At 45.3% G+C, this 72,089-nt stretch overlaps 1 protein-coding gene across 4 annotated transcripts; it reads right to left on the minus strand.

The window, feature by feature from the left end:
* Nucleotides 1-17,999: 17,999 nt before the first annotated feature.
* On the minus strand, nucleotides 18,000-54,648 carry LOC143927792 (platelet glycoprotein IX-like). Of its 4 annotated transcripts, none has more exons than XM_077452153.1 (3): nucleotides 54,462-54,648; nucleotides 28,463-28,499; nucleotides 18,000-19,977 (listed from the first exon to the last, which is right to left on the minus strand). In XM_077452153.1, the coding sequence occupies exons 1-3, from the start codon at nucleotides 54,508-54,510 to the stop codon at nucleotides 19,338-19,340; spliced, it is 726 nt and encodes a 241-aa protein (XP_077308279.1). In that variant the 5' UTR covers nucleotides 54,511-54,648; the 3' UTR covers nucleotides 18,000-19,337. The 4 variants fall into 4 exon arrangements, with proteins under 4 accessions (XP_077308279.1, XP_077308281.1, XP_077308282.1 ...); XM_077452155.1 differs by having other exon boundaries at nucleotides 28,270-28,499; nucleotides 54,462-54,642; XM_077452156.1 differs by lacking the exon at nucleotides 54,462-54,648 and adding an exon at nucleotides 32,859-32,885 and having other exon boundaries at nucleotides 28,270-28,499.
* Between the last annotated feature and the right edge of the window lie 17,441 nt (nucleotides 54,649-72,089).

The following is a 72,089-nucleotide window of genomic DNA, read 5'->3' on the forward strand; positions in this document are numbered from 1 at the left end:
AACGGCTGCTGCTGCTGTGCCTGTGTTATCATCATGAGTAATGTCACAGACCGTCGGACTGACAGAGAATGGAGGGGGGGCGGCTGCTGTGCCTGTGTGTTATCATCATGACGACCCCCCCCCCCCCCACTCTCTGTCAGTCCGATGATCTGTGACATACTCATGATAACACACAGGCACAGCAGTCGTCTGCCCCCCCCCCCCCCACCCACCTCCTCTCCACTCGCTGTTAGTCCGATGATCTGTGACATATAACTCATGATAACACACAGGCACAGCAGCCGTCTGCCCCCCCCCATCCACTCTCTGTCAGTCCGATGATGATCTGTGACATACTCATGATAACACACAGGCACAGCAGTCGTCTGACCCCCCCCACCCCCCCTCCTCTCCACTCGCTGTCAGTCCGATGATCTGTGACATATAACTCATGAGAACACACAGGCACAGCAGCCGTCCACCCCCCCCCCCCTCTCCTCCACTCTCTGTCAGTCCGATGATGATCTGTGACATACTCATGAGAACACACAGGCACAGCAGCCGTCCGCCCCCCCCCCCCTCCTCCACTCTCTGTTAGTCCGATGAACTTATGATTCATCAGCTGCTGCGTGTCATCATCATCATGGCTAATGTGACATAGAGCGGACAGAGACAGACTGACAGAGAGCGGATCGGAGGAGGGGGGGCGGATCGGCGAGGTGATACTATAACAGAAGAGAGGATTACTGTACTGGAAAGCCAGAGCGGGGCGGGGCGGGGCGGGGCGGGGTGGGAGAGCGGATGGCGCTGTTGCTTGGCACTGGCACAGTAGTAGTTGCAGCAAGGACAGTGCAGCCAGCCAGGAATAAAATAACCAGCGGCCGGGCGCCCTAGGCGGCAGTGCGCCCCAGGCGGTTGCCTAGTCCGCCTAGTGGTAGCGCCGGCCCTGGCCCTATGTCATTATGGGGCAGTGGTATGTACCCCTTTTCACTGGTAGTTAATTTTTATGGATCCTTACATTGATGACCAGTCTTAAAAAAAACAAGAGGTGCCACTGTCATTTGGTTCTATCACTTCTGAGTGACATTGGTGTGGGGACTACTTAGGCACTGTCAGTTAAATTATAGTATGGTAAAATGTGGCAAGTTGCCGTTAAGTAATACACATACTCTTACTGGTAACTTAGTATATTTTGGTATTTTTTGTGCAATTGGCATTTCAAACTCCTTTTAGCACAAGCACTTTTTTTTTGCAAATGGGTACGTGTATCCTCTAGTAATAAGAATGCAGCTCCTTACAGGAATTTTCAACAAATTTTCGTCCTTGTTTTAATTTAAATTCAACACTTCTTGCCCCAATGGATATTATCAGAAGTATGTTAAATTTGCAGTATCATATAATTGTGACAATTGCTTTTTAGGGTCAAAAAAATGTAAGCAGAATTTGGGGAATTGTGTTCCCAAAGGAGTAAATTATTCAATTAGGCTACGTTCACACTAGAGTATGGTGTGGGAAATCTGTGTTCTGTGTGCGTTTCCCACACCACTGCAAAACACACTGCAATTGCAATCTGCATCGGGCATCAAAGTTAAGTTAATGAAAGCCCAAACGCAGGTTGCAAACACAGTGTATTTTTCCTGCAACAGATTGCATGCTACAAAAGTACCTTGCTACTAGGTTGCCGTCACTTTTTCTAAAGTAGTGCATGCACTATTTTTGCTGTGATGCTGTGCAATTTGAGCCCATTTAAAAAGAATGGGCTCAAATCGTACTTCACTGAATTGCACGTGAATTATACAAGAATATAGTTCGGTTCACTTCTGTCATACTGTCATGTAGGATTTTTTTTTATTCCCCTGTATATTATTTAATACTTGAGTTGACCAGAGCTATACTAGACCAAGTTAAAATTCTCTTCCTTTAGTATAAAAAAATAAAAAATAAAAAAATAGATGGGCATTGCATGCTATTTAAAAATGCAGGAGGAAGACAGAGGGCCCCACTAAGTAAGTGTAATTATTCTATAAAAAATGCATTTTTTTTATTTTGGCCTTGAAAGCTACCTATGTAGTAGAAGGTCGCATGTAGCACGCACACTTCAAGTTAAAATATGCTAAAGCAATGTCTGTAAACACAGCAAGGTTAATATTTGAACAGTTAGACTAGTTTTCATGATGAATGAAAAATTTATAGCCACTGACTGCTACGTTTAGGGAGAAGACATTTATTCTTTCATAAAAGATCAAATTAAATCTCATCTCATTCTCTATTTACAAGCTCCCAAAAACCTCTCCAAAGTTCAGGAAAATAATTGGTGACACCGCCAAGGGTAACTGTGCTGGGCTAAATTGTGTAGCAGTGATCATATTATAATGTTTATTATAATTTACTGCTCAAAGAGACTGTGACATCTCAAAAAGCAATAATAGGCCAAAAGATAGCACATTATTATTACATGTCAAGTACTGAAATGGAAGTAATACACAAATACTATAGAGAGCTGGTGTGTGGAGCCAAGAGAGTGTGTAAGGGTAGAGCTCGAAAAATAGAAAATGAAAGCTCATTATGGTTAGCTCTCAATTTTATATTATCTCCTCTTTACATTGTATTGTTCCTATGATGAGGATTTTCAAGAGTCATTGCACTTTGTACAATCACATTTTTAAAGAAGTGTTATATTGAAAGAAGAGCCATGATAACTATTTACAGTTGCATGGTCACTTAAAGAACTCTCCTGGGGCACTATTTAAATGCACACATAGGATAAACTCAGTATTATTTCATAAATGAAACAAAAATCAGGAGATGGTTTAAAACTGCTTGCCCCGGCTACTGTAAGGTAAGGGATAAGCTACAGGCAGGGGCGGACTGACCATTGGGCCACTCACGCACTGCCCGAGGGCCCCATGCCACTAGGGGGCCCCATCAGGGTTGCCAGCCTCAGTAAACCAGGGACAGTATGTAAAAATTTGTGTTTTTTTTTTTTTACATCTGTCTCTGAAATGTCCCTTACTGACATCCTTTTGGTCTAAAAATCCTGAGATTATAGCTGCCCCACCTCTCCAGTACCTTCTCAGCCAATAGAAACATGTCTGTGTATACTGTGTGATTGTATACTGTGTGTGTGTGTGTGTGTTTGTGTCTACTGTGTGGCCCCATAATCTCTGATTGCCTGGTGGCCTCATAATCTCCTATTGCCTGGGGGCCCCATGAGTTGTCAGTCCGCCCCTGGCTACAGGTTCAAGCTAAACAATCTTTTCTTGTTTGGGCACTCGTCAGAATGCCCGATTTGTGACCTGTTTCAGGAGCCAAACGTTATATAAAGAATTGTATTTTTCTTCTGAAAGCTTCCTCCTTCCACTGTCAAAGTTGTTAAGAACGTGGTGAGTGCTGGCATCTGCAGGGTTCTGAGCAACCATCTGGTGCCATTCTTTTGCTGGCTGGGAATCTCCAGATATGTTGGGATAGTATAGAAAACTATTGATAATTCATAGCAGGCCATTAAGGTCTGGTGTGAATTTTAAGAGGGAACTCCACACACAAATCAAGATAAAAAACTTGGGGTCCTTACCTTCCCCATCAAAATATTAACTCCAAGACAAAAAACTTACAAAATAAAGCTTTTTAAATTCATAATAATGTTGCAAGAGCCCATATCCTACCTTCCCTCAATTTAATGCTGGCTTTCCAAGATTAAAGGTGAAAAGCAGGCAAGCAGCTAACTACACAGATGAAATGCTGTTTTACCTGCCAAATGTTATATACTATAGCTTATATGAAAGAAAAAAATCTATGAATGGAGGAAGGACGGAAGAACGAAGGTTCAGTCATGTTGGCGCAGTCATGTTGGAACAGGAAGAGGACCTCAAACTGTTTCCACAGAGCTTAGAGCATGAAACTGTCCAAAATGTCTTGGAATGCTGACGCCTTAAGAGTTCCCTTCACTGGAACTAAGGGGCAAAGCCCATCCCCTGAAAAACAATCCAACGTCATAATCCCCCCTCCACCAAATGATTTGGACCAGTGCACATAGCAACGTCCATAAAGACATCGATGAGCGAGTTTGGGGTGGAGGAACTTGACTAGTCCTGACCTCAACCCAACTGAACACCTTTGGGATGAATTAGAGCTGGGACTGCGAGCCAGGCCTTTTCATCCACATCAGTGCCTGACCTCACAAATGGGCTTCTGTAAGAATGGTCAAACATTCCCATAGACACACTCCTAAACCTTGTGGACAGCCTTCCCAGAAGAGTTGAAGCTGTTATAGCTGAAAAGGGTGCGCCAACTCAATATTGAACCCTACGGACTAAGACTGGAATGCCATTAAAGTTCATGTGCGTGTAAAGGCAGACGCCCCAATACTTTTGGTAATATATTTGTAGCATTGACCCCCGAAGGAGCTGCTGGTTTTAGTTGGGCTTACCGTTACCACACTTGTTTGCTTCTCCGTCTTGGGGTTCCCGTGGTAGATGGCCCAAAGAATGTGGAAACTGACACTGAATCCTCTTTTGGGTTATTCATTTAGAACGGAACAGAGTCTTTCAATAAAGGGTAGAGGGTTGAGAGTGAGTTCAGGTACTTGGATTGAAAATATGGAAGTCTTTAGAGAAAATCCAGAGACCAGAAACCGTTTCACAACTGGATTTAACAACCCCCAGATAGACCTCCTCTCACTAGGCCTAGCAGCCGGAGGGGTGTTTGGTAAAGTCTCTGCCACAGACTTATGAGATACACTTGAGCATTACTGAGGGACGTAGATAAATTTAGAGAGCTAACATATGGTACCAGGTCCTCTCAGCCGATCCGGCAATACCGTATGAGTGTTGATCCAGGTTGCGTCCTTCAACCCAGCCTCCAGGCTCCTTCAGAGAAGCCAGCCTTGCGCACGGCCTTCTCCTGAAGAGTCCTCCCCTGGGGTTCTTCAGTTGCTGGGTCTCTCCCTTCAGATGAGACAGCACCGGACCACCCTTGGATCAATTGGCCCCGAAATCCACTCGGGCTTGTCTCTGCAGTTGCGTCACCTTGGGCCAGCCGGCCCGAGACTCTAGATGCATGGTTCTGCACCCCAGGCCAGGAGGGCCACTGGGCTGGGTCAGGAGGACCACCAGAACCCAACAGACAGAAAATAAGGTGAACCCCGCCAACGTGGCGTCCGTACCTTAAATACCACCCCCCAGAATGCACAGCAGGAAAACACTCCTACTGGGCTGGTTCTGAGAGAATAGTGGCATTCAATGCACCCAGCTAGACTGCGTTTCTACTCTTACCGGCGATGACAGCGACACCTACGGTCAAGGAGAACCCAGTGCAACTCAGCTGGACTGGTACTGAAACAACAAATTTGGAGAAATAGTCCCAAAGTCCAACTGTGGCTTCAGGCAAATTAACTTTTCAAAAGCCATAGCGCCTGCTCGTCAGGAGCCAGCGCTACATAATGTAGAACTGAACTGACTATGGATAGTAGCTCTGCATTATATAGAGCAGTCATGTCCAAAGTCCGGCCCGCGGGCCATTTGCAGGCCGTGGTCCGGTTTTGTATGGCCCCCACCTTGCCCCCAGCTTCTCCTGTATTATGGCTCGCCTAGCTCCGCACACCCCGAGCGCCTCACTGACAAGCTGGGGCGCGTGCGGCAGGTCCGAAGCCTGTGATTCCGGCGGGGATCCCTCTCACTCCGCCTCTCACCCCGCCTCTCACCCCGCCTCAACCCTGCCTCTCACTGACAGTCAGGGGCTGGGGGCGGTCCAAGGCCTCCGGGAAGCTGACAGCACACACCGCCAATAGCAGACACTGAGCTGTCCCAGCAGCAGCTGCAGATCTCTCAGTGCCTGTGATTGGCGGCGCGGATTGGCTGCGGTGCCGCACGCTGTCAGCTCCCTGAAAGACAGAACGAGAGGAGAGAAAAGGTAAAGAGAATTACAGATAAAGAAAATTTAAGAGAATTAAAGAGAATTAAAGAGAGAGAGAATTAAAGAGAGCGAGAGAGAAATAAAGAGAATTAAAGAGAGAGAGAGAGAAATAAAGGAAATTAAAGAGAGAGAGAGAAAGAGAATTAAAGAGAAATAAAGAGAAAGAGAGAAATAAAGAAAAGAGAATTAAAGAGAAAGAGAGAAATAAAGAGAAAGAGAGAATTAAAGAAAAATAAAGCGAAAGAAATAAAGAGAAAGAGAATTAAATATATATATCCAAATAACAGCTCATCTTCACCACACACAGCCGCAAAGGTAGGAGAATTCTTGCTGGGCAGTGTATTAGTGTATTGGACGAACACGCTTAGACCAAAACCTCTGACACTGCGCTCACATAATCATTTCCCATTCTGGTCAATTTCTAAAATGACGACTGTAAACAAGAGAAGGAAAGTTGACAGTGAGAGCCGCCGCTTCCAGGACAAGTGGAAAGTGGAATATTTCTTCACTGAAATACGGAATCACTGTGTTTGTCTGATATGCCAAGAGACTGTGGCTGTTTATAAGGAATTTAATGTCAAGAGGCACTACCAGTCGCGACATAGCACATACGACAAGCTAACAGGGCGCGACCGCAGTGAAAAGTTGAAGCAACTTGAAGCTGTTTTAATGTCGCAACAGCGATTTTTCACAAGACCCTGTGAGTCAAATAAAAATGCCACAAAGGCAAGCTATGAGGTGGCAACGTTAATTGCTAAAAATTGCAAATCTTTTGCTGAGGGTGACTTCATCAAAGAATGCGTTATGAAAATGGTGGAGAATATCTGTCCCGAGAAGAAGCAAGAGTTTGCCAACATTTGCCTGGCTCGTAACACTGTAGCACGGAGAATTGAAGAGATTTCATCAGATATTAAGAGACAGTTGACATCCAAAGGAGCGGATTTTGACTTCTTTTCAGTAGCCTGTGATGAAAGCACGGCTCAGTTGCTGATTTTTATGAGAGGGGTGGACAATGAAATGAATGTGACTGAAGAGCTACTTGACCTCCAGAGCCTTACGGACCAAACAAGAGGAAAAGATTTGTTTGTTTCTGTTAGTTCCGCCATAAATGACATGAAACTGCCTTGGAACAAACTTACTGGGATTATTACTGACGGGCACCTGCCATGGCTGGTGAGAGATGTGGATTAGCAACCCTAATCTGTAACAAGGTGATTGAAGAATGAGGCAAAGCTATTAAACTCCACTGTATCATTCATGAACAAGTTCTTTGTGCTAAACATCTCAAATATGACCATGTTATGAAACCGGTGGTGAAGACTATTAATTTTATTCGCTCTAAAGCCCTGTGCCACCGCCAATTTAAACAGTTTCTACTGGACATCCAGGCTGAATACGAAAATGTTTTATATCACAACGATGTAAGATGGCTCAGTCGGGGTTCTGCACTGCAGCGTTTCTACTCTCTCAAAAAGGAAATTGGAGAATTCTTGGAAACAAAGGGACAACCGATGCGAGAACTATCTGATCCGATGTGGCTGGCCGATTTGGGGTTTCTAGTTGACATAACCAATCATCTGAATGTCCTGAACACGAGTCTTCAGGGGAAAGATGCAGCTGTGAACCAGCTTTATTCACACCTTAAAGCCTTTGGAACAAAGCTGCAACTTTTCATAAGGCAGTTGTCACAAGCACAACCCAATCTTATACATTTTTCAGCGTTGCAGGAAATAATAGCCAGTTTTCCACAGGACAATATCAGTGCACAAATGAGCAGATATGCAGCAGACATCACATCTCTGGCTGGGGAGTTTAAACGCCGCTTTCAGGATTTTGCAGCTATTGAAAAGGAGATCAGCCTTTTCTCCTCTCCATTCTCTGTTGACCCCGATGATGCTCCAGATCAGCTGCAGCTTGAGCTCATTGAGCTGCATTGTGACAGCGAGTTACGCAGTCGTCACCAACAACTCTCTCTTGTGAACTTTTTACGCCAACTGGATAAAAGCCGGTTTCAAGAGATTCGAACATTGGCTAAGAAAATGCTGAGCTTGTTTGGCTCAACATATATATGTGAGAAGACATTCTCTGTTATGAACTTTAACAAGAACCGCGTGAGGACAAGACTAAGTGACTCTCACCTGCGGGACATTTTGCGCATCAAAACCACTGCCTTTGACCCAGACCTGGCCTATGTGCTGCAGTCCAGATCTCAGTTTCACCCTTTACATTAATGCAGACAAGTTTTCTTTTTCAATTCAGATTAATGTAAAATCTGTTAGTATCAGTTGGTCTAAATCAGTTATGACTATATTTCACAAGATGGACACTTGGTTTTATGTTTCTGTTCAAATTTTTTTTTTAGCTTAAAAGTTGACAGACAGCCTTTATTAATGTACTTTAGAATGTTCCTGACATATATTTCAGCTTCCTGGATTTTTTTTTCATCCGCCCTTCATATATGAAAAGCAGAGTGATTTAACACCTGTGTAGATTTGTCATCCATGTGACGAAATGAAAAGTATGCCGTTTGCAATAAACTTTGGTTAAAAATTTAATTTGCATTTCATTTTAACGGTTCAAAAAAAGTCAGGCAAAATGGTCAACCCCCATGCATGTTCACTTCATAAAATCCAGCCCTCTTTGAAAAAAATTTGGACACCCCTGATATAGAGCATGCAAGTCTATCTTTGTGCCAACCATGCTAAGCCCAAAGGGACAATAAAGTTTATAAACTGGTTCCATATTTAGTTCAGTTAGTTCAGTTATACACAATATATGAGACTTGTTGACAAATATTTGGACACAGAAGTAACCTTTATTGGCAAAATCATTCTGGGTGCTCCACAACATCTCTTATAGGCCCATAGATACCGTTAGGAAACACTGGACATTCTGTCAAGTGCCAGACTTGCCATATTGGTAGTAAATGCCAGATACAGGGATTTTGAATGGCATACTGATAGAAGGTAGTCTAATTGTTATATATTTAGAGAAGGGGTCTCCACAGTCTTGCAGTAGGTCATATTTGTCCTGCTACAATATTTGATATGGCTCATAGCTGATGTACACAAACTGAGGATATAGATCAATTTGTCTCTGTTGAAGGGGACACTGATGTAAGGGGGGCTCTGATGTGGATCCAGATGTAAGAGGGGCATCGATGGTGACCCTGATGTAAGGAGAACTCTGATGGGACACTAATGTAAGGAGAGACTCTTATGGGGGACCTTCATGTAAGGGGAGACTCTGATGGGAATCCAGATTTAGGGGGGACCCTGATGTAATGAGAACTCTGCTGATGGGGACACTAGTGTAAGGGAGGACTCTGATTTGGACCCTGATGTAAGGAGGGACTCTGATGGAGACACTGATGTAAGGGGGAACTCCTAAGGTAGACTCTGATGTAAATGGAGCTCTGATGTGGTCCTTGATGTAAGGAAAGACTTTGCTTTGTTTTACCTACAATTCTTTCTCTTTTGTTCTTAATCATAATGTGCAGAGTCAAAAAAGATCCAAGTAAAACCTGTAAAAAGCCCCTAAATTATTATTTTTTAAATATACAATGTGGCCCTTATACTGAAAAGTTTGTAAACCCCTAATGTAGAGTGAGATCAGTGTCCAGATATAGAACTACTATATGTAGCCTTCAGGCTTACAAACAGGTCAAACACAGTCCATTGCATGTGAATGAAAAATTCCATAGTTAGCCAATCAAACAGTTACGGGTCACAAGATACTGATATTCTATTGCTTAGTGTTAACCTATCTGTATGTGTATGTGTTCACTTAGCTGGCTGACAGGCCTAATCGAAATTGTGTTGTTAAATGTAGAGTAAAGCTCTATTTAAAAGGTTACCCAGTGATTAATCCATTCTAGATGTATTTGGATGTAATATAAATGTTAAATTACACATATTTTTCATTTTTATTTTATTATAATCACAGTTCATCTGGTGTAGCTAAGATCTAAAATGCTTTGAATGTTTTGTTAGAATCTCTTTACTATTAGCCCCAAGCTTGGCCCTGTATTTCATACTATGAACTGCATATGAATACTGATGATACCTGAGTTACATATTTCCTTCTTGAACTTTCAAGTCTACAAAGCATGCTGTTAAATATATAGAACTGAACTCATTACCTTACCAATACCTCTGAACTCATTACCTTAACAATGGTTTATGATTAAATGATCTAGGCTGAGCTCATTGACATATGGTTTTGGGGTTATCATATGCAAGGATCAATGTACCATGTCTGGCGGGAATGTCCTCAATTATGGGTCTTTTGAAATAGGGTATTTTCCCTCTTGAGACGGGTGACCGGAGTCACCATTCCGCAAGCCCCAGACATAGCACTGTTAAATGAACCCATCAACCATGCTGCTGAAGCTACCCAGAGACTGGCATTCTTCATCCTCTTAGAGGCCAAGCTAACTATTGCTAGGGATTGGAAGAAGGCTTCAGTCCCAGTGTCTCAGATACAGCAAAAAGTCTCATCGCAGTCTTGTTGCTCTCTCTTTCTACCCTCTGCCCCTTTACTGAACTTGTCTGGAGATCTGGCTCTGTTGGTTAGGTCTATTCAAGGCATTCATTGAGGATAGCAATTATGTTTTCAGTGTAACAAGTGTGGCAGCAGGCAGGTAAAATCACCTGGTTGTATCCAGGATGGAAAATATGTATGCCCTAGATTCAGGCTTTATGTGGACTTGTACAACTAGAGGGGAGTGCTGGGAGTCCTATAGGGGAAGAGTTAATGAGCCCAGCTGAAGTAAGTGGGCTTATTAAGACCTCTACAAAAAACCCCAGCATGCTTAGGGAGATGCTCCATCCTGGAACCAGTTTTGTGTTTGTATAGACTGGGGAGTGTGACACCTATTCTGTGCGGTGAGTTAACGCCTGTGTGGCAAACCTCTACAACAGAGACAGAGACAGGGGACTGGTGCAGCACAAGGCTGCACTCAGTTGTTAGACAGGGAATCTATGTGTGTAATTAGAGGTCAAGCTGACCAGGATTTATTTTCATGTGTTTTTTTTTTTTTGTTTGACTGTTATATTTTTCACCTACAACGCTGTCTGCTGTGCCTGATTTTGTGTTGTGAACCCATCCAGGGGGTCACACACACCCGCTGCCGAGCTAACCCCTCACAGTTGGTGGAGAATTCGGGCAGTTTTTTTTTTTAAGGCCAGCATGGAGGAGATACTGAGACAGCTGGCTCTAGCAAATGCAAATCAGCAGCAAACAAAAAGAGCCTTGCAGCCCAGCAGCAGATAAATACAACTTTGCAGCAGAGTCTGGAAGCTCAGCAACAAGCCCAGCAGCAATCTGAAGCCCGCTTCATAGACCTGTTGCAGAAGCAAGAGCAGAGTTTTCAACAGCAAATAGAGACATTAATACAGCAACGTCCGCAGATCAATGAGGCAAGTGGTTATACTAATACCGCATCCTTTGGTGTGAGCCGTTTACTGACAAAAATGACTGGAGAGGATGATCCGGAGGTGTTTTTGACCACATTTGAAAGGACTGCTGAAAGGGAAAAGTGGCCTAAGGAGCAGTGGGCTGGACTGGTGGCCCCTCTGTTAACTGAGGAATCACAGAAAGCTTATTATGACCTAGAGCCTGACCAAGCAAAAGACTATGTGGTGCTAAATACAGAAATATTGGCACGGCTGGGTGTCACCCTGGCTGTCCGGGCTCAGCGTGTGCATAATTGGACTTTTCAGGTTGGAAAACCCCCCAGATCTCAAATGTATGATCTCATTCACCTGAGCAGGAAGTGGCTGTAGCCAGAGACTTTGACTGCACCAAACATTGTGGAACGTGTTGTTATGGATCGTTTCCTGAGAGCTCTTCCTACTGCCATCCAAAAATGGGTAAGCCATGGAGACCCAGAAAATGCAGATAAACTTGTGGATGTGGTTGAGAGGTACTTGGCTACAGAGAACCTGACCACCTCTTCCAGGGACTCACAGACTTTCCACCCTAAGACCAGATCATCCCCAGTGGCGGGTAAGATGACTCCAAGGGGTGAGGGTGGAGAGAGTGAGAGGGTGGGAGTTCTACCTAAGGTCTGGCGAGAGCAGCCGGGGAAGCCCAGGCTGCAAGAGGCAGCGAAAAAGATTATTTGCTACTGCTGCCAGCAAGAGGGACATATTGCAGCCAATTGCCCAGTTGTAGATGAGCCTATGCAATGTGACTTTATAAGGGAGAGACGTCAGTCGCTGTTTGCGACAGTTGCATGCACTGCCATTCGGGGACCTGAGAAACATTTATGTAAAATGTGTATTAATGGTAGAAATGTTGATGTGTTGCTGGATTCAGGTAGCCTGGTAACATTGATAAAAGCTGAATTAGTTACTACAGAGGTCTCTGGGAAGAACAAGGTGGCTGTTATTTGTGTGCATGGGGACACCCGAGAGTATCCTGTAACTTCAGTGTTTTTTGAGACCCCCAAAGGTAACCTCTCTCATCAGGTGGGGTTAGTGTCTCACTTACCACATGATGCTATTGTGGGAAGGGATTTTCCAAAGTTCTGGGAACTCTGGGATTGTCCTGAGCCCCCCACTGGTGCCCCTATAGACCAAGAAGATGACCAGAATTCCTCTGGGAGTGGTGAGGACTCTCCTGAATTTCCCTTGTCGGTATTGGCGGGGGAAACTCGAGAAACTGGGGAGGAGCCAACATCCTCAGATGAAAACATGCTGTGGAGTTTTCGAATCTTGAGGTTCACAGGGAAAATTTTGCCACAGAACAGTTAAAAGACCCCACCCTAATAAAGGCACGGGAAAATGTGGTGAAAATAGATGGCGAGTTAGTGAACCCAGATAAGACTTGCACTTACCCGTACTTCACTATGGAAAGGGACCTGCTGTATCGAGTGGCTCAAAGGGCAGAAGAAACCATTGAGCAACTTGTGGTGACCAAACCTTACAGGAAGTTGGTGTTAGAATTGGCCCATGGGCACATTCTGGGAGGTCATCTGGGGACCGAGAAAACCAGAGAGAGGGTATTGCAGAGATTCTATTGGCCTGGAGTCATGAAGGAAACAGAAAATTATTGTTCCTCCTGCCCTGTGTGTCAGAAGTCGGCACCTATGCCACATTTCCGTAACCCGCTGGTACCTCTTCCTATCATTGAGGTCCCCTTTGAGAGGATCGCAATGGATTTGGTAGGTCCGATAATGAAGTCCACTAGGGGACATCAGTCCATTTTGGTTATATTGGACTATGCCACAAGTTATCCGGGAAGCAGTTCCTCTTCGAAATACATCGGCCAAAACGATAGCCAAAGAGCTATCTCTTGTTTTTAGCCACGTGGGTATTTGTAAGGAACTGCTTACGGACCAAGGTACACCCTTTATGTCCCGGGTTATGAAAGAACTATGCAAGTTGTTCAAAGTGACACAATTGCGTACATCTGTGTATCACCTCCAAACAGATGGGTTGGTTGAAAGATTCAACAAAACCCTAAAACAAATGTTAAAGAAGGTGGTGGATAGAGATGGAAAGAATTGGGACTGTCTAATACCCTATCTGATGTTTGCCATTAGGGAGGTACCCCAATCCTCTACGGGTTTCTCACCCTTCGAGTTGCTCTATGGGAGACACCCAAGAGGGCTGCTGGATATCGCCAAGGAAACTTGGGAAAATTAGAGTTCTCCTCACAGGAGTGTGATTGAGCATGTCGCCCTGATGCAAGATAGAATTGCACAGGTAATGCCAATCGTAAAGGAACATTTGACCCAAGCGCAGTTAGCACAGCAGAGAGTGTACAACCGTGGGGCCAAGACCTGTACTTTTTCCCCGGGGGATAGGGTCTTGGTGCTAGTCCCTACGGTTGAAAGCAAATTTCTGGCCAAATGGCAAGGTCCATACGAAGTAATTGAAAAAATTAGTGAGGTGAACTACAGGGTTAGACAGCCAGGAAGGCGAAAGCCGGAACAGATCTATCACGTCAATCTGCTGAAAGCCTGGAGGGATAAGGAATCCCTAGTCGCAGAGACTTTGTCACAAGCCCAGTCTGATTGCTTAGTTCCTGAGGTTGGAATAGCAGTCACCTTATCGAAACCCAAACAACAGGAGGTTAAAGAGTTTGTACTTCGTAATAAAGAGATTTTCTCTGAGCTGCCGGGACAAACATCTGGCGTAGAGCATGACATTACCACCCCGCCAGGAGAAAGGGTAAAACGAAAACCTTATAAAATACCAGAGGCCCGACGGGAGGCAATACGTGGGGAGGTTCAAAGGATGCTGGAATTGGGTGTGATAGAGGAGTCCCAGAGTGACTGGTCCAGTCCTTTCGTACTGTTGCCCAAACCTGATGGGAGCTGGCTGTTTTGTAACGATTTTCGACAATTGAATAAAGTTACAAAATTTGACACCTACCCCATGCCGTGTATAGATGAGTTGATTGACCGGCTGGGAACAGCCCGATATATGACAACTCTTGATCTCACCAAAGGGTATTGGCAAATTCCCCTGGCCGAGTCAGCCAAGGAGAAAACTGCGTTTGTAACCCAAGAAGGGGGCATTCCAATATAAGAGAATGCCGTTTGGGTTACAGAATGCACCGGCAACATTCCAGCGGAAAATGGATAAGATTCTGAGGCCCCATCAGAAATATGCTGCAGCTTACCTGGATGATGGGATTATCCATAGCACAGACTGGGTCTCACATTTGCCAAAAGTACAAGCAGTCCTAGACTCTATCCGGGAAGCTGGGTTTACAGCCAATCCAAAGAAGTGTACCATTGGACAGGAGGAGGCCAAATATCTTGGGTACACTATTGGGAGGGGGGTGATAAAACCCCAAGTCAGTAAAGTCGAGGCCATACAGAGTTGGCCACGTCCCAACAGCAAGAAACAGGTACGAGCCTTTCTGGGAATCGCTGGCTATTATCGACGATTCATTCCCCATTTTGCTTCTCAGGCTGTGCCCCTCACCAACCTGACAAAAGGGAAAGAGTCTGTCATGGTTAAATGGTCCCCAGAGGCTGAAGAAGCATTTCAGTCCTTAAAAACAGCCTTATGTAGCCAGCCAGTGTTGTACTCATCAGACTTCTCTAAGGACTTTGTTGTACAAACTGATGCATCAGACTTTGAGGTCACCCAGTCATTTACCTCAGCAGGAAGTTGAAGTCCCATGAGGTAAATTACGCCACGATTGAGAAGGAATGTTTAGCAGTGAAGTGGGCTCTAGATTCCCTTCGGTACTATCTGCTAGGTAGGCACTTTGACCTGATCACGCTCCTTTAAAGTGGATGGCTCAAAACAAGGAGACCAATATAAGGGTAAACAGGTGGTTCCTGGCCCTACAGGAATTTAACTTTACAGTTAAGCATCACCCTGGTGTTAAAATGGGGAATGTGGATGCTTTGTCTCTGATACATGCGTGTCTGACTTCTTGTGTTACAACCCCAAGGTTGAAACAAGAGGGGGGGGGGGGGGGGGGGTATGTGGCAGCAGGCAGGTAAAATCACCTGGTTGTATCCAGGAGGGAAAATATGTATGCCCTAGATTCAGGCTTTATGCGGACTTGTACAACTAGAGGGGAATGCTGGGGGTCCTATAGGGGAAGAGTTAATGAGCCCAGCTGAAGTAAGTGGGCTCATTAAGACCTCTACAAAAAACCCCAGCATGCTTAGGGAGATGCTCCATCCTGGAACCAGTTTTGTGTTTGTATAGACTGGGGAGTGTGACACCTGTTCTGTGCGGTGAGTTAACGCCTGTGTGACAAACCTCTACAACAGAGACAGAGACAGGGGACTGGTGCAGCACAAGGCTGCACTCAGTTGTTAGACAGGGAATCTATGTGTGTAATTAGAGGTCAAGCTGACCAGGATTTATTTTCATGTGTTTTTTTGTTTTGTTTGGCTGTTATATTTTTCACCTACAACGCTGTCTGCTGTGCCTGATTTTGTGTTGTGAACCCATCCAGGGGGTCACACACACCCGCTGCCGAGCTAACCCCTCACACAAGTCACTTATACATTTTGGAAAGTGTTATATGATTTGCTGTTGTTCTGTTTGCAGCCTTTTTTTACTCATGTCTGACCAGTGCTTTATTGTATTATTTGTACTTCGAACTCCATGGTGAGTTTTTCTCCAATATTGCATTAAAATTTAAATCTTTAATTAAAAGTATTGATAGCAAATAATTTAGGCTGGATTACTACAGCATTGGCTGTGGCCTATGGTAACAGGTCTTAACTATGGTCTACAGGTACTAACTATGTAACTATATGTAACTATATGTCTTCCTTGTTCGACAAAGAACCACCAACACTTCATGTTGCTGATTGTCAGCAACACATATTCATATATATTAAAAGGTTTCCAGACTGCCAATGTGATTGCCATTGATATCTGACTGGGTCCTGGTTGCTGTCACTGAACAGTTTGATTACATTTAGTTGGAATAGTAGTGTTTACAGTGGCTCTGTACACCAAGAACTGAACATCTAGCAGAAAAAGTTGACAGCTTTTACTACTCTTCTAATCATCGGTTTTGAGTATACTGATGCAGAATGGGCAAACTGCCTTTTTTGCCCAGTCCACCCCTAGGTTCATCGTGCCTTGTATAGCTATGATATCTTACCTCATTAGTGTAATACTAAGGCTAACCAGTCCAATGGGTTAGAAAGTGAGCTGCAGAAGAAAGTTTTCTTTGGGGATTGGAAGGGTAGGAAACATAATAGCCCATTCACACCAGTGCATTGAGATAATGTAAGGTAAAAAGCAGGCATTATCGCAATCTACAGTAGCTCATCAAGCACCATGCGATGTAGTACATTGCTATTAATCTTTACTGGCAATCCAATGCACCAGTGCTATAGCCCACCTTAGCCTCCATAGCTCACAATGTGCATTGAGGGTAGTGCAGTGAAAAAATATAGAGCAGAAGCAGTTTTAGCTGCATTGGGGCCCATTTAAAAAGGATAAGGCTGTAGTAATGCAGCCTGCTTGCAGTGTACTGCGTTGAATTGCAGTGCAAGTTACCACAACACATGGTAGTTTAACAGGGTCTAATGCCCCGTACACACGACCAGACTTTTCAACATCAAAAGTCTGACGGAATGATTCCGGCAGACCATTCGAACGTGTGTGGGCTGCAGCAGACTTTTGATTTGCAAAAGTCTGACAGACTTTAGAAATGGAACATGTTTCAAATTTTTCCAACAGAACTCTGCCGGACCCAGTTCCTACTGAGAAATCTGCTCGTGTGTGTGCTAGTCCGACGGACAAAAACCGACGCTAGGGCAGCTATTGGCTACTGGCTATGAACTTCCTTATTCGAGTCCAGTCGTACGTCATCACGTTAGAATCCGACGGACTTTGGTGTGATTGTGTGTGGCCAAGTCTGTTCATTCGGAAAGTCCGTCAGAACTCTGTCAGAACTCCGTCAGAACTCCGTCGAAAGTCTGTCAGACTTAGTCCCTCGAAAAGTCTGGTCGTGTGTACGCGGCATTAGGCAGTGATGGCAAACCTTGGCACCCCAGATGTTTTGGAACTACATTTTCCATGAAGCTCATGCACTCTGCAGTGTAGTTGAGCATCATGGGAAATGTAGTTCCAAAACATCTGGGGTGCCAAGGTTTGCCATCACTGGACTGAACCTGAATGATGGATCTTTGTTTTTGGATTTTGCGTGTATGGGCATCAGACATGTTGCATCCTTGCAACTCTGGGCCCTGAGTTCACTTCCTACCTGAGATATAGTATGTATGGAGTTATATGTGTTTCTGTGGGGTTCTGCACACAATCTAAAAACTCCCTGTTATGAAACCCACAGCAAATGATCAAAGTCTTACCCTGCAATTGAACTAGTAAGTAAGTAAGTAAGAGGCCCTGCAGCAGATGGTGGTACAGCTACTGTACAGACAGCTTCTAAAGCACTATGAACGCTGGGATGTCTACCTAGCAATATATTTATAAAGGAAACACCAACAATCTGAGATTAACTGGGATTGTGACTGCAGAATTTCTAGGATGCATTTCAAATGTTTAATTACTGAATTATTCCATTATTTGCCATTTGTCTTTAACCAAGCCACACATGTAAGTATTTGCTCATATTCTTTTAATCAAAAATGATTATTGGTGGAAAAACTGTGATTTGCAAACACTGACAAAGTGCCAGCAATTGTTTATTTGAATTGCACAGAAATTTACAGAGAGGAAAAGGAATTTATAACTTAAATGCCACCTCCAAACAGATGGTACACGCTACTTGGACAGGAACAGTGTGGAGAGATGGCACAATATTTGCTAGGCAGATGGAATCCATCTACAATAAATCAGCCTTGATCCAGCAGGGAAGGTTTATAAAATTCTGAATAACAGAGAGAATATGGAATATTTATATTTTAATTTAGATCAAGAAGAAACCAGTGTAATTATCTGGAAGTACAGATAAATCAAGTTGCAGGAAGACAGATTTCTCTGTATATATATATTTGTCACTAATGTTTTTGTAAACTTTACAGTTTAAAAATGCATTTATAAGACCCAAAAATATCAATGTACAATTTTTTATTATTTTTTTTGTTTTTTATTTAGCAACTTTGTGTGCTGGTGGTTACAATCATTATCTATTTACTAGCATGACTAAAAGAGTCCTGGACAGTGGATGACAGTCTCCCATTTTAACCAACATTGATCTAATGTTTATAGGCAGCACTAAAATCGGCCCATATATATGACATATAATTTTGACAGTTCCTGATGAACTGGCCAACATTCGAGCTATGGGTGGTCCTGACAGTAAGTTCTCACCTGACATTCTTCGACCTGAAAACTGAGGAGAAGAAAAGTGTTAGCTGAACAGAAGCTGCATCCAATAAGATGCATCCACTGCCTGGGTAATCAGATCGGGTGCCAACGATCAGGATACAATAGCCTGCAGGAGAGATTCGCTGTTTAATTTGATTGGGGAAATCAACTGATTTCTCCCTCATACCTAAACATAACTTTCATTTTGTACAGGTTGGAATAAAAAATACATTCTCCTATGCATGTTTTGAAATGTGAAAGAAGAATGTGATTGCTCCCTTTATTATTTATTGTATTATATAAAAGTGATTTTTATAACGTATCCATCTATCTGTGTCATCTACATTTATATATTTTTTTCTCAATTATGCTTTTGCAGTTAACAATCAAGTACACTTTCCAGTAACCCTTAAACATGGGCCGAACAGTCTCTTTTCCTTGTCAAATCCAAGCAGATCCAACAAAAACAGTTCACTAGGCAAAATCAGAACATCCTATTGGGTTATAGTTCCTAGAAAACTCTTGGATTACCCCGGAAGAGTTAAAATCCTTGGCCAGGCAAAATTTTCTAAGTGGGCATGCTTCTCCGCCAGCCTTCACTAGGTAAATGAAAGGTGATATGATGAAATTGTCTCATTAAATTGCCACAAACAGAATTTATAGGAATTGAAATATGTTCTATTCATAATTTTTCCAATATGAATATGATCTCCTTCTAAGAAAATCGGCTTTGGAGTTTCGATGCCACCTAAAATCAGTGTTATTGTCGCTTACTTTAATGTTGAATTTTATCTTTTTAAAAGTTCTCAAGCATAGGATCATTAGGGACAACAAAAGGAATAAAAAAATATAAAGAAAAGCATCATTAAATAGAAAGTCTGAGCAGAATCTTGTATGCCTCGAGCAAAAACCGATTTGGTTTCCTGTTAACTGGCTCAGTGGCTTCCCATGCAGTGATGAGGGGGAGACGCATTTAATTCCGCTGTCTACTTCCATGTCTTCATCAGAAAGCCACATAATTAAATACCAGATATTGCAGTCACAATGCAGTGGGTTGGAGGTTAAATTCAACTTTTTCAAGTTTATTAAGTTGTCAAAGGCCCCAGCGGGGATTGTTGTGAGTTTGTTTTCCTGCAATAGTAATTCTTCTGTTTCTTCTGGGAAGGATGGAAAACTATCCAAGTTTCCAAAGCTGCAGTCCACTTTTAGTGCACCTTTGTCCAGACTGGTACATTTACATTTTACCGGGCAGTCACCTCCATGTGTAGTTGTCAGGAACCAGAGCCCCAGCAGTATTAATTTTGAAGAAACCAGCATCCTGAAATAAGAAATTCCCAATTATTTTTAGAATATTTTATACATATTGCAAAAACGGGATTATAATTCCATTTAATTGAATTAATCATTATGATATTACTCTATATTTTTCCTTGATATGTTGTGCTTTAGGCTAGGTTCACACTGCTGCGATGTCCATGATCGGATGTGATTTGCACTGCACTGCAGTGCAAATCACATGCGATCTCTGTGCGATGCGATTTCAGCCATATAGATAGTATGGCTGAATTTGCATTGCATCCGGCCCAAATTCGTACAGGACCCTTTTTTTGGTCAGCAGCAGAATCGGATCGCATGGGTGTTCACACCATGCGATCCGATTCCTGTCCTGAGTTTGCAGATCGCACTGCGATATGCGAACTGATTTGGAGGTGTCATTAACTTTTAACTGACACTCCCAGCAGTTTGCATAGGGCAGTGTGAACTGCCGCCGGGAGACATGTGATGCGGGAACCCGCAGTGGATTCGCAGCGTTCCTGCATCGCAGCACTGTGAATCACCATCATTGAGTCTGCCTTAAACCAAATGGAATGTGTCAACAACAATTTTATGCTGGCAATTTAACCTTATTATTATACTATTCATACAATTATGTAAAGGGTTTACGGAAAAAAAGAATATAAACCATTCATTTAGTTACCCCTTCCCTGCCAGTGACATATATACTATGTTTAGCAGTTTGACTTTTAAGTGGGATAATTTCTTTATATGCAACATAACATTAAATCAGTTAGCTTACCTTACTACTTAGATGTCCATAGCAAGAATGTGAGTTTAGTGCAGTTACATAATTACTCTTATGCTGCGTACACACGATCGGAATTTTGGTCAGAAAAAGCACTGATGGTTTTCCCAATGGAATTCCGACAGGATTTCGCTCAAGCTGTCTTTTTTTTTTCCCACAAAATTTTTATTAAGATAATGCAAGCATACAAAGAAAAAACAGGCTGCTCAAGCTGTCTTGCCTACACATTGTCACACCAAATTCTGACCGTCAAGAATGCGGTGACATACAACAGGTACGACGGGACTAGAAAAAGGAAGTTAAATACCCAGTAGCCAATAGCTTCCATCTCCTAGTTGAATCTGAACATGCGTGAGTTTTTGCGCGTCGGAATTGCATACACACAATCGGAAATTCCGATAGAAAGTTTTTCCAGAACATGCTCTCAAATTTTTGCTGGCGGGAATTCGACCAACTAAATTCCGATGGAGCATACACACGGTCTAATTTTCCAATGAAAAGCTCTCTTTAGTCTTTTTCTGGTCGGAATTCCGATTGTGTATACGCGGCATTATTCAGCAGAAACATTAATAGCTATTATCACTATAAATAGGCACCAAGGGCAATGGAGGTGTTCTGTACACAGATGATGTACAGAACGCCCCCCAGAAACATAATTTCCTTCTTGTTTGATTGGCTCACGGATTTTATCATTAATCTATACTACAAGTCAGATTTTTGGCATCCCCTGTAACAAAAATTTAATTTTTTGTAAGATACTCACAATAGGAAATCGCATCTAAAGGGATGCTAAAAATGGGCACAGAGAAACACAGGGATTTTTTCAGAATAACAAAAGGTTGGAATCTGCATCAAAGTTTTTTTAAATCTTTGTAATGTACATAGAGCACCCTAAGTGGAATGTTTTTTTCTCAACAAAAGTGTTGTAAAACCTTCTGTTTTCAGCCTACTCCTGCCCCCAAAATACTTACCTAAGCCACGGCAGCGCTACTCTCTCCCTCCCTCCTAACTAAATGGCTCCTGCTGCTGTCAATCAAATCCAGTGATGAGGGAGTGGGGGGCGGGGATCGAGCTGAACTGTGTTCGTCAATGGAGTGGCTTCCTATGGTGCTACACAGAGAAGAGTGCTGGCGGGGGACCCCAGAAGAGGCGGATCTGGCTGTTCTGTGCATTACACAGATCAGGTAAGTATGACATGTTTGTAATTTAACCTGCAATTGATCTTGGGTGCCCCCATAGCAAGCTGCTTGCTGTGGGGGCACTCAGTAGGAGGGAGGGGCCAGGAGCGCCGGCAAGCGACCTGAGAAGAGAAGGATCTGAGCTGCTCTGTGCAAAACCACTGCACAGAACAGGTATGTATAACATGTTTGTTATTTTTAAATAAACAAAAAAAAATAGATTTTAGTATCACTTTAACCCCTTTGCTCCCTCCAAGGCAAAATTCTTTGTGTGGCTGCATCCAATTCTACCCAAGTAATTAAAGGAAGACATTTTTGCTGTTTAAGTCCCACCTTACATCTTAAAGTAAACTGCTCCTACAGATTCACCCTTTTAAAGTGATCCTTGTCAACAACCTCATCTATTAAAGTGAACTGTGTCAACAACCTCATCTCCTAAGGTGACTCATACCAACAACTTTGTCTTTTAAAGGGAACTATCCTGTTCATTTTACATCTTAAAGGAACAGCATCTTACATTGCACGCCAACATAAGGGGCCCAGCTAAGCCGGCAGAAGATTCCATTTTCGGACTGCTTCATAATCAGGGCTTATCCTGTTAGCCATACTGGTTTGCAGGTGGTCTAACCAATTTATCAGGCTTAAACCTAGACTCTCTTGACTGAGGACCTACAAGTGAACTGGCCAGTTTTATGTCACACTTGGGGAGTGATCTGCCAGTCAGAGGGCTATTGTTTATGCCTTCATTCCTGCAGGACATAGTTGGCCACACTTTAAAGGGTATTTCACTGTACTGTATTGTTACTTTGTTGTTTCACTGTGTTTATCAGTTAACCTCTAAATTGTTGCACTGTCTTACTATTTTTTTGCTACGAATACAACCTGGGCATTTGTCAGGTACCTGACTGGAGGCTGAGGTCATAAGGGGGCTAAGTGCAGAGTACCCCTGAAGGTTGTGACAGAGGGTGCTATGCCCAAAGATGCACGGGTTGCCTGAAGGTGAAGCTGCCTGATGGTTCCAGATGTGAGGACACAGAACAGCAGAGAAGTAGTCACAGCGGATGAGTCTCTGTAGGTGTTTTTGCGAATGGCGGATCTTGACAGATGGATAACGCAGGAAGCAAGGTCAGACGCCAGGCCAGGGGTCAAACACAGGAAGTCAGTCAGGAGCAGAGACAGAAGCATGGTCGAGATCAAACTGGGGTCAAACACAGGATGTCAGTCAGAACAAGGCAGAAGCAGGTCCATGAAGGAAGCCAGGTTCAGAGCAAAGAGAGAAGCCAGAGCAGGTCAGGAGTAAGCCAAGTCAGTAAAGTGTAATCAAGCAGAAACACAAGGCACAGGAACACAGAATACAAGGCTGACAATAATCTAGCAATTTGTGAGAGGAGCTGCTGTCCTTATATAGGCCAGTGGCATTTAGCACGCTCTGCATGTGTCGGTGTGCTGTCACGCATGAAGATTCGCCATTGCATGCCATTGGCTATTGCGCATGTGCGAATTAGCGCTGCCATACTGTATATTCGCATATTTAACAGGTCTTCTCAGAATTCCTCCCTGACAGCATTTTTATCACAGCTGATGTGTATTTTTTTTTGTTTATCTCCAAAGAGCCTCCCTGACCAAGGTATTTTGTGGTGTCAGCAAAAGTGGGGCTTCGATTTGAGCCAAGGAAAGAGCAGAGGACCCAAATCTATCAACGGCTCCTTTGGGTGTAGCGCTACACTATCTATCTCTGAAAATTCAAATGCTGTAACTAAACCCACACTGAGAACAGATTTAGTTTAAAGTGGTGTTAAACCATAAAAAAAAAAAAGTTATATATTGCAGCTTACCAATCCTTAGATGCGGTGGCTGTAATCGTTTTCTTTTTTTTTGCCTTGTTTGCCTTTATTTTCACCTGGAAATCCAGCCACTCAGCCAGTAACCCACGAGATCTCATGCCCTGCCACAAATCCTGACCAAACAACCTGAGCTGTTGCCAGCACATAAATGTGTTTCCACATCCAAAAACTAAAAGAAAAGGAGTGCTGCTGTGCTGCTAAATAACTATAGACAATTAACCATAAAACAACAAGCACTCCCCAGCCTATTCAACAGACTTAAATTGGTGCCTGAATAAAAAATCAATGGCAAGTAAACCCAATGAAGATGAATAGCAATTACATCAAATCCACAAGTGCATAAATAGATAAATTGATTCACAATAAATAAATAAATACATAAACTATTATGTATGCACGTGTGGATTTGATATAATTGCTATTCAACTTCATTGGGTTTACTTACCATTGCTTTTTTTTATTCAGGCACCAATTTAAGTGTGTTGGATAGTCTGGTGGTGTTTTTTGTTTAATGGTTGATTGTCTATAGTTATTTAGCAGCACAGCACCACTCTTATTTCTTTCAGCCAGTAACTCACTTCCCATGCTAAGGCTTCTGCACTTCGGATGAAGGAGTAACAGAGACCCCCTTGGACAGCAGTACGGACAGTCTGCGGGGGTGTGCAGTGTGAAATTGATATTTTGATGATAGGCAACTCCTATCCTCATATTGATTAGTGGTTCCAAATTAATAATAACTACTGCAGTAGGGAACAGACACAAAAGTTACGCTCAGCTGTCATGGTTATGCAATAGAGTTGGTCTGCTTACCTTGTGTTCATCTCTACAGACCAGCCGACCCTCACCTGACTGCTTTTGTAATCCATCCTCTGGCATGACTCCACCCTAGCTCCTATCAGAGAACTCTATATTAACCTGTGCACTGCAGGCCAAACCTGCTGATCAACCATTGTGTATTCCTTTGTGTGTTAGCTTCCTGTTACCTGCCGTGTGCTCTTCTGTAGTTCCGTTACCGACTTCGGCGTGTCCTTGACTATCCCTGTTTGCCTGTGATCCTGACCTTTTGGCGTGTCCCTGACTATTCCTGCCTGCTTGTGGCCCCGACCTTGGCTTTGTCCCTCACTTTCCCTATCCTCCTGTTGCCTACTGTGGGTGTGAGCTGGGGGACCCTGGGGGTCGCGACCTGGAGCCAGTTGCAGCCAAGTCCATCCTCACCACTAGATGCGCTGGTGAACACCTGCTGGCTCTTAGGCCGCGTACACACGGGCGGACTGTTCGCCCAACCTTGTTCGGCAAACAGTTTCATCAAACAGTCCGCTCAAAATTTGCATGAGCGGACTTGCCCACACACGAGCGGACTGTTTGACGAACAAGGTTGGGCAAACAGTTCGCTCAACTTTTGAAATGAACGGACTCGCCCACGTAAGGCGGAGGCAAATCCGCCCATTTCGAGCGCGTGTACAGGTAGGCGGGGCCCGCGAAGGAGACGTCGCGGGCTCCGCCGCCTGGAATGGGCTTAAAGGGGAACCCCAACGCCGAAAAAAATCGGCGTGGGGGTTCCCCCCAAGTCCACACCAGACCCTTGTCTGAGCACGCTACCCGGCCGGCCAGGAAAGGGGGGCGAGCGAGCGCGCCCCCCCTCCTGAGCCGTACCAGGCCGCGTGCCCTCAACATGGGGGGTGCCTTGGGGAAGGGGGGGCCGCGCGGCCCCCCCACCCCAAAGCACCTTGTCCCCATGTTGATGAGGACAAGGGCCTCTTCCCGACAACCCTGGCCGTTGGTTGTCGGGGTCTGCGGGCGGGGGGCTTATCGGAATCCGGGAGCCCCCTTTAAGAAGGGGGCCCCGGATACCGGCCTCCCACCCTATGTGAATGAGTATGGGGTACAATGTACCCCTACCCATTCACCTGTGAACTAAAGTACAATAAAAAACACAACACAGGGAAAAAATATTTTATTGCACAGCTCCGGGGGTCTTCCGTCTTCGGGGGTCTTCTCGCCGGACTCCTCCGCTATGTGTGTGTAGCTCTTTTACTAGCGGAGGAGTCCGGCTTTCTTCCTCCCCGCCGCCGGCCTCTTCTCCCGACTTCGGGGGTCTTGTCCCCCTCTTCGGTTCTTCTGCCGGGCCACCGCGCCTGGTCCGGTGGCCCGGTCTTCTGTCGCCGTCTTCCGTTCTTCTGTCGCCGCCTTCGGTTCTTCTGCCGGGCCACCGCGCCTTCTTGTAGCTCTTTTACAGGCGGTGGCCCGGTCTTCTGTCGCCGCTGTCGTCGCCGCCGCCGCCGCCGCCGCCTTCCGTTCTTGTTCTTCTTCTTGTTCTTCTTCTTCTCCTGGAGATGTTGACTCGACGAGCTCTCCGGCCGGAATGCCAGAGCCGCGCTGTGCGGTCACTTATATAGTGACAATGGGGCGGTGTCACATGGTATATGTCACATGGGTTGGTCACATGGGTTGATGTCACATGGGGACTATGACATCGTAAGGGGGCGGGGTCACCATGTGACCAACCCATGTGACATATACCATGTGACACCGCCCCATTGTCACTATATAAGTGACCGCACAGCGCGGCTCTGGCATTCCGGCCGGAGAGCTCGTCGAGTCAACATCTCCAGGAGAAGAAGAAGAACAAGAAGAAGAACAAGAACGGAAGGCGGCGGCGGCGGCGACGACAGCGGCGACAGAAGACCGGGCCACCGCCTGTAAAAGAGCTACAAGAAGGCGCGGTGGCCCGGCAGAAGAACCGAAGAGGGGGACAAGACCCCCGAAGTCGGGAGAAGAGGCCGGCGGCGGGGAGGAAGAAAGCCGGACTCCTCCGCTAGCAAAAGAGCTACACACACATAGCGGAGGAGTCCGGCGAGAAGACCCCCGAAGACGGAAGACCCCCGGAGCTGTGCAATAAAATATTTTTTCTCTGTGTTGTGTTTTTTATTGTACTTTAGTTCACAGGTGAATGGGTAGGGGTACATTGTACCCCATACTCATTCACATAGGGTGGGAGGCCGGTATCCGGGGCCCCCTTCTTAAAGGGGGCTCCCGGATTCCGATAAGCCCCCCGCCCGCAGACCCCGACAACCAACGGCCAGGGTTGTCGGGAAGAGGCCCTTGTCCTCATCAACATGGGGACAAGGTGCTTTGGGGTGGGGGGGCCGCGCGGCCCCCCCTTCCCCAAGGCACCCCCCATGTTGAGGGCACGCGGCCTGGTACGGCTCAGGAGGGGGGGCGCGCTCGCTCGCCCCCCTTTCCTGGCCGGCCGGGTAGCGTGCTCGGACAAGGGTCTGGTGTGGACTTGGGGGGAACCCCCACGCCGATTTTTTTCGGCGTTGGGGTTCCCCTTTAAGCCCATTCCAGGCGGCGGAGCCCGCGACGTCTCCTTCGCGGGCCCCGCCTACCTGTACACGCGCTCGAAATGGGCGGACTTTCCGAGCGGGAACAGTCCGCTCATTTCGAAAGTACAGCGGACAAGCCCACACACGGGCGGACTGTTCGCTCAAACACAGTTTCAGCGGACAGTTTTTCGGAATTTCCGAAAGACTTTGTCCGTCCAACTGTCCGCTGAAACTGTCCGCTGAAAGCCCACACACGAGCGGACTGTCCGCCCAAACACTGTTCAGCGGACAAGGTTGGGCGAACAGTCCGCCCGTGTGTACGCGGCCTTAGACTCCGCGCCCCAGGGAATCTTATGCTCTAACCCCAGTGGGATCTGTATCCCGTCTGCAGCAGTCAGCCATAGGGTCCACAACCTTGCGGTGCACTCCTGATCCCTACGGTGGGCATCTGTCACCTCGCCTCAAGGTGACCTGACATCAGCATCTTTCCAAATAACCGTTCTCCTTTATTATGACGCATGTGAAGGTTTTTAAACACATGATTACGTAGGTATTACATTAATATTACAATTGTACGTTTATGGTAACAAGGGGCATTACATAGGCAGACTAATTCTAATCAGAACTCCAAAGAATGCAAAACATGTACTGAAAACATTATTAGTGCCATGTGCACAGTGAGGGCATTTTGCAATACATATAAAATAGAATACAATTATATACAGAACCTACAAATTTCCATTACAGTCTCCTCTCTTTTGATCAATATTTTGGTCACTAACCATACCTGATACCTGGAACCTCCACACACTTAGGTGGAGGTAGTCCTGGCCAAAGAGGCAAAAACTCCATTGTGGAGAAAATAATAGCTCAGCAGCTTTTTTCATTACAAAATTACTTTTCATTGTGAAAAACAAAGACATATTTACAGAGTACTGGCTGTAAACTCCTGTGGCCAGAATGGCCTTCTAGCTTGATTGTTGGTATGCTGACTTATCAGCATATGTAAACACAGACAATTCTACATAAAATGGAAGAGGTACAAAAGACAAATATGACTTCAACATGGCTAAACTACTTTTCAAATATATATATATATATATATATATATATATATATATATATATATATATATATATATATATCCCTTACAATTAAAGTAATTGAATCAAAAAGTACCCTAGACTGTGATCGCAAAAGGGAAACAAATCAAACACGGAGATTTCTTTAATTTAGTCATTTTTGCAGTGTCTGGTGTGGATCCAGGTGACTTTTCCTTCAAGTTTTGCAAAACTGTACATGAAATAGATGCTGTATTGAGTCTCCAAACATTTCCTTATATATAAATGTCTCTTAACAATCCACAAGTCACCTGGCTTTAGTTTTAGATTCTTCCAAACTTTTAGGATCTGGAATTGGGGAGAAAACACATAAATGAGTTTGTCAAAAACCTTCAAAGATCAGCAACATTCTCTGTGAGATCCAAATGGAGGACTTCAGCTGCTGAGACAAAATATAAGCAAGTGAGTAACACACTCCCAAACCAAATCCCATAGGGAGAGAGTCCAACATCCCCCTACGGGCTTGATAAACTATAAGAAAACATTCAGGCAAAAGTTTTCTAGTTTCTTACTCTACTTTGTCCGTTACATTGTAGACAGTAGGGGGTGTAAAAAATAAAACCTCAAAACTTCTAATAAGGACTCTCCTATAAAAATTATTTTCTCTGTTACTCTCTGTAGATTCTGCACTTACAAACTACTTCTGATAATACTTTTTTACTGTGGCCTTTGCAGTAGCATTTGCCAGTGGACATCCAGAAAACATGTCCATACACACAAAATGCATACTCGTAAGATTCTGACTTGGGCATCTGGATATATCTTTTTGTTATCTCTGGAAGGGATGTTTAGCTTTTGGTAACACCTTTGGTAACAGGTAAAACAAGAAGTGGTATGTTATAAAAACAACTGTGGTGAACCCTGGCTCTATCCCATGCTTATTTACTAAGGCAGCCATAACTGCTTGTGACTGATGACACGGTCCATGTGTCAAGCTGAAGGGAAAAGAGTCGCTGGCAGACATAAATGATCACCTTTTCCAAAGTCTTGTTTCATAAGAAGTTGCCCTCTGTGGACCTTTTGTGCTTCTCGTTCTGGGGTCCTTAAAGTTGAATTATTAATCCCAGCTATAACGGCCAGAACTAGAGTGGAATCTGTGAGTTGCACAGACCCAGCAAGTGTCCGGGGCTGTAAATGCAGCATCCTTAGAGTCGCCTGGTCTGCTTCCATATGTGAGTTTTACTGTTAGTATGGCTCAGCAAGGAAGGCTGAAAACAGCCGATTAAATTAACTTGGCATGCTTGATTGGTTTACCCGCCGAAGTTAAAACAAACTTCTGGCCCTTCAAATGGAACCAAAAGCTCTCTATATCTTGACTATCTATATAAATATATACTCTTTTATAGCTCACAGGCTTTGCTAAAACATGGAGCTCTGCTTCTGGAGCTGGGGGAAAGGATACAATGACTCTGAATACAGAGTATCCTTCTGGGTGATAAACTTCATCCTCGGTATAAAATCAGGAATAACACTACAAAAAAGTAAATACTTGGGTCTTCAGGGAGTGTGTCCCGCACTGGGCTCACAGCAGCTGATTCCCAGGTCATCAATTTAACACATGTGGTTTTTCTTTGTCTCCAGCCTCCTCCAACAGAGGCAATAAAGTGGCTGGATTCAAATGTACGCATTTTTCATTGTTAGATTTGTACATAAACAAACAAAACAAATTCATATTTTGAACCTTTCATTAGACAAACATTTAGTTAGCTATATATTTGCTGTGCAGAATGTCGGACCATTAAAAATTAAATATTTGACCAAAATAATGTCTGTAACTTTGTCTAATAGCACCTTTGCATAAAAGCTACAGCTCTGATATATCGGGGTGAACCCTTCATTACTGGGTCCAGCTTGCATAAATATAACAATGGCTTGTTTTCTATCATGCTGTTTGTGTAAGAACTCCAGGTTCATGTTTCAAAAAGACAACTTTTTCCTGGCAATATTATAATAAATGATAAGAATACCCTGCGGTCATGCAGAGATGTCCATAAATCCAAAATATTCTTCTACTTATACCCACTGCACTTACAAGGAAAAGGGGCACATCATTTCACAATCCACACATTCTGCTTTGGATTTCAAAAATAAAAATACATAAAAACAAAAGGACCAACAATCTGTATGATGGACCAGAAAGCACTCGGCCATCAAAAACTATAAAACAACTGGCTGCGGGCAGCATCTATCCTAACAGGGTGTGTGAACTTGATGTGATGGGTCTGTTATATTTACATTTTATTTAATATTACTCTCACATCATGGACCGCACATCAAGTTATTATCAGACTTTAAGATTTCATTTTTGTAGAAAAACTTCCTTATGTATCCCATCCATCTTGGCTTTGTTAAACATTATTGCAGCTGTATTCAAATTAACAACCTCATCTTAATCTTTCTTTCCACTCAGTAAATGTAAAATTACAAAATTGTTATCTTAATCTAAACTAATCCCATTTTTACCAATGTCCCCATTAACCTGGATTTCATTTCCAACCAAAGGTTGTCTAAACCAGTTTCAATATATCTATATTTATTAATAAAATTGTTAAACTCATATTACAAATACTCATATGATAATTTCAATATCACACACTAATATATATGCACAGATAAATGTCCTTAAAGGGGGACATATTACTTAATTTTACTCAATTTCTCTCTTTTTTTTTTAATGCACTGTTTCTACTATCACAGGATATTAAATATGTGTAAGACACAGTCAACTGTAACCTTCATTTCACCATGTTTGGAAAACAGATTCAAAAATAATTGTGATCACATTGTTTATCATTAGATTCGTTAACCTGGCACATATTGTTATAAATGTTTTGTCTAAAAAACTGAAATTGGCATGGTGTCCTTCCAGCTTATCACCAACCTCTCATCCCAGCTACATTCTTTCAGGAGAGCACAAAGAAGGAGGGTCACATCTGCGTACATGACACACACAAGCGATAGAACTAAAGGTTCCAGCATTCACAAACATACACAAATATATCTCTAAAATTGCTAACATTATTCCCATTTGTACACAACACATGCATATCATTCTCTCACTTTATTTTAATGCTTTTTTAATACTTCCTTGCTTAAACTTCTGCTTTCTTTATTTTGTTCTGATATCCTTTGCATCCAATGTATTGTAATACCATACTTCACATACTGTACCGTCTATGATCAGACGGGCAGCCATAGTGCTCATCCCATCTTCCCTCTCTGACAACATATAAAGCATTCTGTTTTAATTCTCATTACTGTTTCTTGACTTTACTAGTTGTAGTGCCTGACCCCAAATTCATCCCACAATTTAACATCAAAATGTCCCTTTCTGTCTCTTGTTAATGTCACTCTTGATCCATCCTGCTCACATAGATATCTGTTTCTCTAGCTGTATAATCTGCATGATTCTTTGTCCCTGTGGACTTTGGTGGTAACCCAGTTACCCTTTGTGGATCCCTGTCCACTTTAACCATTAAACTAGGGGCTCAGTATAGGTGGAACTGCACCTTCGGTTCATATATAGCGCTCCTCTTGCGCTGGGCATTTTTGAGGGTCTCCTACCCTTCATTCCCTTACTTAATTTAATGCCCATAATGACTGGCCAGTCTTCTCTGCTTGTGCCTATACACTCTTGCCTCTAAAGTACTTTTTCTAGCAGATGTACTACATATACCTGTGAACAGCACTATTCTTACTGTCAGAGAATCACCAAACTTCAACGTCGGCGCTTCCCCGTGCGCCTGCGGGGAAAAGCTGCACAACGACGCATGCATATGCGTCGTACGACACAATGTCGTACACGCATGTGCAAGCCTATGTACACGGCTATGGGCCTTACCTGATTGGCCTGACAGTCCTATAAAAGGCATCAATGTGCTCTGTGTCTTTGCTGGTTTGTCTCCTCAGCTCACCTGTGTTCCTGTGTTCCTGTTTCCTGTTTCCTGTTCCTGTTGACCACTTCCTGTTGTGACCCGGCTTGTTTGAAGACCACCCTGCTTCTCTCCTGATCTGACCCCTGGCTTGTTTAAACGGACTTTCTGCACTTAGCCTTGCTGGCTCACGGACTGATACCTGTGCTTGACCCTCGGCCTGCCTCTGGAATATCCTTTATCTCACGGACTGATACCTGTGCTTGACCCTCGGCCTGTTTCTGGAATATCCCTTGTCCCACGGACTGATACCTGTGCTTGACCCTCGGCCTGCTTCTGGAATATCCTTTGTCTCACGGACTGTACCTGTGTTTGACCCTCGGCCTTCACTCCAGGTATTGGAACCCCTGGCAGGCGTTTACCTCTACCAGTTCCAAGATCTTCTGCACGGGCATCTCTTCCTTCAGTGGACCTGCTGCATTCCAGTCACCTGCTGGCAACCCGTGCCTCTCTGTGCCCTGTACCCGCTGTTCCATCCTCAGGGGTACTGTGCACCCAGCTGCAAGGGAAGCCGCTCTCAGCACTTCGGCTTTGGTGAGTACCTGACACTTACCTTTCTCTATAACACTCCGATGGACAGTAGACACTGACAACATAACATATAACCACCAATCAATACAGTTCGATTAAGGGGAGTAAAATAGGTACCCTTTGTCCCAAAAATGCCTTACCGATCAAGGAAGTCTGATAACTCAAATGTAAGCAAAAGGCTTACCTCAGCCGGCTGATTATCAGAAATTCCCAGATCGTCTCAAGCTCCTCGTTTCGGATACTCAGGGTCACCTGATAACCCCTCCTGGCTGGCTCGCCACCTGAAATGGATATTTTGATGATAGGCAACTCCTATCCTCATATTGATTAGTGGTTCCAAATCAATAATAACTACTGCAGTAGGGAACAGACACAAAAGATACGCTCAGCATCTTTCCAAATAACCGTTCTCCTTTATTATGACGCATGTGAAGGTTTTTATACACATGATTACGTAGGTATCACATTAATATTACAATTGTGCGTTTATGGTAACAAGGGACGTTACATAGGCAGGCTAATTCTAATCAGAACTCGAAAGAATGCAAAACATGTACTGAAAACATTATTAGTGCCGTGTGCACAGTGAGGGCATTGTGCAATACATATAAAATAGAATACAATTATATACAGAACCTACAAATTTCCATTACAAGTGTAAGGGTAGCAGATTTAGATAGATGTGATTAACAAATTATAGCTGAATTCCTGCAAAAAAATTTAAACATTTACAGCAACATTTTTTCTCCTTGTGAGATAAAGATTTTACATAAATGAATAAAGCTGACCATTGTAAGCACCCCCTGTCAGTGCTAAATGGTTTGTTTCACCCCTCTAACTGCTACTTTGTCTGGGTAGCTTGGTCTGTTAACCATTTGCCGTCCAGCCGCCGCAGACGTACTGTGGCAGAATGGCACGGCTGGGCGAAACGACGTTATGTTATTTTGCTTCTCCCTGTGGCCACTAGGGGCGCACACGCCCCTGGAGCCAATGCGAGTGCATGGCGGTCACGATCACCGCTGGGCTCCCATGACCGCTGCTGACACACGGAGAACCGGGATCTGTGTGTGTAAACACACAGTTTCTGGTTCTCTGAGGGGAGAAGAGACAGATCGTCTGTTCATACAGAGTATGAATAGCGATCTGTCATCTCCCCTACACAGTCCCCTCCCCCTTAGGGAACACAATTAACCCCTTGGTCGCCCCCTAGTGTTAACCCCTTCCCTGCCAGTGACATTTTTACAGTAATCAATGCATAATCATAGCACTGATCGCTGTATAAATGTCAGTGGTCCCAAAAATGTGTCAAAATTGTCCAATGTGTCCACTATGTCACGGTCCCGATAAAAATTGCAGATCGCAGCCATTACTAGTAAAAAAAAAAAAATTTTTTTAATAAATGCCATAAAACTATCCCCTATTTTGTAGATGCTATAACTTAAGCACAAACCAATCAATATACTCTTATTGCGATTTTTTGGGGGGCATAGTTATTATAGAAAAAAATACAAAATATTGTGTTTTTTTTTGTTTATAGCGCAGAAAATAAAAACTGCAGAGGTGATCAAATAACACCGAAAGAAAGCTCTATTTATGGGAGAAAAAAAACATCAATTTTGTTTGGGTGCAACATCGCACGATCGTGCAATTGTCAGTTAAAGCGACGCAGTGCCAAATCGCAAAAAGTGCTCTGGTCAGGAAGGTCTTCCAGGGCTGAAGCAGTTAAGGGAAGATCAAAAATAGCAGACTGACTGGCAGGATCACATTGTGAAAATAGAAAAAAAGCCTGATAAAATAAAACTAAAACAGCCATCACATCTTAGAATTGGTAAGCTGCAATATAATAAATATTTGTTTTTGAGTTATGTGGATTCTCAGGCTTGAGGATTGATAGGAACATCATGGTCTGATACTAATAGAGTGAAAAATGAGTAATCCCATAAATTTGGAGTCAAATAAAGCTGAAAAGTAACTTCTACCTTTCAAACTCTTTCGCATTTAACCTTCTTTGACTTATGTTTAGCTGGATATTAATTACCTTGAAGATGCATTGTGCTTCACTTACAGAATCGCTTCCAGAAACCTATTGACGAGGCTTTTTAATTGTCACATTTTTTGCTTGCATGTGGCTCCTTTCCAAAGTCGATAAAATTGTAAGAGGTAAAGATGGCAGTTAAGTTTATGGGGCATGAAATTAAAAGGAGAACATTTGATAAGGTAAATATGATATAACATATTTAGAGAAGAGCTTGGATTTCTTGACACTACTGGTAGCTAATAAATACAGCAAAAAAAAAAAAAAAATACTCAATGTGCAGGACGTCAATCGTGAACTTAGGCCACAGATGCAAAGCAGTAGTTAGCAATGATTCGTTTTTAATACAAGGCTTCGTGATTTTATGCTACTTCACTAAACATGATTGATTCTAAACATTACATTCTTATGCAGGCCTGGACTGGCCATAGGGCACATCGGGCACTTGTTGACCAGTTCCGTTCTGCCGTTGACCATAACGTGGGAGGGGATCTATGAGGAAAAACTGGACCAGAAACAAGGTAAGCTCCCTGTGCGCCTGGATAGGAGGAGTGGCGGGGTGGCTGCATAGAGGAATGTATATTCTACTGCTGCAGCCTCTTAAAGCCCTCTTCTCCTCCTCTCTCTCTCCCATAGGCATTCAAAGGCTGCAGGAGGAAGATGGAGAGATGGATTCTTCGATATCCTCCTATCCAGCTACTTTCTGCTGCCAGTGCTCTCTGACCCCTCCTGGGCTCTCAGGTCCCCTCCATGTGCTCTCCACCCACCAGTGCTCTGACTTCCCCCCCTGCTCTCCAGCCCCCCAGTGCTCTCAGCTCCCCCTCATGCTCTCAGACTCCCCCCTGTGCTTTCCATCTCCCTAGAGCTCTCAGCCCTCCACGATGTGCTCTCAGACTCCCCCCTGTGCTCTCAGCTCCTCCCCCATGCTCTCAGGCTGCTCCCAGTGCTCTCAGCTCCCCTCAGTGCACTCAGCCCCCCCCCCCCATGTTCTCAGCCCTTTTGCTCTCAGGCTCCTCCCAGTTCTCTCAGCTCTCTGACTTTCCCCTTTGCTCTCCAGCCCCACTGTGGTCTCAGGCTCCACACCCCCTGTGCTCTCCAGCCCCCCAGTTCCCTCAGCACCCCCATGCTCTCTTCTCCCCCAGCGCTCTCAGCTACCCCCCATGCTCTCCAGCTCCCTAGTGCTCTCAGGCCCCCCATCCTGTGCTCTCCGACTCCCCCCCATGCTCTCGGCTCCTGTGCTCCTAGGCTCTTCCATGCTCTCAGGCCCCCTTAGTGCTCTACAGCCCCCCCAGTGCTCTACAGCCGCCCCCCAGTGCTCTACAGCCCATCTAAGCTATCCTGGCCCCCCTGTACTCACCAGACCCCACAGTGCCCTTCACTCTCCCACATTCTCCAGACCCCCCTATGCTCTCTGCCGTTCCCTCGTGCTCTCCGCCTCTGATGCTCTATGACCCCCCCGTGCTCTTTCACGGTCCCCCTTGCCTCCATTAGGATAGAGTTTGGGAGGGGCACGATGTTAATATGCCATGGGCTGCTCAGACTAAAATATCCGGGCCTATTTTTTGTCCCAGTCCGAGCCTATTCCTATGTAAAAACCCTAAAGCAAAACACCAGCCAAAATGACCAGATCCAATATTCATTACTTTTTACTGCCTCTACAATTCCTCAGTCTGATAGCTAGCATTATTCAACCCACTTCCTCTGAACCCAGCTTGTCCTGAACCCTCCCCAGCCTGTGATTGTACAGTGAAAGGGAAGCAGTTTAGGGAAAATCTAATCTGTCTGTCATGCTGCTCTTTACTGCTATCAATATACTCCTTGACAGCATTCAATTGGCTCTTTGTTCTGCATCTTCTTCTCACACTCCAGCCCTGCTGTACAGGGACTCCAGGAGGCTTATAGCAGGCAAATTTCAGGTTCTAACAATACCACACATGTGTGGTGCAATCACCGTTTACATCGCATGTGAACATTGGGAGACAGGGGCGCTTTAATATTTTTTTAATCACTTTTATTGCTATCCCAAGGGATGAACACCATCCCTTGTGATACCAATCCCTTGCCATGTTGGTATTTGGGGGGCTTTGGTGAAATATCAGGGGTCTAAACAGCCCTCATCTCTGCAGCCTCAGCTGCACATACACATATTGAATGGACAGAAATAGCTCTGTACAGGGCTTTCCGTTCATTCACAAACTGGAGCACAGTAACCTCAGTTCGGTACTGTCCACTGATTCTGTCCATTCAGAAAAGGAAAGGGCCAGTAAATTACATATTTACCGGTCCCTTCCCTGCTCTGCATCCTAACACATCCCCCGCAGCAGCCAGTGGGAGAGGGGGATGAGGGGGAGTACAGGAGAGCGCACAGGGGGTGCAACAGGGGCTGATTGGGGGGGGGGGCAGCATGTAGAGAAACTGATGTCCTCCATTTTCCTCCTGAATGCTGGTAGGAGGGAGAGGAGCAGCTGCAGGAGGAAAATGGAGAGGAGGGGTTCCGCTACAGTATATGCTGTCCCTGCAGCCCCTCCTATCCAGGTGAACAGGGGGCCCGCACGGGAACCCTGGAGCATGGGGCTGGGTCGCAATTGGAAACCCTGCGACCCCTGTAGGTACTCCTCTGAACCATCCTGTTCAGAACACAAGTAATGTGAAGGTTACCATTCACAACATTGCCTTGAATGTAACTGTTTTGGGAAACGGTTACATTATTGGGCCTAGTTCTGCTTTAATGGTGTATCGGAAATACAAGACTGCATTGATTTGTGTCTCCCCAGAGTTCAGATTAAGTATACACAGGAGAAGTCATGGCTGTATAGCAGAGGGACACAACATTTTTGTAGCAACAGTGCCTGTAGAAACAAGACAAAGCTGTCAAACAATTCAATTGTTCTCTCTTCATTCTCTTTTTAGTGCTGTCTGTTCTCTTTCCTCAGCTGTGTCCAGTTGCTAAGGATGTGGTTGCTATGCTCAGGGCGGCTCTGAGTAGAAAAGAAGAAAATTTTTGGGCAAATTTATTAAAGCAAAGAAGATGTACAAAGTGCAGTAACCCATAGCGATCAAATTTTACAGTCAGCTCAAGAGATTATTTCCTATTGCTTGCTGTCGGGTACTGCACTTCACACATCTTTATTGCACTTTTACTGCTCTTCTAAAGTATTTAAATTAATATTGAAAACTGTGATACAGTCACAAAACTTCTAATATGTTAAGCTGGCCATTGACAGATTGAAAATCGTCCGAATCAGCAGGAACTGGGCAGGCTGGTTGTACTATCTATCTATCGATAGACTTCAGTACAACCTTTCTGTGTTTTTCTTCTACGGAATCACTGCCGGTGGCTATAGCCTCCCACTGTCAGAATACCATAACCCAGCAGAAGGGATTACCCCATCATCACTGAGTTGATGAGGGACTCAAGTGATTCTATTTCCTTCAATTTGTGGTTGAAGGAAAGAAAATAGCATAAGCTATTGCAAATCTTAGTTCACTTTTACAGAAATAAGGACAATTTTAAACTAACACTGTACACTCTCCCAGGCCCCTTGTCCCCCCCGGGAACTTACCTATGGGGATGCTAAGCTACCAGTGCCCATGCAGCCAGTCCAGCGATCCAGGAATTTGAAATCCTATGTTATTCTCCCACTTCTCTGTGCAGCCCTTCAGGACAAATCAGAGCGATGATCTGAGATGAGCTGTGACCATTCCGAATCGCACTGGTCTGTTCTGGAAGTGCTGCACAGAGAGGAGGGAATATAGCAGGGAATTTTAAATCCTTGGGCTGCTGGACCAACAGTATGGCTAATGACAGCTCAGCATCCCTGGAGGTAAGTATAGGAGACTGGGGGGTGGGGAGGGTGTAAAATGTTAGTTCACTTTTACATGTTTTCTGAAAAGGTGAACCATCACTTAAACATTATTCTCTGTATATTCAACTTTTTTTGCAAATTCTAGCATTGTACATGATGTTGGTGATGCTGCAACCCTGGGCTGCCATTAAGGGAGTATAGCCAGGCCTCCTGTATGGGCCTGTGCCCCAGCTGTTTGTCAGGTACATAAAAGGGTAGAACATATTTACTAATACTATACATCTATTTATATTTACAGTTTATTTCAGTACCCAACTCCTGAGGAATGGCATATAGCCATGAAACGCGTCAAGGCTCCACGGGGTGCTCAGTCAAGTCTGGCTCATTACTTATTCACTGGCCCATATACATCTTCAAAATGCATTGAGTACTATGTAACTATTAATGTGTATGTGTACCTATCTTATAGCAGCTCTTTTGCATATGGTGTACCAATGGCTGCTAATTGTATTACATCCATCAATGTTTACTTTCTCTCAGGTGCTGCCAAGCTGACATATATTTATCTATTATGTATATACCATGTGTGCATGTATATATATGAAAATACTTTTTTACTAGTGTTACAAATAAAAAATGTTTACTAAATACTCTACCTCCACAAGTCAATTGCCTCATTTAAAGTCCCACATTCCCTTCTTATGTACTTGAAACCGGGATGGAGGTACGTTTATTTTGCCTCATTTAAAGTCCCAAATGCCCCCCCCCCCCCTCTTGGCTACTAGGGGTTTAGCAGGGGGTTCAGGCAACAAGGGAATTGGATTGTGGACAGGAGGGAATGATTGGTTTGGCAGGGGGACAATTACTGGTAATTATCCTCCTTTGAGGCTCTCCCTGAAGTTGGGTTGCCACCTTTTCTTCAAGCCAAACACGAAAACTTTAGCAGCACACAGAAATTTTATTTTTAAGGGGGGGCACTATGGACTCTGGTGTAAAGGGGAACTCTGATGTAACGGAGTTACTTCTCACCAAATTTCCAACTTAAATCAGAGTTCCCAGGGCAACCCTTATCTTGGTGTTTATTTGCTTGGAGGCAGGAGATAGAAGGGAGGGGGGGACTTCAGTTATAGACATTGGATGGTGAGCTCACTCACTCGAGGATGGAGGCTCAGGGATCCACACCTTCAATGCACCATGTATCTGAGCTGAGTTGCTGAGCTTCAAACTTCCAGCCCACGCATCCCTTTCCTGAGGCACAGAACACTGGGGATTGGAGTGTGGGTGGGCAGACAGAGGGGTAAGGGTGGGAAAGGGTCAGGAGCAGATCAAGCCCTCTCTCCCGTCCGTGTATGGGGTGGGGCCCATGTGCACACCTGTGAAAGATTACTTGGGGAGCCACAATCCATTCTGAATAGCATATGCGGGTTTTAGATGGTGTGAAACCTGGACACACAATTCCAAACTGGTACTGTCCGGATGAATCCCGGACAGGTGGCAACCCTACCCTGAAGGCTCTGGAAGCTGGTGGGAGGGATAGGAGAAAAAGCTGGAGAGAGGAAGAGAGGAGGTCAAAGTGTCTAACTGTACACTCCTTCCTTTGTGACCCCCCCCCCCCCCTTTCCCAGCTACTGTCACACTGACAGGTGCACCGCGAGCAGTTTTGTAACAGGGTGGGTTTAGCTTGATGAGGAACTGAGAAACTAGTTCACAATCAGGTCCAGGTTCATGGCAGTGGGCAGATCCATAGCCATTATTCTGTGAAATAGTAGCTTTCGAATCCACCCACTGCCATGTGCTTTCAGGCAAAATAGGAATGGGGAACTAGTCTTTTAGTTTTTTGTCGGGCTCTGCCTACTCAGTGGCAAATCATTTTTAAACTGCGGGCATTAGCCATATTTATGAGCATCCTTGGATTCTTTGTTTACATGTAGCTTTCGCCTGGAGAATGTCCTGGCCAATAGCTGAATGAGGCTGGGGATAGAGTCCTGTGCAGGAAACTGTCACTTACATGACCCGTTTGTCAGGGCTGGCTTAGCCCTTCCTCCTCTGGGCTGGCCGCTCAGCTGTCGGCTAATTGCCTGCTCTCTTCTCTTTCCAGTTACCAGCTGTTCCCGATGATGCTCGTCTGACCTGCCTATTTAAAGCCTTCCAGCTCACTTTTTACTTTGCCTTCGCGTTGGTCACATCACAAGGAACCATCTCCTGCTGTTTGTTTCAAGACTGGCTTGCTGACATCCCTTCTGGATTCTTATCCTGCTTGCATTTGCTCTCCTTGGATCCCTGACTTCTGGCCTGGCTGATTACCCGATCTGGTTAATGAACTTTGGACTGGCTGACTACCCGATCTGGCTACTGGACTCTGGCTATGCTTGACTACGCTTTTTTCTATTTACCTTTTTATTTTCATTAATAAACAAGTGTGATTTGATTGTACTTCTGTCTCAGTCTGTTTCATGTTTTCTGACACCATTACAGACATGCTCCAATCTGAGTCTTGGTGTACCTCTATATACAGGCTCAGAGCTGTTCTTAATTTCTACCAGTTTCCTATTCTGAGAACTGGCAACATTTTTTTAAGAATCTGTCACTGCCAAAGTAAGTAGGTTCTTAAAGGGGCAGTGGTAAGAACTACCTGAATTAGTTGCACAGGTCAGTAATGCTACCAAAACCGGCGCAAATGCTTGCTGGAGTTAGGCTGAGGTGGTTCGTAAAGGAAACTAGTGTCAGAAATGTGTTGTTAGGCCTCTTTCATGAAAATGGACAGGCGGTCCATTTTCATCTGATCTTCCATAGAGGACAGCGGGACTCAGGACAGGTCCTTCTCTGCACAGTGAGCGTAGAAGGACCAGTCATCGCCTGCTCAGCGGAGATCAATGGATTGATCCCTGCTAAGCAAGCGGAGTCTGTCAAAATGGACGGCGCTATCGGATGGAAACGGGCAAAAACGGACAGGTGGATCCGTTTTCATCCGATTCCATCAGATAGCCTCAGATGTCAACAGACATGTCAAAGCTGAAACCCGTCGTTCCACAGAGATGCATTAAGTGTCCAATCAGGTGTACCTGAAAAACAAACAGGTGGACCTGATCGGACAGCATGTGTGAAAGGGGCCTAACTGTTTTATTGAATTCCCCTGGAAGACTATTAACATAACAAAACTAGGGAAAAGGTTGTTTCTCCGGCTAAAAGTGCAGTCAGGAATGTGTTGTTGAACTTTATTAGTGGTATATCGCAACTATACTTAGCTTTGGCATCATTAAATGGGTTGCCATCTTGCCTGTATTTTACAGCCCTGCCTAGTAAAAATGGGACCTATCATCAATGTTATGAACAGGAAAAATATCATAAAGTTTGTATTTTTGAATTATATTTATTATTATTATTATTATTATTATTATTATTATTATTAATAATATCATACAGGATTTATATAGAGCCAACAGTATTTAGAGCCACATTTTTTTTTCAGTGGAGTACGAAATTATTTAAAATCCTGCCAGGTTTTCTATTTCTTATATTGGTCTGTGTTCCACTGTAGAAATTTCCTTTCACTTCTTTTTCTAGGGACCAAAGAATTAGAAGTAAATTTCTCTAAATTGAGAGCAAATTCCCTCTTAGGCTTGTAGGCAGGTGGCCTACACAGGGCCGGATTAACATTGGGGCTATTGGAGCTGAAGCTCCAGGCCCCTTTCTCAAGATAGGCCCATTTGCCCAAAAAAAATAAATAAAAAAAAGATCGACTTCGAGGATTGTAGCTCGGTGATCAGGAGTCACAGAGACCCCATATTTGGGGGATAGGTAGCTGAAGACCCACCCCAGCACTGGTTAAAATATGGGGCTGCTATCATCTATGGTTCCGGAGATACAGGGCTCCTTGCACAGCCTGTCAGAAGCTACATACAGAGCGGCCAGTATAAATACAAGCTGGAACACTCTGCAGCAGACTGAGAGGATGAACTCACAGTGCTTATAATAATTATTTGTATATTACTTATGATAATTAACCCCTTGCCACCCAGGCCCATTCTGAGACTTCTCTCCTACATGTAAAAATCATAATTTTTTTTTATGCTAGAAAATTACTCAGAACCCTCAAGCATTATATATTGTTTTAGCAGACACCCTATGGAATAAAATGGTGGTCTTTGCAACTTTTTATTTTGAAAAGAAACTGTTTCATTCATTAAAAAAAAAACACTAAAGTTAGGACGATTTTTTGTTGTGTACTAAGCAATGCTTTAAATTTTTTTACAGGTTACATGTTTAGAGTTACAGAGGAGGTCTAGTGCTAGAATTATTGCTCTCGCTCTAACGATCGTGGTGTATGTAACCTGTGTGTATCTGGCTCTGATACTAACCAGTGCCTACCCAGGGACTGACTAGTATCTCTCCCCAGCCTGTCTCCACACACCCTCTCACCTGCTGACCTGTGAATGGGGCGATCACTCCCACAGTGTTATTGTGTTCTACCAGTGAATACAATGATTAGTGTTGCTAACTATAGCTGGCAGCACTGATTATTTTGAGGAAAACCTGACAGGCTGGTTGTACTCAAGTCGGTTAATAGGTTGACTTGTGTAAAACCAGCTAGCCCATGCATAGATCGACTATGGCTGGTCTCTGCTTAATTGGTGTAATTTCAGTCCATGTCTGGCCCGCTTAACCACTACGCAGTCCCTAATCATCCTTCCACAAACCTTTACATTTTTCCTTCCCAGATTACTTCATCCTCCCCTCCTATATATAGTGCCCACTGTCATACTCTCCACACTTCTCTCCTATACATAGTGCCCACTGTCATACTCTCCACTCTTCTCTCCTATACATAGTGCCCACTGTCATACTCTCCACACTTCTCTCCTATACATAGTGCCCACTGTCATACTCTCCACTCTTCTCTCCTATACATAGTGCCCACTGTCATACTCTCCACACTTCTCTCCTATACATAGTGCCCACTGTCATACTCTCCACTCTTCTCTCCTATACATAGTGCCTACTGTCATACTCTCCACTCTTCTCTCCTATACATAGTGCCCACTGTCATACTCTCCACTCTTCTCTCCTATACATAGTGCCCACTGTCATACTCTCCACACTTCTCTCCTATACATAGTGCCCACTGTCATACTCTCCACACTTCTCTCCTATACATAGTGCCCACTGTCATACTCTCCACTCTTGTCTCCTATACATAGTGCCTACTGTCATACTCTCCACACTTCTCTCCTGTACATACTGCTCACTGTCATACCCTACACACTCCTCACCTGTACATAGTGCCCGCTGCCATACACTTCTCTCCTGTACATAGTGTCCACTGTTGTACCCTCCACACTCCTCTCCTATACATAGTGCCCGCTGCCATACACTTCTCTCCTGTACATAGTGCCCACTGTTGTACCCTCCACACTCCTCTCCTATACATAGTGCCCACCGCCATACCCTCCACACTCCTCTCCTATACATAGTGCCCACTGCCATACCCTCCATACTCCTCTCCTGTACATACTACTCACTGTCATACCCTCCACACTCTTCTCCTATACATAGTGCCCACTGTCATACCTCCACCACTTCTCTCCTATACATAGTGCCCACTGTTATACCCTCCACACTCCTCTCCTGTACATACTACTCACTGTCATACCCTCCATACTCCTCTCCTATACATAATGCCCACTGTCATACCTCCGACACTTCTCTCCTATACATAGTGCCCACTGTCATACCCTCCACATTCCTCTCCTATACCTAGTGCCCACTGTCATACCCTCTACACTCCTCTCCTGTACATACTACTAACTCTCATACCCTCCATACTCCTCTCCTATACATAGTGCCCACCGTCATACCCTCCCTCCACACTCCTCTCCTGTAATTACTGCTTACTGTCCTACTCTCCACACTTCTGTCCCGTACATAGTGCCCACTGTCATATCCTCCACACTCTTATACATAGTGCCCAATGTCATACCCTCTACACTCATCTGCTGTGCATACTGCCCACTGTCTTACCCTTCACACTCCTCTCCTGTACATAGTGCCTTCTGCCATACCCTCTGCACTCCTCTCATGTACATAGTGCCCACTGTTAGACCCTCCACATTCCTCTCCCTCACCTGCACATACTTCCCACTTTTATACCATCCATACTCCTCCCCTATGCCTCTTACCCACAAAAACTGTTCTTTAAAATTATACTGAATATCCTCAATGTTACCAGCTCTAGAATGGGCACTTTTGTCAGTTCAACTAAAGGAAATCTCACAGTCCTCATATTTGTTCTGCCCCATTATTAGTACTTATTTCATTTTGTAATTACTATTGTGATGTATAGAGGAACACGGGGGATGTCAGCTACTCTAAATATAGCACTTGTAAAAAAAGCGTCCCTGAAAATATTTTTGAAATGTTGACAACCATGTACTCAGGCACTGCCCAAGGGCCACAGGGTCAGTAGAGGCCCCATGAGAGGCTCCGGTGATAGTAAAGCGGTAGTAAACTTTTCTAACAGTACTACTTTTTAGAGGCCCTGGGGTAGGTTATGCCATAATGTACAAGTATGCCCAGCATATTAGCACATTAGGGTAAAATTAAATTGTCAGACTGAGCCCTCCAGTGCTGTGCTGTGATCAGTCCGGTGGGGCCCGGGCACTTCCATCTTCACCCGGTCTTCCTTCTGGGTTCTCTGCCTTCCGTCATTTGCCTTGGCCAGGCTGCGTTGATGTCATTCCCACACATGCTCTTGCGCATCCTCTCTTTCTCTCACCCCCCCCTCTTTCTCTCTCATTCTCCCTCCCTTACCCCTCACACCTCTTTCATCCCCTTTCTCTCTCTCTCTCTCTCTCTCTCATCCTCCCTCTCTCTCTTTAATTTAATTTGTTATAACAAAAAATAGTTAGCATTTTTATTTATTTATTGTTTATAAAAGGCCCCACCAAAATCCTCAGCACCAGGCCCACGATGTTCTTAATCTGGCCCTGGGCCTACAGTATATTTAGTTAACACCTGGCTGCCCAGTTCAAGAGGGAGAGGGGTAGTGTTTTGCCGCCTTTATCGATGTCTTCACTGGCCTTCTCTGGGGTCCAGCCTCCCACCCCTGTTCTTTAAAAGGGAACAAGTTTAGATCCGGGATGGGGGGGGGGGGGTTGATTTCCTGGAATACCCCAGGAACATGGACTTCTCAGTTTTGAGCATTTCCAAGTGAGGACTTTTCCCCAAGAGGGTTCACCTGAGCAGGTAATCCAGGGCACCCACTGTTAGGTTTACTTAGGAGAAAGACAGTATTGCATGTTATACATTTTGTGCCAAGTTTCCAGTAAAAGTATGATTAAACTGCTGAGAGCCTGGTCTGAAGTTATTCTATGGGTGCATTTGAGATCTTGACATATTATTAAAGAGCATGGGTCCATAACAGCAATATGGGTGTAGCACTACCCCATAGGAGTTGCTGATGTCAGGGTTCCCCACTGCTGTACAGCCAGTCACACAGCATTTCCTTCTTGCATCCAGACACAGAAATCAGCCCTTTGGCTTGTTTTTGTTGTTTTCTTAGGGGATGATAACTTAGATGGGGTAAGGGATTATAGGATGCCCAACTTTAAAATGTTCAACAATCAAAACCAGGAACAACTTCCTCCCCATTTACAGATTCCTCTTCTTCCTTCAACCTGCACAAACTTGGTTCCCTTGCACAACTTCTGCTGAATTACTCCAGAAGGAACTGTCTATATTTAGTTTAGCAACAGCCCATTACAGGCTAGGAACTAGGGATGAGCTTCGTGTTCGAGTCGAACGTATGTTCGACTCGAACATTGGCTGTTCGGCCGTTCGGCGAATTCCGAACGTTTGGGCCGTTCGCGTCAAAATTCGAGTGACGCGCGCGCGGACCACAATGCACTGCGGTGGCGCAGTGCATTGCTGCCCCATGATTGGCCAAGCATGCACTGTGACCCCGCATGCTTGGCCAATCGCAGCGCCGGCAGCGAGGAGAGCCATGATTGGCCACAGGCATCCTGCCTGTGGCCAATCATAGCTCAGGCTGTGTAGTGCATGCCCCACACTATATAAGGCCGTCTTTGAGGCGGCCTCGTGTAGTGTGTTACTTAGCATCTGAAGCAGTGGGTGTTCTGTGTACCTTCAACACAGTACACACCAATCGTTTTTGGCTGATTTCCTATCTTGCTGCTGTGTAGTGGTTGTTGTCTGTGCCCTGACTGCAGTATACACCACTATATTCACCTCACCTATATAGCTAGTGATCTAGCTTTAACCACTTAACAACTGCCCATTGCCGATTAACGGCTTCAGGGCGGTTGTTTAACTCTGAGAGGCCGTTAATTAATGGCCTCCCAGAATTCTGCTCTCGCGTGCCCCGAGGTGCGCGCACTCGAGACCATCCGTGACCGCCGGGTCCACAGGACCCGGCGCATCACGGATCACGGTAAACGGCCGCTCATAGCGGCCGTTTACCACGTGATTGCTCCGTCAAATGACGGAGTGATCACTTGGAAACAAACCGGCGTCATGTTATGACGCTGGTTCCTCCCTCCCCTCTCTGTACCGATCGGTACAGCGGAGGGGAAAGAGATCGGTGTCAGCAGCGATGTGGGCTGCATCTGCAGTGCCCACATCGCTGCTCACCGAATTTAACCCCTTAATTCCCTGCCAATACTCTGCAATACCAGTGCATACTCTGCAGTACCCTGCCATTACTCTGCAGTACCCCGCCATTACTCTGCAGTACCCCGCCATTACTCTGCAGTGCAGTACCCCGCCATTACTCTGCAGTACCCTGCCATTACTCTGCAGTGCAGTACCCCCCATTACTCTGCAGTACCCTGCCATTACTCTGCAGTACCCCCCATTACTCTGCAGTAACCCCCATTACTCTGCAGTAACCCCCATTACTCTGCAGTACCCCCCAATACTCTGCAGTACCCGCCATTACTCTGCAGTACCCGCCATTACTCTGCAGTACCCCCAATACTCTGCAGTACCCTGCCATTACTCTGTAGTACCCCCCAATACTCTGCAGTACCCTGCTATTACTCTGTAGTACCTCGCCAATACCCCGCCAATACTCTGTAATACCCTGCCATAAATTGCCATACCCAGCCATACTCAGAGATACCCAGCCATACTCGGTGATACCCTGAAATACCCAGCCATAGACGCCCCCCACCCCTCACCGCCCTCCGGTGCTTCTACCAACTCGCCAGTACGATCAAAGCCAGAATCTTTTTTTTATTTTTTATTTCAGGCTTCCCAGCCTAGAGGTGAGATGTGGGGTCATATTGACCCCCCAGATTTCACTGTAAAGAGGACCTGTCACCCCATATTCCTATTACAAGGGATGTTTACATTTCTTGTAATAGGAATAAAAGTGATCAAAAATATATTTTTGGGGAAAAAAATGTCAAACTAAAATAAATAAAGTAAAATGAACAATAAAAAAATTAAATAAAAATTAAAGCGCCCATGTCCCCATGTGCTCGCATGTGCCACACATGTGAGGTATCGCCGAGAATGTTAGAGCGAGAGCAATAATTCTAGTCCTAGACCTCCTCTGCAACTCAAAACATGTAACCAGTAAAAAAAAATTTAAAGCGTCGCCTATGGGGATTTTTTAAATAGCGACGTTTGGCGCCATTCCACGGGCATGTGCAATTTTGAAGAGCGACATGTTTGATATCTATTTACTCAGCATAACTTCATCTTTCACTTTATGCAAACATTGGGCTAACTTTACTGTTTTTTTTGTTTGTTTTTTAAGCACAAAACTGTTTTTTCCCCCCAAAAAACGCGTTTGAAAAATTGCTGTGCAAATACCGTGTGAGATAAAAATTTGCAACGACCACCATTGTATTCTCCAGGGTCTTTGCTAAAAAAAAATATATATATATATAATGTTTTGGGGTTCTCTGTAATTTTCTAGCAAATAAATGATGATTTTTACATGTAGGAGAGAAATGTCAGAATTGGCCTGGGTGCTCCAGAACGCCTGATGGCGCTCCCTGCATGTTGGGCCTCTGTATGTGGCCACGCTGTGTAAAAGTCTCACACATGTGGTATCGCCGTACTCGGGAGTAATAGCAGAATGTGTTTTGGGGTGTAATTTGTGGTATGCATATGCTGTGTGTGTGAAATAACCTGATAATATGACAATTTTGTGGAAAAAAAAAAAAAGGAAATAGGCCGTCAGTACTTCAGGTTTGATCAATTTTCAGATATTGGCACCATAGCTTGTGGACTCTATAACTTTCACAAAGACCAAATAATATCCACCAATTTGTACTTATTTTTACCAAAGATATGTAGTAGTATGAATTTTGGCCAAAATTTATGAAGAAAAAATGACTAATCTGCTAAATTTTATAACAGAAACGAAGAAAAATTCATTTTTTCGCCGAATTTTCGGTCTTTTTTCTTTTATAGCACAAAAAATAAAAAACCCAGCAGTGATTAAATACCACCAAAAGAAAGCTCTATTTGTGTGAAAAAAGGACAAACATTTCCTATAGGTCCAGTGTTGCATGACTGAGTAATTGTCATTCAAAATGTGAGGGCACCGAAAGCTGAAAATTGGTCTGGTTATTAAGGGTGTTTAAGTGCCCAGTGGTCAAGTGGTTAATAATAGAGCTTGCAGTCAGTAGTGTTAGGAGATAGTGCGTGCTATCTGCGTGCTCTGTACCCAGTACATACCGCTATAATATAGGGCAGGCCCCTACTTTCAAACATCCAACTTACAAACATCTCCTACTTGCAAACGCAAGGAGACAGCAGCAAGTGAGATGAAAAAAGATGGACGACAAAACAAATTATACAGGGGTGATAACCCTTCCCTATGTTTTCCAAAAAGCTTAAAAATCGTTTTTTTGACTGGAGCTACACTTTAAAAATGTACCGGTTGAAAATGACAAACAGATTCAACTTAACACAACAAACCTACACAGTCCCTGTCTTGTTTGCACCGCCTGTATACTGCTGTTCTGAGTATATAGGGCCTGGGGGCCACACGCATTTCCTTTTTTTAATATGGGTACGGGGTTCCCCTTAATATGCGTACAAGACCCAAATAGGCTGGTAATGGGCAGGGGGGGCTACCCATGCCATGTTTCTCAATGATTTTCAACCATATTGCAGGAACCAGATATAACATTAAAACCGCAAGCAGTTTTAAATGGTGTTATTTCCGTTTAATGTCATTTTGTGCAGGGACTGTTCTAAACACGGGAAACACGTGGCACTTCACAGGCATACTACAGACACCCCCCAGGCACCATATTTAAAGGAATATTTCACTTTTTTTTTTTCACTTTAATCGTCATTAAAATCAGTGCTCCCGCCAAAACGGCAGTTTTTAAAACTTTTTTTTGCAGTGACCCATGTCCCCTGAGGCAGGAGGCAGGTCTCCAAACCCTTTTTAGGACACTGTCTTGCATATTAGCTGTTAAAATTAGCACTTTCCATTTCGAACGTTCGAGTCCCATAGACTTCAATGGGGTTCTAACGTTCGTACCGAACGCAGGGGTCATTCACAAGTTCTGGTGCGAACCGAACCGGGGGGTGTTCGGCTCATCCCTACTAGGAACTTACCCATTGGTAAAGTAGCATATGTAGCGTAAACAGCATTGCTTACAACCTTCTGCTTGCCCATAGACACTGATCCCAGTTCTGCTGCCTACAGAAAATGTTAGCCCACCTGGTTGCCATCAGCCTACCTGGGTGCTTTCTCTTCCCAGTCCTCCTGACTGACATACACATGGAGACTCCCCAGGGCAAGGTTGGATGAAGACCTGGCACATTGCTGTCTTTAAGAGAGCACTGCTACAGCTGGCAGTCTCTCCCCTTGTCTGTCCCTGCACCGTGCTGATCTAATCACTCTGCTTCTCTTTGCTCCTGCTGCCTCTCTCCGGAAAGCTTTCCTCCAACTGCCTCCTGTGGTAGGATTCTGCCAGGCCAGCCACTCAAGCTCTGGCTGACTCTTCTCAACACTGCTTCTCCATCTTCCACCCAACTCCCTGACTGGCATGGCTCATTCCTATTTAGGGGCTTCTTATTCCCCTGCTAGGCCCACTTCTGGGGATTGGCTAAGGGCCCCTAATTATTCAAGGCAACCCCTCTTAGCCTCCGCCCACTATCTTCTAGAATGTTCTCAACATTCTAGAAACAGGGGAAGGCACCAGAGAGCTGCCGGGATGAGTCATCCAGTCCTAATCTCTAATAACCCTGACCCAGATGCCACGCCGCGGGTTTATCCCTGTATCACATACATTTTCCTGTACTGCCACTAGTCGCACACTAGAAGTTGCTACATTGGGCACGTGTAACATTACTATGAGAGGTTCATTCAGAGGTTCATTCAGCAAGACATGAAGAAAGAGGTAGTTGCCATGAGTAATTGCAAGATAGAACAGCAACCAGTCATTTGCATGGTCCTCCGGTATCGAGGGGGTTGGTGCTTTGTATTCCTCCTTAGCGGTCCGTCTCCGCCAGACTAGCGTTACAGGGAGCTATGGCCTAGTCACTAGGTATGGGAAGAGAAGAGTTAGGTGAGAGCAGGGATGAGATACAGGCTATGTGATTAAAGGGACCCCATTCTGTTACTGGGATTGAGGTACACTAACTGGGGTAGTGGGGGACTCGGCCTGTCCTTCCGAATGCAACACACACATCAGTCCAAGTGTGTGTGAACTGCCAGTTATACTTTACTCCAGTTAGTTCCTGTTGAATTTTGCATGCCTGTTTTTTTGGTGTGCAAATTGCCTATTTGCATTACTCATGTGCCTAAATTTGTATGCTGAGATAGATGGCTTGCAATAGAGGAGGGGAATGTGTAGGCAGCTGGACAACTGTATATTTAGTTAGCACCCATCTGCCCAGGTCAGGGAGAAAGGGTTTGTTTTTTGTCACCTTTCCCGGGGTGTTTGCTGGCTTTTTCATGGTTCCAGTGGTTTCAGAGGGGTCCCGTGTTTTATAAAAAGGAAGAGGTCCAAATCTTAGGGGGGATACATGCAACTAGGGATACGTGCTGAGACTAGCTAAAACCTGTGGTCCGTTCTGGAACACCGATTCAGTGGAAAAACCCAAGGAGATGGATTTGGACATGGACTTCTCGGTTTGAGTATTTCCAAGTATAGGCTTTTCCCATGCTGACTGGTGGAGTGGGCAGAGGCCTGGCCTGTCCCTCCAAATGTGATATAACCATCAGTACAAGTATGTAGGACATGGGACAAAGCAGCTTTTGGAGGAACTCTGTACTTCGGGTACTGCACATATGGGGCCATCTTGATGTTTGACTCTTCACATGACCATGGCTGGTTACCCCACATGCAAGGGTTAGTTAAACACCTGGCATACCCTAAAGAACCCCTGGGGGTACACAACTTGGAATAGTCAGCATGAGTACACTGCACCCTTCATCAAACCCCCCCACCCCCCTTACAGGCTTTGCTTACACTTTCAGAATGGTGTGGCAAGGATTGTAATAACAGGTGGCTGAACTATGTTTTTACTGCCCCCAACCACCTCCTAAAGCTGCAAAGGCAGGTATACAGGGGTATGCACATGCCATGGCCATGATGCTTTGCAATGCACCTGGTAAAAATGATGCTCCCGTTGTGTTGGGTGGGCAGTACTGCAGAACATGACACGGTTGTGGCTCGGTGGGGGCAAGGATTGTAATAACAGGTGGCGGAACTCTGTTTTTACTGCCCCCAACCACCCCCTCAAGATGCAAAGGCAGGTATACAGGGGTATGCACATGCCATGGCCATGATGCTTTTGCGTTGCAGCTGGTAAAAATGATCTTCCCATTGTGTTGGGTGGGCAGTACTGCAGAACATGACCCGGTTGTAGCACGGTGGTGCAGGCTTTTAGAAGGTGCCTTCTCACGCCTGTCAAATGTTCTCTAAAAAGCAATCCATCTCAGGAGTGCTCTTCAGAGGGCTACCACATGTGTAAACAAGCCCTTAGAACAGGGGTTTCCAAACTTTTTAAACAGAGGGCCAGTTTATTGTCCTCCAGACTTTAGGGGGGCCGGAGTGGCCAGTCAAAGCAGTAAATGCCCCAGTGTCATTGGGAGTAAAAGAAATGACATAGTGTCTGTAGTCAGTATAAAGGGGAATAGTGTCCTATCATTGGCGTTATTGAGAGGAATAGTGCCTAATTGTTTATATAAGTGGGGGGAATTATGTCCCATTGCTTGGTATTAGTGGGAGAAATAGTGTCCCATCATTGGCGTCAGTGGAAGGAAAAATGCCTGATTGTTGGTGTCAGTGAGAGGAATGGTTCTCCACTGTTGGTGTCAGTGGAAGGGATGGTGCCCACTTTTTGGTGTCAATGGGATGAATAGTGTCCCAAGAGCCAAAGGTGAGCAAAGGGCTGCATTCGGCCCATGGGCCACAGTTTGGAGGCCACTGCCTTAGACAATTGTCCATGGAACAGGAGTCTCCTCATTGGAAGATTTACCCTCAAACCCTATTCTGCTAACAACCACAAACTTTCCGAACTCGTGAAGATCATCACCAAGCAAAAATAGAAGGGGCAAATCTCTCCAGCAGGGACACAGACAGCAATACAAAGTTACAGAGATTCCAACCCTTGCACAAACCAAAACTAAAGAAAACGTTTTGTCTTTGGATGCACTTTAAGGTAACTGAGAAAGTAAAGACTATTTAGCATATATAGTACAGTATTTCACAACTGGTAGAGGATGAAAAACATGAACTTACTGGAGGACAAAGCAATAAATACACCTAAATCTGAACTCTGGGCACAAAGACTTTAAAGGCTAAGTTGTTTCCCAAAAATCAGTCTATAGAGTCAAGAGGCCCCAGTAGGTCTTGAAAACTATGCAGCTTTGTAAAAAAAAAAGTATTTTTATGGTCATACTATTTGGGGCCCCCTCCCCCGGAAGCCTGAAAAACTCTAACTTACCAATGCCCATCATTGGCTTTTGTCCTGTAATGCTGGGAGTGAGCATCCAATGGTTTTCATGCTCCTGCAACAAGGCAACATATGGAGATTGCTAACTGGGAGTTTTTTAGCCTGGCTTCTGGGGGGCTAATGGCACACAGGTATGGCAATAAAAATGTTTTTTTCTTTTTAAGTTCTGTAGAAACACATTCAAAACGAAACACCAGATGCATTAAAAACTGAGCACAAAAAAGTGAACCACAAAAATGGACTTCTGATGGGGGCTGTGGTGCTTGTGGTCCACACTATTCTTTAAAGCGGTAGTAAACCGAAAAAAAATAAAAAAATACCTTCTCCCTGCAAATTAACCACATTTTTAAACATTATTATTAATGTTTCATATTAATTATTAGCACATTATGAAAGACTTGTCTGAAAATGAAGCCCTCCAGCGGTGCACTGTCACTGTTGACAGGGCTTCCATCTTCACCCGGTCTTCTTTCGCAGGCAGCTGCGTTTAACTGTCACACCATCCAATGGCTGGTGTCATAACTGATCACATGTGCAACATTATGGCAGTTGAAGATTAAACAGAAGCCGAGACGGCAGTGTCCTTGCTGAAAACAATAGGAGGGTTTACTTCCACTTTAAACATTAGTTGGCCCTAAAACACACACTGAATTCGACTTTGAAATTGTGCTAGTTCACTTGAAATCGCACAATTTTAGTGCGACTTCAGGTGCAACTTGGCTGACATCTGTGCGACTTCATGCATGTATCTGGAAAGTTCATAACACAAAAAGAATGCTGCAGCAACAAAGAAAAGGCAAGGTATTGTCTCATCTTGTATTACACACTGCCTATACACATGATTTATGAGCCCTGACCATTTGAATGTAATGAAATTGTGAAGGTGAAACATCTCTTGCCTCCTTTCCCTCTTTCAGCACATTAATACATTTACATGTAGTAGAAAACTAAAGTTCCAAGAGCACCAATCAATTTCTAAAAGCAATCAATTTACCTTTGGATACTAGAAGAATCCCCATTGGCCCATGGATATTTCTCTGCATATTTCCAGGCCCCCAGGTTAGTTCTTGTGATTATTCAGTTCTCCTCCGGTGTCGGCACTGTTGAAGATTATGGGACGGGCTAGATGAGAGCTGGTTTTGGTGAATACAGAAAACTTGGCATTTGTTGGAGATGTGTGACGCAGCTTATGTGACATGTCCTGTTGTCAGGAAGAGATAAGAGATGCTGGTCAGGGCTGGAAAAAAACTCATCAGCAAACTAGTGTTCAGGAATGATAAGCAGCCTGTAAGAGAAATTACTACAGAGCCATAAAACAGAGCCAAAAATAACAGTTTGAAATGGAAATGTGCTTTTATTCTGTTGAATGATGCTCACTGGGATCACACACTTGTGCCGCGTACACACGGCCGGACTTTCTGGCAGAAAAGGTCAGACTGAATAATTTAATCGGATATTCCAATCGTGTGTGGGCCACATGCCCTCAACATGGGGGGGGGGGGGGGGTGAGTTCTTTGGGGAAGGGGGGAGCTCTGCGGACCCCCACCCAAAAGCACCTTATCCCCATGTTGATGAGGACAAGGACCTCTTCCTGACAACCCTGGCCATTGGTTGTCGGGGGCTGCGGGCTTATAGGAATCCGGGAGCCCCCTTTAATAAGAGGGCCCCCAAGTCCCGCCCCCCTACCCTATATGAATAAGTATGGGCAGGGCCAGATTAAGAACATCATGGGCCTGGTGCTGAGGATTTTGGTGGGGCCTTTTATAAATAATAAATAAAAATGCAAACTATTTTTTGTTATAACAAATTAAATTAAAGAGAGAGAGGGAGGATGAGAGAGAGAGAGAAAGTGAGAGAGAGAAAGGGGATGAAAGAGGTGTGAGGGGTAAGGGAGGGAGGATCAGAGAGAAAGGGGGGGGTGAGAGAAAGAGGATGCACATGAGCATGTGTGGGAATGACATCAATGCAGCCTGGCCAAGGCAAGTGACCGAAGGCACAGAACCCAGAAGGAAGACCGGGTGAAGATGGAAGTGCCCGGGTCCCGCCGGATTGATCACAGCACAGCACTGGAGGGCTCAGTCTGACAATTTAAGTGTGCCCTAATGTGCTAATATGCTGTGCATACGTGTACATTATGGCATAACCTACCCCAGGGCCTCTAAAAAGTAGTAATGTTAGAAAAGTTTACTACCGCTACCGCTTTAGTATCACAGGAGGCTACTTACCCCGTGGCCCTTGGGCAGTGCCTAAGTGCATAGTTGTCAACATTTCAAAAATATTTTCAGGGACGTTTTTTTTTACAAGTGCTATATTTAGAGTAGCTGACATCCCCTGTGTTCCCCTATACATCACAATAGTAATTACAAAATTAAATAAGTACTAATAATGGGGCAGAACAAATATGAGGACTGTGAGATTTCCTTTAGTTGAACTGACAAAAGTGCCCATTCTAGAGCTGGTAACATTGAGGATATTCAGTATAATTTTAAAGAACAGTTTTTTGTGGGTAAGAGGCATAGGGGAGGAGTATGGATGGTATAAAAATGGGAAGTGTATGCAGGTGAGGGAGAGGAATGTGGAGGGTCTAACAGTGGGCACTATGTACATGAGAGGAGTGCAGAGGGTATGGCAGAAGGCACTATGTACAGGAGAGGAGTGTGAAGGATATGACAGTGGGCAGTATGCACAGCAGAGGAGTGTAGAGGGTATGACATTGGGCACTATGTATAAGAGAAGAGTGTGGAGGGTATGACAGTGAGCAATATGTACAGGAGTGTGGAGAGTATGACAGTGGGCACTATGTACAGGAGAGAAGTGTGGAGAGTAGGACAGTAAGCAGTAATTACAGGAGAGGAGTGTAGAGGGAGGGTATGACGGTGGGCACTATGTATAGGAGAGGCGTATGGAGGGTATGACAGTGAGTAGTATGTATAGGAGAGGAGTGTGGAGGGTATGACGGTGGGCACTATGTATAGGAGAGGCGTATGGAGGGTATGACAGTGAGTAGTATGTATAGGAGAGAAGTGTTGGAGGTATGACAGTGGGTACTATGTATAGGAGAGGAGTATGGAGGGTATGACAGTGAGTAGTATGTACAGGAGAGGAGTGTGGAGGGTATGACAGTGGGCACTATGTATAGGAGAGAAGTGTTGGAGGTATGACAGTGGGTACTATGTACAGGAGAGGAGTATGGAGGGTATGACAGTGAGTAGTATGTACAGGAGAGGAGTGTGGAGGGTATGACAGTGGGCACTATGTATAGGAGAGAAGTGTTGGAGGTATGACAGTGGGCACTATGTATAGGAGAGGAGTGTGGAGGGTATGACAGTGGGCACTATGTATAGGAGAGGAGTATGGAGGGTATGACAGTGAGTAGTATGTACAGGAGAGGAGTGTGGAGGGTATGACGGTGGCCACTATGTATAGGAGAGGAGTGTGGAGGGTACGACAGTGGGCACTATGTACAGGAGAGAAGTATATGACAGCGGGCACTATGTACAGGAGAGGAGTGTGTAGGATATGACTGCGGGTGTTATGTATAGGAGAGAAGTGTGGAGGGTATGACAGTTGGCAATATGTATAGGAGAGGAGGATGAAGTAATATAGGAAGGAAAAATGTAAAGGTTTGTGGAAGGATGTTTAGGGACTACGTAGTGGTTAAGTGGGCCATACATGGATTGAAATTACACCAATTAAGCATAGACCAGCCATAGTCGATCTATGTATGGGCTAGCTGGTTTTACACAAGTCAACCTATTAACTGACTTGAGTACAACCAGCCTGTCAGGTTTCCCCCAAAACAATCAGTGCTGCCAGCTATAGTTAGCAACACTAATCATTGTATTCACTGGCAGAACACAATAACACTGTGGGAGTGATTGTCCTATTCACAGGTCAGCAGGTGAGAGGGTGTGTGGGGACAGGCTGGGGAGAGATACTAGTCAGTTCCTGAGTAGGCACTGGTTAGTATCAGAGCCAGATACACACAGGTTACATACGCCACGATCGTTAGAGCGAGAGCAATAATTCTAGCACTAGACCTCCTCTGTAACTCTAAACATGTAACCTATAAAAAAATGTAAAGCATCACTTAGTACACAACAAAAAATCGTGCTAACTTTTATGTTTTTTTAAAGAATGAAACAGTTTCTTTCCAGAAAAAGTTTGAAAAATTGCTGCGCAAATATTGTGTAACATAAAAAGTTGCAAAGACCACCATTTTATTCCATAGGGTGTCTGCTAAAACAACATATAATGCTTGAGGGTTCTGAGTAATTTTGTAGCATAAAAAAAATGATGACTTTTACATGTAGGAGAGAAGTCTCAGAATGGGCCTGGGTGGCAAGGGGTTAATTATCATAGGTAATATACAAATAATTATTATAAGCACTGTGATCTCATCCTCTCAGTCTGCTGCAGAGTGTTCCAGCTTGTATTTAAATTGGCCGCTCTGTATGTAGCTTATGACAGGCTGCGCAAGCAGCCCTACTGTATCTCCGGAACCATAGATGATAGCAGCCCCATATTTTAACCAGTGCTGGAGTGGGACTTTAGCTACATATCCCCCAAATATGGGCTCTCTGTGACTCCTGATCGCCGAGCTACAATCCTCGAAGTCAATCTTTTTTATTTATCTATTTATTTATTTTTGGGCAAATGGGCCTATGTTGAGAAAGGGGCCTGGAGCTGTAGCTCCAATAGCCCCTATGTTAATGCGGCCCTGAGTATGGGGTACATCGTACCCCTACCCATTCACCTGGGGGAAAGAAAGTCAATAAAAAAAAAACACACTAGACAGGTTTTTAAAGTAGTTTATTATTCAGCTCTGACTCCTCTGCTCGCTCTCCCCTGCTCGTGTCCCAGGACTGTGACATCATAAGGGGCGGGGTCACTGGGTGACATCACCCGGTGACCCTGCCCCGTGCCTATATAAGTCATTGCGCACCGTGTACATAGCATTACAGCGGGAGAGAGCGTTGTGTCAACATTGGAAGAAGAGAAGAGGGAAGAAGACGACGGAAGAGACTGGGCCACCACTAGCAAAAGAGCGGCAAAAGAGCAGAAGATGGCGGGAGGAGCCCAGGAGAAGAATTGGAGAGCGGGAGAAGAGGCCGGAGAGCAGGAAAAGAACTGGAGACCGGGAGAGAAGGCCGGAGAGCAGGAGAAGAGGCCGGAGAGAGGGGAGGAGTCGGAAGAGACCCTCTGAGCTACCTAATAAACTACTTTAAAAACCTGTCTAGTATGTTTTTTATTGACTTTCCCCCAGGTGAATGGGTAGGGGTACGATGTACCCCATATTTATTCACATAGGGTGGAGGGCCAGGATCTGGGGGCTGTCTTATTAAAGGGGTCCCTGATTCCGATAAGCCCCCCGCCCGTAGACCCCGACAACCAACGGCCAGGGTTGTCGGGAAGAGGCCCTTGTCCTCATCAACATGGGGACAAGGTGCTTTGGGGTGGGGGGGCCTGCAGGGCCCCCCCTTCCCCAAAGCACCCACCCCCCATGTTGAGGGCATGCGGCCTGGTATGGATCAGGAGGGGGGGGCTCACTTGTCCCCACCCCCTTTCCTGACCGGCCAGGCTGCGTGCTCAGATAAGGTCTGGTATGGACCTTGGGGGGACCCCCATGCCATTTTTGCGGCGCAGGGGGTTCCCCCTAAAATCCATGCCAGGCAACGGGGCTTGCAAGGTGTCAATCTCACAGATAAAAAGCGACGAGATTGACTTCCTTTTCTAGTTCCGTTGTAACTCATCACATTCAAAATGAGCGGACTTTAATCCATGTGTGGGCAAGTCCGTTCATTTGGAAGTCCGCCGTAACTCCATCGGAAGTCCATCGGGAAGACCGGTCATGTGTGGACAAGTCCTTTTTTGGAAAGTCCGTCGGAACACTGCCAGAAGTCCAGTAGGAAGTCCATCGGACCTAGTCTGCTGGAAAGTCCGGTCGTGTGTACAGGGCATAAGGCTACTTTCACACTGAAGCGGTTTTCAGGTGCTTTAGCGCTAGAAATAGCCTCTGAAAAGTGGCTGAAAAGTGCCTCCCAATCATTGCAGTGTGTCTTTTCACACTGTGGCGATGCGCTTGTGGAACGTTACGAAAAGTCCTGCAAGCAGCATCTTTGGTGCGGTTTGGGAGAGTTGTAAAAAGTGCTCCAAAAACGTCCTGCCCATTGCAATGAATGGGCAGCGCTTCCAAAGCACCTGAAAAGCGTTTTGAAAGTGCCACAAAACTGGACTTTTTACAATTTAAAAAAAAAAAACGCCCCTGTACGGCCGAAAAGGGCTGTAAAACCACTTTAGCGCTAAGCGGGTGCCACCAGCTTTAGTTTTCTGCCTCTCCTACTTGACTACCCCCCACTTTTATTTCTTGATTATCCTTGGTAGTGGCTCATGACACTGCAACCTAAATTTTCCAAACACCACTAAACCAAGCATCATGGGACGTTTAAAGCGGTAGTAAACCCACTATTTACTTTTTTTTAACACCTGCAAAGCAAAAGGCATAATGAGCTAGTATGCACCGCATACTAGCTCATTATGAAATACTTACCTTAGAACGAGGCCGCGACATCTGCCACGATCCACGTCGAGGGAGCTGACATGCTCCCTCGGCGTTTCTTCCGGGTATCGCGGCTCCGGCGCTGTGAGTGGCCGGAGCCGCGATATCGTCACTCCCGCGCATGCGCGCGGGAGATTTCATTCCGGCCGGCTGGCCACTGCCGGATTTTCAGGCCGAGAATCCCCTTGTGCGCATACCGAGGGGAATATCTCCTAAACCGTACAGGTTTAGGAGATATTTTTTTTACCTACAGGTAAGCCTTATTATAGGCTTTCCTGTAGGTAAAAGTTACAAAAATGAGTATACAACCACTTTAAGGTGTGAGTTGTATACAGTAAGTCATAAAAGTTTGAATACCTAAAATATACATTTTTATTTTTAATTACATCTAATAAACAATCCATTAACATACATAAAATATGTTCTGTCCAAGAAATATAAAAATGGTAAATACTGTAATTAACATCTTTCTATCTCTTGGGGAGAATACATTTTATGTATTTTAATGGACTGTTTTTGAAATATAATTGAAAATAAAAATGTATATTTTAGGTATTTAAGTATTTATATCTTACTGTAGATACTTGACACCTTAAATGTCCCACAGTATGTGGGTTTAATGGTCTAATTTAGGAAATTTGGGATACAGTGTTATGAGCCACTACCAATTTAGCGACAAAATACTATATTAACCACTTCAGCCCCGGAAGATTTGGCTGCTCAATGACCAGAGCATTTTTTGCGATATGGCACTGCGTCATTTTAACTGACAATTGCGCGGTCGTGCGACGCTGTACTCAAAACAAAATTGACGTCCTTTTTTCCCCCACAAATAAATCTCTTTCTTTTGGTGGTATTTGATCACCCCTGCGGTTTTTATTTTTTGCGCTTTAAACAAAAAAAGAGCAACAATTTTGAAAAAAACAAGTTTTGTACATTTTGCTATAATAAATATCCCCCAATTTTTTTTTTTTTTTTTAAAAGCTAATTTTTTTTCCTGTTTAGGTCGATACGTATTCTTCTACATATTTTTGGTAATAAAAATCGCAATAAATGTATATTGATTTGTTTGCGTGCAAAAAAGGTGATAGATTTATGGCGTTTTGATTATTATTATTTTTTTACTAGTAATGGCGGTGATCTGCAATTCTTTTCGTGACTGCGACATTATGGTGGACACATTGGACACTTTTGACCCATTTTTGGGACAATTGAAAATTATACAGCTTACTGTATAAATGTCACTGGCAGGGGAGGTGTTAACACTAGGGGGCAATCAAGGTGTTAAAGGTATCTCTGACTGTGTGTTCTAACTGTGAGGGGGAGGGCACTGACTATAGGAGATGACAGATGGTGGTTCCTAGCTATTAGGAACTCACGATCTGTCTCTCCCCACAGAACAGAACAGGGATTTGTGTGTTTACACACACACGTCCCTGTTCAGCCTCTTGTGCCCACGGCCATCGTGACTGTCGGCACCACCGCAGTGCAGCAGGTGCGTGCGCACGCCTCCGGTGGTGCGCATGCGACTGCTATCCCGCTTAAAGGTGCAGACGTATAGCTACGACGGCTCGCGGGAACATCCCGACCTGCCACAGTATAATGATGGCAGCTCGTTGGCAAGCGGTGAAAAGATTGACATCTGTCAAACAGGTGAGCACACACTCTGACCAACATTCACCTGGTGCCTGATGGCCTGGCCAGCGTATAGCCAGTTTAGGACTGATGTAAAATAATGATGTACAGAAATTGATAATCCCTGCAGCTTTCTAATAAAAAAAATAAAATTCTTCCTGAATAACACCTTAGGAGGCCAGGTCCTAAAGCGGAGTACACACAGTTTATTTTCCGCTTACCAATCATTAGATGTGGTATCTGCATTTGTTTTCTTTTTTTAGGATTTTTTCCTCTGTTTTCACCTGGTGATCTGGCCAGTAACACACCTCCCGTAGAGTGCCTACATTTTGGAACAACAGAGACAATTTTGGACAGCAGCATTGTCTAGGGGGAGTGGAATGTTCAATGTACTAGCAGATTTAAATATACACACAAAATGAAGCCAAACTTCAGCTAATGTTTTATAAGGAGTTTCAGCAACAGTTTCTCTTTTTGGGGTAAATGTTTTATGTAAACAAAAGCTGATCATTGTAAGCACCCCTGGCAGCGGTATATGGTTTGTCTCATCCCTTTAACTGCTACATCTGCAAGACAGCTTGAGGTAGACCGACTTACTGGTAGGATCACCAGGTGAAAATAAAAGGAAGAAAGCCTAAAAAAGAAAATGAATGCAGCCAAAACATCTAACCACTTTCAGACCTGACCATTTTGCTGGCCAAAGACCAAACTATTTTTTGCGTTTCGGCATTGTGTCGATTTAATTGCGAAGTCGTGCGACGTGGTTCCCAAACAAAATTGACGTCCTTTTTCCCCCCACAAATAGAGCTTTCTTTTAGGGGTATTTGATCACCCCTGCGGTTTCTATTTTTTGCGATATAAACAAAAAAAGAGCGCCAATTTTGAAAAAAAACACATTGTTTTTACTTTTTGCTATAAAAAAATCCCCCAAAAATGTATAAAAAGCTTTTCTTTTCCTCAGTTTAGGCCGATACGTATTCTACATATTTTTGGTAAAAAAAATCGCAATAAGCGATTATTGATTGGTTTGTGCAAAACTTATAGCTTTTAGAAAATAGGGGATAGTTTATGGCATTTTTATGAATTGTTTTTTTTTTACTAGTATTGGCGGCTATCAGGGATTTTTATTGTGACTATGACATTATGGTGGACACATCGAACATTTTTGACAAATTTTGGGGAAAATTGTCATTTATACAGCAATCAGTGCTATACAAATGCACTGATTCCTGTGTAAATGTCACTGGCAGTGAAGGGAGTTAACCACTAGGTGGCAGTGTATGGGGTTAAGTGTGTCCTAGGGGCGTATTGCTAACTGTGGGGGCGTGGCTGTGTTTTACACGTCACTCATCTCTGCTCCAATCACAGAGAACAGAGATCAGTGACACTGTTGCTAGGCAGAACGGGGAGATGCTAGTTTACTTTTAGCATCTCCCCGTTCTTCCTCCCCGTGACATGATCGCGGGTATCCCCGCAGCGATCGAGTCCACGGGACCCGCGATTTGACTCACGGCACGCGCCGGCTGCGCACACGCAATGGCACGGCAGCAATTTTAACGGGACCTACCTGTACGCCCATTTGCCTGTCCGTGCCATTCTGCCGATGTACATCTGTGTGCACCAGTCGGGAAGTGGTTAAGCAGGGTTGCCAACCATCCATAAATTTACAGACTGTTTGTAAAAATCTGTGATTTTTTACAACTGTCTGTAAATATCAGGGGCTGAGAGTTTGCCATGCTATATTGACTTTTTAAGTGTAAATCAGACAAATTCCTTGTTTTGGGCATTGTCAGTGTTTCCTTGTTGTGTTTATGCTGTTTAAATAACAGTTGTCTTTGTGTTTCATAGGAGTTCTGGCATTTTTAAGGTTGTCAGTAAAAAATGTGCTCCATCCATGTTTTGTCAGTAAAAAACGCTGCGGGAGGTTGGCAACACTGCATTTAAAAAGTGATTGTCTGGCACAGTGGCAGCTGGTTAAGTTTTAGGATGGGGGGGGGCGCCAGATCACGCCATTCCTTTTTGACCCCTCCCACTTCTCATAAGCCCCACCCCTTATATAATCGACTCACTCCATCCCCTGTATTCCACTTGCTTCCAACCCTAGTGTCAGGAGTATACAGCTCAGCATCACAGGGCAGAGTATATAGACCCAGCATCACAGGACAGAGTATATAGCTCAACATCTCAGGACAGAGTATATAGCACAGCCTCACAGATCATGGTGTAGCGCCACCCCCGCAAGGGCCACTGTAATATACGGGTCTTCTGTCCCACATCAGTGATGGCTCATCCTCCCCAGGATCTCAGTAACACCAAAACACAGTTTAAACTTTTAGCTGGGCTTTATCAAAACTAGCAAAAAGCCCTGAAAAGAGATAAACTGATTAACAGAATACAAATATTAAGTGCAATAATATACTACAACTTCTCAGTAAAGGAAAACAGGATTTGAGTTCATTCACTTTAACCGCCAGTGGGAGGCCTTGCCTGAAATGCACTGAACAAGTGGTGAACAAAACTGTACAATACAATACAAAGAATAATGTTCAACAATTTCCCAAAAGTGATATTACTGACTATAAGATCCTACCTAGGTTTTGTAGGTTCTAGCTAACCACTGGCCAGTGGGAATTCTATTCACACAAACACACACAGAGTCTGCCAGCGTTGGGGCCCTTTAAATCCTGTGTTTGAGTACTCAGAGTACTCCATTCTGTGAAGTAAATTTGTAATCCACAGAATGGAAAGGGATATCTTCACAAAGTGTCACAAAGATTAACAGATGTGGAGATCCACCTTCAGATAAAGTTGCATTAACAGTAAATAGGACCTAGCAGCTAGATCCACATACACTAGGATGGCAGAAGATCTCTCACCATTATGCCGCGTACACACGATCAAACAATCCGGTGGAAAAGTCCGGCAAACTCAAGTCCGCCAAACAATCCCCCTCCGGCATACTTTTTTGACCCGAAAGTACGGCGGACTTAGAATGCCGTGTTGCACTCCAATCTTCCCGCCGGACTCGCATTTCGGCGGACAATCCGGCCGTGTGTATGCCAGTCCGCCGTACTTTTGAAATGAGCGGACTTTTCCCGCCCGGAGAAAAGTCTGCTCATTTTGAGCGGGTCTCCAGGTAGGCGGGGCCCGCAAAGGAGACATCGCTGGCCCCGCCGCCTGGTATGGACTTAAAGGGGAACCCCAACGCCGAAAAAAATCGGCGTGGGGTCCCCCCCAAGTCCACAATGGACCCTTGTCCGAGCACGCTACCCGGCCGGCCAGGAAAGGGGGGGCGAGCGAGCGCCCCCCCCCCCCCCTGAACCGTACCAGGCCGCATGCCCTCAACATGGAGGGTGCCTTGGGGAAGGGGGGGCCGCGCGGCCCCCCCACCCCAAAGCACCTTGTCCCCATGTTGATGAGGACAAGGGCCTCTTCCCGACAACCCTGGCCGTTGGTTGTCGGGGTCTGCGGGCGGGGGGCTTATCGGAATCCGGGAGCCCCCTTTAATAAGGGGGCCCCCGGATACCGGCCCCCCCACCCTATGTGAATGAGTATGGGGTACAATGTACCCCTACCCATTCACCTGTAAAATAAAAGTACAAAAAAAACACAACACACGAGATAAAATACTTTATTGCACAGCTCCGGGGGTCTTCCGTCTTTGGGGGTCTTCTCGCCGGACTCCTCCGCTATCTTCTTGTTGCTCTTTTGCTAGCGGAGGAGTCCGGCTTTCTTCCTCACTCTTTTACAGGCGGTGGCCCGGTCTTCTGTCGCCGCCGCCGCCTTCCGTTCTTCTTCTTCTTCTTCTGGGGCGGTGTCACATGGGTTGGTGTCACATGGTGACCCCTCCCCCTTACGATGTCACAGTCCCGGAGGATGCTGGGACTGTCGCCATGTGACATCAACCCATGTGACCAACCCATGTGACATAAACCCATGTGACACCGCCCCTTGTCCCTATATAAGTGGCAGCGCAGCGCGTCCCTGGCATTGCGGCCGGAGAGATCGTCGAGTCAACATCTCCTGGAGAAGAAGAAGAAGAAGAAGAAGAACGGAAGGCGGCGACAGAAGACCGGGCCACCGCCTGTAAAAGAGCTATAAGAAGGCGCGGTGGCCTGGCAGAAGAACCGAAGAGGGGGACAAGACCCCCGAAGTCGGAAGAAGAGGCCGGCGGCGAGGAAGAAAGCTGGGCTCCTCCGCTAGCAAAAGAGCTACAAGAAGATAGCGGAGGAGTCCGGCGAGAAGACCCCCGAAGACGGAAGACCCCCGGAGCTGTGCAATAAAGTATTTTATCTCGTGTGTTGTGTTTTTTTTGTACTTTTATTTTACAGGTGAATGGGTAGGGGTACATTGTACCCCATACTCATTCACATAGGGTGGGGGGCCGGTATCCGGGGGCCCCCTTATTAAAGGGGGCTCCCGGATTCTGATAAGCCCCCCGCCCGCAGACCCCGACAACCAATGGCCAGGGTTGTCGGGAAGAGGCCCTTGTCCTCATCAACATGAGGACGGCCCCCCTTCCCCAAGGCACCCCCCATGTTGAGGGCACGCGGCCTGGTACGGCTCAGGAGGAGGGGGGCGAGCGAGCCGGGTAGCATCTGTTGTGGACTTGGGGGGGACCCCCACGCCGATTTTTTTCGGCGTTGGGGTTCCCCTTTAAGTCCATACCAGGCGGCGGGGCCCGCAACGTCTCTTTCGCGGGCCCCGCCTACCTGGAGACGCGCTCTAAATGAGCGGACTTTCCTCTGCGTGTGTGGGCGAGTCCGTTCATTTCAAAAGTACGGCGAATAGTAAGGCGGACTTAGTACGCCGTATTAGTCCGCTCAAAAAGTGCCGTGTGTGGGCAAGTAGCCCGTTCGGAAAGTCCGACGGACAGTCTGGCGGGAAGTCCGGCAGACTAAGTACGTCGGACATACCGCTACGTGTGTACGCGGCTTTAGATGCACTTGATATATCCTCCTTCCAGCAATTGGTAGATTGATTGCTGTCTCAGTTGACTGGATGGTGATGGGAGCAACACAGGCCACAGAAACCTCCAAACAGGATAATGATGATGATTGCTGCAGCACTGAAACTGGTCTCTAGATTTCTCTGCAGTGTTAGCACATCTTCAGTAATCAGGCAGAATAACACACTGCAAACTCCCCTCTCAAGTGTACACCTTCCTTTAGGATAGTCACAGGCTCTGGAAGTGTTCAAGAGTTAAACACATGGGATACTTTCTTCTGTTTGCCGGTGTAGTGTCATATTTTGCTGCCTATCACAGAATGCTACGGAAGTGACGTTGCCACCAGAAATTTAGCACTGCGCATGCGCGATGCGTTCCAAACACTTGCGCCATGCGTTCCAAATGATTTGCGACAATGCGGATCAGTGAAACCGTCACATAATGTCAGAGAAGTGAGGGGAGGTAATCCCCTCCCTGAGCCACAGTTACCTGTTCTCTCTCCGCCACTCTCTGCTCTGTCTAAATTTAATGTCATGATTACCTTCCCTCACTCCCGTGACATTATCTGACGGTTTCACTGAACTACATTGTCGGAAATACTCTGGAACGCATGGTGCAAGCATTTGGAACGCATCACGCATGCGCAGTGCAAAATTTCTGGTGGCAATGTCACTTCCGTAGCATTCTGTGATAGGCAGCAAAATATGACACTACACCTGCCACCATGCTAGTCTGTCTCTCCTCCTGTGTCCTCCTCTCTCTCCCCCAATCACAGCTCTCCTGAGTAGCTATCCAATCCTGTCCTTCATTGTTTTTGTTGTTAGGGGTGGGCTTCTTTCTTAGCTACAGCAGGACCCAATCTGCCTTCAATCCTGCAGCTATCAGTTTAGCCAGAAAATGCAATGCAATGTTTCAGAGAGCAATATTCTGCATATATTACAGAGGCAATACTAAGCCTGTGCTACATCGGTATATAGAGCAGCCTCACAGATCATGGTATATAGCACAGCCTCAGGCCGCGTACACACGCGGGGACTGTTCGCTGAAACTTTGTTCGTCAAACAGTTGCCGCAACAGTCCGCTCAAAATTTGCATGAGCGGACTTGCCCACACACGAGCGGACTGTTTCAGCGAACTGTTTGCCAAACAGTTCGCTCAACTTTTGAAATGAACGGACTCGCCCACGTAAGGCGGAGGCAAGTCCGCCCATTTCGAGCGCGTGTACAGGTAGGCGGGGCCCGCGAAGGAGACGTCGCGGGCACCGCCGCCTGGAATGGACTTAAAGGGACACCCAACGCCGAAAAAAATCGGCGTGGGGGTTCCCCCAAAGTCCACAACAGACCCTTGTCCGAGCACGCTACCCGGCCGGCCAGGAAAGGGGGGGCGAGCGAGCGCGCCCCCCCCCTGAGCCGTACCAGGCCGCGTGCCCTCAACATGGGGGGTGCCTTGGGGAAGGGGGGGCCGCGCGGCCCCCCCACCCCAAAGCACCTTGTCCCCATGTTGATGAGGACAAGGGCCTCTTCCCGACAACCCTGGCCGTTGGTTGTCGGGGTCTGCGGGCGGGGGGCTTATCGGAATCTGGGAGCCCCCTTTAATAAGGGGGCCCCCGGATACCGGCCCCCCACCCTATGTGAATGAGTATGGGGTACAATGTACCCCTACCCATTCACCTGTAAAATAAGTACAAAAAAAAAACACAACACAGGGTTAAAATATTTTATTGCACAGCTCCGGGGGTCTTCCGTCTTTGGGGGTCTTCTCCGGACTCCTCCGCTATCTTCTTGTAGCTCTTTTGCTAGCGGAGAAGTCTGGCTTTCTTCCTCCCCGCCGCCGGCCTCTTCTTCCGACTTCGGGGGTCTTGTCCCCCTCTTCGGTTCTTCTGCCGGGCCACCGCGCCTTCTTCTAGCTCTTTTACAGGCGGTGGCCCGGTCTTCTGTCGCCGCCTTCCGTTCTTCTTCTTCTTCTTCTTCTTCTTCTTCTCCAGGAGATGTTGACACGTCGCTCTCTCCGGCCGGAATGCCAGAGCCGCGCTGTGCTGCCACTTATATAGTGCCAATGGGGCGGTGTCACATGGTATATGTCACATGGGTTGGTCACATAGGTTGATGTCACATGGGGACTATGACATCGTAAGGGGGCGGGGTCACCATGTGACATCAACCCATGTGACCAACCCATGTGACATATACCATGTGACACCGCCCCATTGGCACTATATAAGTGGCAGCGCAGGGCGGCTCTGGCATTCCGGCCGGAGAGAGCGTCGTGTCAACATCTCCTGGAGAAGAAGAAGAAGAAGAAGAAGAAGAAGAAGAAGAAGAACGGAAGGCGGCGACGGCGACAGCGGCGACAGAAGACCGGGCCACCGCCTGCAAAAGAGCTACAAGAAGGCGCGGTGGCCCGGCAGAAGAACCGAAGAGGGGGACAAGACCCCCGAAGTCGGGAGAAGAGGCCGGCGGCGGGGAGGAAGAAAGCCGGACTCCTCCGCTAGCAAAAGAGCTACACGAAGATAGCGGAGGAGTCCGGCGAGAAGACCCCCGAAGACGGAAGACCCCCGGAGCTGTGCAATAAAATATTTTTTCTCGTGTGTTGTGTTTTTTTTTTGGGTACTTTTATTTTACAGGTGAATGGGTAGGGGTACATTGTACCCCATACTCATTCACATAGGGTGGGGGGCCGGTATCCGGGGGCCCCCTTATTAAAGGGGGCTCCCGGATTCCGATAAGCCCCCCGCCCGCAGACCCCGACAACCAACGGCCAGGGTTGTCGGGAAGAGGCCCTTGTCCTCATCAACATGGGGACAAGGTGCTTTGGGGTGGGGGGGCCACGCGGCCCCCCCTTCCCCAAGGCACCCCCCATGTTGAGGGCACGCGGCCTGGTACGGCTCAGGAGGGGGGGCGCGCTCGCTCGCCCCCCTTTCCTGGCCGGCCGGGTAGCGTGCTCGGACAAGGGTCTGTTGTGGACTTTGGGGGGACCCCCACGCCGATTTTTTTCGGCGTTGGGGTTCCCCTTTAAGTCCATTCCAGGCGGCGGAGCCCGCGACGTCTCCGTCGCGGGCCCCGCCTACCTTCACACGCGCTCGAAATGAGCAGACTTTCCTCCGAGCGGGAACAGTTTGCTCATTTCGAAAGTAGCCTACACACGGGCGGACTGTTCGCTCAAACAAAGTTTCAGCGGACAGTTTTTCTGAATTTCCGAAAGACTTTGTCCGTCAAACTGTCCGCTGAAACTGTCCGCTGAAAGCCCACACACGGGCGGACTGTCTCTGAAACACTGTTCAGCGGACAAAGTTGAGCGAACAGTCCGCCCGTGTGTACGCGGCCTCACAGATGTTGGTATAGCGCAGCCTCACAGATTATGGCTATGGTATTAACTATGGCTGCACCCGTTACCAATAGCCCATCCCACCCCCCAATGATCACACAACACGGGGTGGAGTGAATTGGCCACAACAGCCATTCTTATTTTTATTAACCAAAATATAAATTTTATAATGAACATAAATAACGTAATAACCTTTTTACCTATATATCTATATATCTCTTTTCCGTTTTATCACCACCATGGGGCACAAGGTTCAATAGGCATAACACATGACTGTACCTGCTAGCCACTTCTCAGGCCTCATTGTTGACCTGTAAGTATGGGTGAATGTTCCATCATTCCCCCTTCCCCATCTTATGTGTGTTCAGTTTACTCACTGTTCACCTTTCAATTTTTTAGACATCCATACAGCGTCTGCTCCTGATGAGTGATAGTTAGTCAAGAAACGCATCGAGCTATAGATGCTACAACCATGGTTATACATCCAGTTGTTTGAGTCAACAATGCTGCTGCCTTATGTTTACAGTCAGTGACTATTTTATCACTATTGTATGGAATGTCATATACAATTGTATCTTATGTTTACGTATTTATATTGCATATTGTAAATTATGAAACTTAACTTTAGATGGCTTGCGGGTCTCAATGTATCTCTGTTCCAGTAATGTATTGTATTGTATGTTGTATTTATGGAATGAAATTAATTTTGATAACCTTTAGTGCCTCCTTGCTCTCCAGCTGCATGCTTCATTCAAAGTCCTAAACCCTTTCTCTTTTTTTTGCTACGCAAAAGCCGGGATGGAGGTACCTCTGATTCCTACTTCAGAATCCTCATCTAAAGTCCCAAACTCTTTTCTTTTTCATATGCAGGATATTGTCCTACAAAGGGTTTGGGGACCCGGCTCCTGCCCCAGGGGACATGGGTCAATGCCAATTTTTTTTTAAAAACTGACGTTTTTTCGGGAGCACTGATTTTAATGACGATTAAAGTGAAAAAAAAAGTGAAATATTCCTTTAAATATCGTGCCGGGGGGGGGGGGGGTCTATAGTATGCCTGTGAAGTGGCACATGTTTCCCATATTTAGAACAGTCCCTGCACAAAATGACATTTAACTGAAAAAAAAGTCATTTAAAACTGCTTGCGGTTTTAATGTCATGTCTGGTTCTGGCAATACAGATGAAAATAATTGAGAACAAAATGGCATGGGTAGCCCCCCTGCCCATTACTGGCCCCTTTGGGTCTTGTACGGATATTAAGGGGAACCCCGTACCCAAATTAAAAAAAGGAAAGGCGTGGGGCCCCCAGGCCCTATATACTCAGAACAGCAGTATACAGGTGGTGCAAACAAGACAGGGACTGTTGTGTTAAGTAGAATCTGTTTGTAATTTTGAACTGGTATATTTTTAAAGTGTAGCCCCAGTCAAAAAATCAATTTTTAAGCTTTTTGGAAAATATGGGGAAGGGTTATATAATTTTGTATAATTTTTTTGGACGTCCGTCTTTTTTCATCTTACTTCCTGTTGTCTCCTTCCGTTTGCAAGTAGGAGACGTTTGTAAGTTGGATGTTTGAAAGTAGAGGCCTGCCCTATATGCTCTGCAGAAATGTGGGCCTAAGGTCTTGGTGTTGTCACAACACTGTGAGCCCTCAAAGTGACTCTTGGTGGGCGCTGGAGCACCCTGCTGTGAACGATTATATCAAGAATTGTAATTACATGCCATTGTTGAACAGTGGTAGAAAAATTGGGCCTTTGGTGGTTGTGGTGGTGGTGCTGGTGTCACAACACTATAAGTCCTCACAGTTACTCTCGGTGGGCGCAGGAACGGGCCCTGCTGTGAAATCTTATATAAACAATTGTAATTACATGCCCCTGTTAAACATGGGCTGAAAAATTGGGGCTTAGGCACTGGTGCTGGTGCCATGACACTGCAATCTCTCCCATATACTCTAGTTGGAGTGCAGGAATGAGCCCTGCTGCAAAGCATTGCATCAAAAATTGTATTACATGCCCCTGTTAAACAGGGGCTGAAAAAATGGGCCTTAGGCACTGGTGCTGGTGCCACGACACTGCAACCTCTCCCATATACTCTAGTTGGAGTGCAGGAATGAGCCCTGCTGCAAAGCATTGCATCCAAAATTGTAATTACATGCCCCTGT

This window comes from Lithobates pipiens, unplaced genomic scaffold (assembly GCF_037356315.1).
Source record: "Lithobates pipiens isolate NorthernLeopardFrog02 unplaced genomic scaffold, aLitPip1_a1.2 Scaffold_23, whole genome shotgun sequence".
Lineage (NCBI taxonomy): Eukaryota > Metazoa > Chordata > Amphibia > Anura > Ranidae > Lithobates > Lithobates pipiens.

What these genes read in the sequence shown, in the direction of transcription:
- LOC143927792 (XM_077452153.1), bottom strand. Translation starts at nt 54,510, where the DNA reads ATGCAGAGAAATATCCATGGGCCAATGGGGATTCTTCTAGTATCCAAA. An exon ending in GATTCTTCTAGTATCCAAAG is followed by an intron (nt 28,500 to 54,461) that starts GTAAATTGATTG and finishes CCCCAATTCCAG; the next exon opens with ATCCTAAAAGTTTGGAAGAA. An exon ending in GAATCTAAAACTAAAGCCAG is followed by an intron (nt 19,978 to 28,462) that starts GTGACTTGTGGA and finishes TTCTTATTTCAG; the next exon opens with GATGCTGGTTTCTTCAAAAT.